This window comes from Sturnus vulgaris, chromosome 18 (genome assembly GCF_052056855.1).
Source record: "Sturnus vulgaris isolate bStuVul1 chromosome 18, bStuVul1.hap1, whole genome shotgun sequence".
Classification (NCBI taxonomy): Eukaryota; Metazoa; Chordata; class Aves; order Passeriformes; family Sturnidae; genus Sturnus; species Sturnus vulgaris.
The window spans coordinates 7,244,607-7,315,992 of record NC_142260.1 but is presented as its reverse complement, the minus strand read 5'-3'; the positions used below and the strand labels follow the sequence as shown (position 1 = coordinate 7,315,992).

Below are 71,386 nucleotides of genomic sequence, written 5' to 3'. Positions count from 1 at the left end.
ACAAGTTATTTTTTTTTCACGCGGGGAAGGAGAAGCCGGGCAGCCCGTGAGTGCCGCGGCTCCGCGAGGTGCCAGACAAAACCCCGCGGGCTTGGGGACACCGCACCCCGCCCGGGGCGGGCTGCCCGGCACACAACGACACATGAAATAACAACAACAATACACAAATAATGGCAGAGGACAGCAGCAGCAGCGGCAGCACGACCCGCCCGCGCCCACCCCGAGGGAGCGCCCCCAGCCCCGAGCCCGCCCCGCACAAGTTGCGGCCCCGCCGCCGCAGGGAGCGCGGAGCAGCGCGGCCGGGCGGGCGGTGCCGGCCCCGCCGAACCGAACCGAACCGAGCCGAGCTGCGGATGGGGCAGAGCCCCCCGGGACCCCCCTCCCGCCCCGAGCCGCTCCCCGGCGGGCAGGGCTCGCTGCCGGCCCCGAGCCGCCGGAGAAGCGCGGGGCTCCGCCCGCCCGGGGCCGCGTCCCTCCCGCCGCCGGAGGCAGCGGGCGCGCCGGGACAAACTTTCGCATCCCTCCGGAGCGCCGGGCAGGGCTCCCCGCGCCCGCCCGCGTCCCGCCGGTACCTGCCGGGGCTGCCGCGGCGGGGCGGGCGGCTCTGGGCGCTGCTGCTCCCGCGGGCCGGCGGCCCATGCGGCCGGGGCAGGGCGAGGGGCCGCCCTGCACGCCCGGCTCCGGCTCCAGCGCCGCCGCTCCGCGCCGCCGCCGCCGCCGCCACAACTCACTCTGGCGTCGCCAGGACAACGAGCGCCCGCCCTTCGCCGAGCCCCCTCCCTCCTTCCCTGCCGCCCTCCCCGCCCCGCGCGGGGGCTCCCACGTGGGGCCGCCACGCCAATGGAAGGAAGGCGGGGACGCGGCCGGCCGAGCCCGGGCAGCGCCGCTCGCCGCGCGGGAGGCAGGGCCGCCACCCCCCGGCCACCTGCCCCTCCGGCTCTGCCGCATCACCTGCCCCAAGAAACCCCCCGACCGAGGCCGCGGTGCCGCCGGCAGAGCGCTGCGAGCGGGCTTTTGGACGGAGCGGGTCACGTCCGTCCTGTGCCCAGCCCAGCCCGCTGTCCTACATCCCGTCCCCGTGCTTTGGGATGTAGGAGCATCGCTGCAGGACCGCGGGCACACAGGTCCGAAGGATGCCTCGTGGCTGTGTTGCTCGCACAGCACTATTAATGCAGGATATGGTTGGTACCAAACGTGTCTTGATTAGGTGTGTATTCAGAAAAAACCTAATGTAAACGTGGTGTCACCCTCTCGTTAGTGCACATCCTTGCACTGCTTGGAGCTGGGCCAGCCTCCTCCGGAGCCTCGCAGGCTTTAACAAGCCAGAACTAATAAGCCAGGCTGGGTGTAAGTTCACTCCTCGCAGAGCCGCTTCCGAAGCTCAACACCATCTCTGGAAATTAACAAGTAGCTGCACTCCAGAAGGTTCAGCAGAAGCCGTCTTTGGTCCAACACAACCTTCTGTCCCAGCAGACTTCAGCCTTGGTCACCCTGCCTGGCCGACACATCTGTGGGGGAGCGAAAGGAGTGCTAACAAATACTGGGGGGGTGTGTTGAAAGATTTAGCCCCAAACTGAAATGCACTTTTTGCAGTGGCAGTGCTGTATCACACTGTGTTCTGAGCAGAATGTTACCGTCAGAGTCAAGGCTGGCTGGAGGCTACACAAGTAGGATAATGTAGAGGGGTTGTTGATTTCAGAGGGCAATCAGCGGGTCATGCTCTGACTGCAGTCCAAGGAACCAAGGATGGCTCCTGCCAACCACCCTTCATGAGAGACTAGTGAGACGAGAAATGGTTCCAGTTCCATGGGAACATATATTCAGGAGCATCATCAGCTTTCACCCTTCTATCCTGGCACCAGCCCACCTTTTCAAGGCATTTTCCTCATTTTCTCTCTACACTTGCTAGTTAGTCCCATGCGTGACTCCTTCTGTGGCACCTCATTCCCGAGAAAAAAAAATCAGTTCAATCCCAAATAAAATTACAACTACAGTCTTGCCCTGCTTTTAGCTTTATCCTCCAGGCTCAATTCAGCAGAGCTTTCAGCCCAGTATTTGGTACATCTACCAGCAAATAAAATCTACATCTCATTTAGCCCATTTCTGTACTTTAAATGTCAAAGTATGTGGCCTCTGTAAAAAGTAACCTATGAACTTAGGTTGCCTGAGGTTTTGTTTAAGCTTACCTGGAAAAACAAGATGTCATGAACGCCTGGGCTGCTGTGGCTCATGGGACCTTTGGGGACAATATGTCTTGCAGAAGGCTCCTTTGCTTTACTCTCAGTCTGGTCCGTGCTCCAAGGCTTGTTCAAGCATTTTGAGGCACTTGCTGACTGCCAGCTTCCATAGAAGATGACATTTCTGTCAATGTGTGACCCAACTGCCATTTTTTTGGTACCAAATTTTCTCGTGTAGGCAACAGGAATGAGAAATTAAGCCAAACTGGTTATTTGGCAAATTCAGATGGTGTTTTACTATGGTAAGAGATGGTTTACAATACTTAGAAATTCTGCTTTTGCTGTAACATTTTTACGTTTAGAAAATCTTCTTTAAAAATGTGTGGCTAGAGGTAGAAAAGAAGATTAGAACAGCCTAGTCTATGATAAAGGAAAATTTCAATTCAACAGGACTGCTGTAAAGGCCCTTATTTATTTTTCTCAGCAGTTGCATTCACTCGCTTGCCTGCAGCTTTAGTTGCTGTGGAGGTTTTCTTCTGTAAATTCTTCAAAGTGATGGATTTTCCCTTTGAAAGAATGCTTGACTGTAGAGAACTACAGAAGTGTAACCTTTTTAATTTTTTTCCTGTGCACATGTGATGCTTTGAGCTTTGAATAGACGTGTGTACTGCCACCTCTTTTGTTAATTTGCATGCCAAGAGCCTAAAAATTTGCATTACTGGCTTCATACTCCACAACTGAAAGCAAGGACAGTGATCTCCCACGCTTTCCAGTTAAAGGTCATCTGAAATGCATGTTCCTCTCTGGCTCAGACTAGTGAGACATTCAGCATTTCATGAATCAAAGAAGCACAAGGCTTATTTTTATTGATTAAATGTTATGGTTGTAGCAAGAAACACTAGTGTACAAGGTGTTGCACATATGCACCCTCCCCAGTGCTTACAATTTACACAGACAAAAGGCAAGAGGAAAAAAAAAAAAGCAACATTTTAATCTGTTTTAGAAGCAGAAAGCTAGGGAGCAGAGCTGATGAGGAGAATTTACCAAGATCACATCTCCCAGCTGAATCAGCATCTTAACCCCAAGCTATTCCCACTCTTGTTGGTTCTTATCCTTTTGATGCATTCCAGCCTGTTAGATAGGTAAAAGTAATCACGTGTAAAGTTACAGCCATGAACTCTAAAAAGATAATGATCAAAGTCCAAGTTCACACTGGACATTAACACAGAAATAATTCTTTTATTTAAGAGTCCGTACATAACCAAAGGTAACAGTCATTGTCCTGTGAAAATCAGTAACAAAGCACTTTAAATGCATGCCTTTAGTCCGGGGATAATGTCAATCAAATCCCAGTACAATTCCTATGAAAAAGCCATTTAGTATTTTCACAGAAAGAAAAAGATTGTTGGGTAGGAGCAGCAGCCTGGGACTCACGACTCCTGAATTTGCCAGCTTTATGTCACCTAAGCCCACCCCAGGCTCTGTGGAAGCACACCAGATTCCCACAGGATAAAGTCGAAATGCCAGAAATGCACTGTAAATGCGTTAAATCAAAGATTGCCTTTTACCACAAATTCTATAGAAGTTGTACTAAGCAAAGCCCTTCCTCTTGGCTGGAACTCAGAGGTGGCAAGTCCACAGTGACTGAGTGCACAGTGACACTGGCCACGCTTTGGAGCTGTGATCTCAGCATGGACAGCAGGACCTGGCCTGATGCTTTTTCATCACCACTGCAATGCAAGGCATCTTCAAGGCTGTGAAAGTCGTGATGCCATAAACCCACTCTTTGCCATAAGCAGTTAGAAATATGAGGCTTCCTCTGCAAGAGCCTTTTTCCTGACACTGCTAAATGTCAGAGAAAGTTCAGTTCTAACACATTAAAAGATGCCTAAAAATACTGAATATTATTCATACTCTCAAAGAACTAGTTTTTATTGCAAGTGAAAAATGTTTCATAATTAGAAAACAAAACATTCATGAAGAGCTACATGCAATTCATCATCTGAAGAATTTAAATCATTTAGCTTCAGGTAATTCAGCTTTGATCCATAGACTGTAAGAGTCAACATTTCCTGAGGTGTTTTCACAGGGTTTTGAGGACAATCTTGAGTTCATTTGTCTGTGTGTCTGCTGCAGGGTCTGGTAAGACATTCTCTTACAAAACTGATGGCTGCAATGGTAGGAGTGTTTAGATAGCAAAAACCAGGGATGTTAAAACTAAAAGAGCAAAGCTTTCATTAATTTTTCAGGCTCTGTTATGTACCTTTTAGCTTTTGGCTGTGGCTAATCAATTTGAATGTTCATATAAGTTCTGACTTTAGGCAATGAATTCTTTAAAGTGTCTTATTTTGCATTTTTAAGAGGTTTTTGTGTAATGCATGTACGTTAAGAAAAGTTTTTGCTTTTGGGGATAAGATGCATCTTTAGAATCTATTTTACCTCTCTGACACCCAATATAACCTTTGAAAGATTAACTCTTGAGATAGCTAGTGGGTTTCCTTTAGGACAGCCAGATCCTGTCATTCTTTATTATATTCTTTGGCATGAGGGGGATTGGTTTTCCTTTTTAAATATGAAAGATTTTGTTAAATAACATTTAGGTTTGGAAAAAGAAATCAAGTGCTGATCAATTGAATGCAACAGGTATATCATATCCTAGAAGTTGTTTCACCATTTACCTCTCCTGTGATCTGAAAACCATTTAGACTAAAGAGAAAGTTCCAATACTAAATTTAGACAGCTTTGAAAGAAAAAGAACAGCTGTTCTCTAAGAATTAAGTCCCCTATACTTGTTAAAAGCTGGGCTCCTGGACCTATTTGGTAAGAAATATGTGGATTCCTCACTCATGGCTTCTAAAGACTAAGAATTTATTTCTTAGCCTTATGTTTCAGTGTAAATATTCTAGGACAACCCTCTATCCCCTGTTGTTATTGTTAGCTTGCATCTCTGTCATCCTCAGAGTTGTCAGGCTGTATTTCCATGGTTAGAATGTTTGTTTCTTCAAAGTAACTAGCTCCCTCCGTGGCCTGTGTCCATGGACAGCTGGCATTTTCCATGGTCACTCATTACTAAAATGAAACACCTTTGCAAACATTAAGTTAGGATTGTGCTGAGCTGTATTTTGGATTTGTGCTAAACACACAATAATATAGATGTTAATATTTGTATTAATGTTTCTATTAATATATTAATATTGATAATACAGAGATATATTTGTTATGCTTGAGCAGGGCTTACACAGAGACAAGGCCTTTTCTGCTTTTTTGTATGGCCATGCTGGTGGGGAAGCTGGGGAACTGGGAAGAGACACAGCCAGAACAGGTGACCCCAATTGACCAAAGGGATGTTCCTGACCATGTGAAATCGAGCTCAGGGTATAAAGTGGGGAGAGGAAGGAGGAAGGAGATGTTTGGGGTGATGATATTTGTCTTCCCAAGTAACTATTACACATAATGGGGCCCTGCTCTCCTGGAGGTGACTGAACCCATGAGAAGCAGGGAATGAATTCTTCATTGCTTTGCTTGTGTGCATAGCTCTGCTTTCCCTAAGAAGCTGTCTTTACCTCACCCCGTGTGATTTTTACTCTTCTGATTGTCTCCCTGATCCCACTGCTGGGGGGGTGAGCGAGTGGCTGCTGACTGAGGTTAAACCACAGCAGTCCTTTCATTCCTCACACTTTGCAAGATTTGAGCTCTCTGCTTGGCTTGAACAAGACACCTCGAGAGTGCCTTGGGAGAGCTACATTCAAACCAGTTCTCCAAAACACATTTTCTGTGTCTTCTTTTATGTGAATGAAATGTGCCTTACGAGTTAGTCACGTATGCTGCAAAAGGCCGTAGACTGCGTACAAACATGTTTAATGAAGCTGAATACTGCAAGCATAAGCAGCAAAAATATTTTGTTTACTTAACATTTATACACACTCAAGTAAAAGCTTGTTACGTTTGGTTGGCTAAGCTTGTTTTCAAAAGGGACCTAGAAGGCTGAAAAAGTTAAATAAATCAACATATGCATAACAACACAATCATTCATATTAGCATTCTGGTTAAGTCAATGATTAATTCTCCTTTGAGGATGAAGTGGTGGTAAAACAACTCTGGCCTAATATCTAGTAGCAATATTACAGTCAACTCAAAATTCCAGATTATATCAACACATGTCTATGTAATACAGGAGAAACTTTCAGACCTAAAGTTTAAAGAGAAATCTGAATAACCATATGCTTATTTGAATATTTAAATATAGGTTGAAACTAGCTGCTCTCCACCACTGGCTTGGAGATATCTGTTCTGTCTGCAAATAAAGAGGTCAGTAGACTTTCCTACTGACTTTAAATAGCTAAACTGGAAGAGCAGGGTAATGTCACAGCAGCAGCAGCAGAAAGGGGAATTTTTGAAATACATTGGCTCTTATCAGAAATGAGTATGAACTCCAATGCAAAGATGAGAGACACTACAACAGCATCTTTTTAAAAACATGACTAGCTGCTCTGTCTTGGACAATCTAGGTATCTGGAATGTTGTAACTGAGCATTGAATTAAGGATGGTGAGGGTTTTGCTTGCTGATAAAGAATTCTCCTTTCTGTTTGTCAGTATAGATTGCAATACCACAAAGCATTGCCCAGCTGGGGGCTGTAAGATCAGCACCAGAGAGAAAACTGAAACCTTCTGCAGCAGGGCAGTCTTTTCATGCTGACTCAGAAGACAGGAAACTGAGCCTTTCCTCTTGGAGACAGTGAAAGATAGGCTGGGACGCCTCATGTGGATCAAAAGGGCAATCACAAATGCCTGGAAAAAGCAGCTTTCCACAGATTTTAGCTAGTGGCTACAGCCAAGAGGGAATTTCTCCTTTTAGCAGGCCTGGAGAATGGGACTTCCAATATCCAAACCAAGAAGCTGAGGTGGCAACCCTTATCTCCTTGCTCAGACTCTATCCTTAAATATGTGTACTCCAAGGTCTCCAAAAGGCTTACTGACAGTTCCCTGAGGCTTATTAACAGTTCTTGCCCTGCTCTCCCCTCTCTCCAATTTTCTTTCTAGGGAAAAAGAAGTTACTGAGAATGACCATGGACAATCTTATGGCTTCAGAGATGGAAACAGAAGCAGCTGAGTTAATGGATGATCTGGTGGCTCCAGATAGAAGCTGGTACGCAAATATATTCTATGTATTCTATATATTCAGGATGAATCCCTGAGAAATCTGATATGATATCCTTGCTTGGAGCAAATGTTTGGACTAGAGATCTTCTGAGGCCACTCTAACCTGAATTATCCAGTCATCCTATGAAAATGAGGAATCTGCTTTACATAAACCAGTGCAGATGTTAGGATAGAGAAGATGGTTCCCGTTTAGAAAACAAATGATGTCTTTTGAAAAGATCATATTAGGCCAATTATTTTACAGTCTGAAGTGACACAAACCTGATAGAGGAACTTCTGTTTTCCTAATGTGAGTCTATAGAGAGAGCAAGGTAAATCTTTCAGCATTGATGCAGTCCTACAAGATTCAGCTGGATATAACCAGGACCACATTTTTAATTGAGGAAGCACAGAATAGAAGATAAAAAACATTGCTAAGAAGTTTTTACATTTACTTTGTTAATATAAAAAAGATTCTTTAAAAAATGGGAATTTGCAACCTCATGTTATTTGTAAATCAAAGGAAAATATATTTGCCTTGATTCTAAGGTAAGTTTATATGATTATAAAGATCTTCATGAAGGTGAGGTAAGGAAGAGAGAGGTTGTGAGTTCACATTTTTGCTTTAATATTTTCCACTTCTATAATCTCTTTTATCTAAAGATTTCAAAGCACTCTATGGACATTAATGAATTAAGCCTCACAGCAGTCCTGAGAGAAAAGGTAATGATTTAAAGATTGAAATTCAAAGAGATGAATGGATATAAATGGGAAATAGCCTTCTTAAAATATCATATACTATTCAGACCATATGGAAAATCCCCTGCTTTCCTCTTTCTATCTATCCCATGTGCCTTCAAGGCAATTCACAGTACTGGAAAAATTCGTAAGAAGTGTTTACAACTGTTTATATACAGACAGATTGGATGCAATGACAACATGGTAGCAGATATAAACAGGGAATAGATCAGACTGAAAAAAAAAAGTGTTGTTTTGAACATGTTAAACTTAATTTCGGCCTTTAGAGGTAACAGATTTTACAGAACACTTTGGTACTGAAATGGATTTGCTTTACAAATTACCACATTCAGGACTGTATGAAGTCACTTAGCCAAGACAGTATAGTTGCAGAAATGCAGAAATGCTCTCCTGCTCAGAATCAAACCCAGTCTCTGAACACAGAGGCCACAGCAAGGAAGGAGTCCTGGTTCTCACTGGAATGCACAATATACAGTACATTTAAATGCACTTAGCTCTTAATGACCAGATGCATTCCTGTGGCTTTGCTAACCTGACAGGTTTTGTATATAAATAATTCTATTGATAGCTGGCAGAATTCATCCCAAAGGATGAGCTATGGTGTGCAATGACAAAAACAGCATCTCTCAGAAAGGAGGCAAAGCCCTTGATGCACAGGACATGAAATTTCAGGAGGTCTGTGAAGTCTTGCAACTTTTCTTCCCCTTTTATGTTTCCATTGGTCACAGATATACTTTCCTCTCAAGCACATTTGCAGTCCTCCAAGCTGTAAGAATTCATAAGCAGGACCCAAAGGGGAAGTACCTTGTATCTTCTAAGGAGAATATGTGCTGTAATCCTGTAATGAGAGATCCCTCTTAATGTACAGCTTTCATTCAATGCAAGAGTCAACAGTCATGTTAAGGGCATGTAATTTCCTAACTCAGAAGTTCTTGCTGTCCCGAGGCATAAGGAAATGAACCTCTTTGCAATTCGATTTTTTTTTTCAAAATTATTTTTTTTTATTCATACTTTGAACAAAGCTAGAAACTGAGAAGTATCTGCTTACAGAGAAAGTAGCCTCACATCAATCAAGAGAACCTGCAATTACAAGTGGAAGCTCATTTCACACTCTATAGAAAGCAAACACGACCTGAGTTATAATGCATGCATATTAGCCTTTATTTACAATTATAATAATCAAGCTTCATGATAAACATCTAGGAGCTTTCCTTTCCTGTAAGATGGCATCTATCCCTCTGAAACTTCTCTAAAGTCTTAGAAAGTAAAAGCAGATGTACCAAGTCATGCCAAAACACAGTTTTGTTCAAAGTCCTATCCCTAGCAGAGCTCTGTAACCAAAGTCTGTGAGCAGATACAGCAGCAAACCAAGCACAATTATATTTATGTAATGTGTAGTCCCAGCTTCCAGCAATTTGTGGCTCATAGCCTGAGCCAGGCAATGCCTCTTGTTCTGGTATGAGAAAAGAGAGTAAGTGAATACTCCCAAGGCTTCTTCTGAAGATAAACAGCTGGGCATCACAGGCACCCAGGCATCCCACACCATTTCCTCACCTCTTTCCTCTGAAATAGGTACAGCTGTGTGTGAATTCCCATAGGGATGCAGGGAGAAGACAAAGCAAAACTCTTCTCATTGCTGCCCAGTGAAAGGACAGGAAGAAATGGGCCTGAGCTGAAATACAGGAAATTCTGCTTCAATATTTTTAAAGTCTTGGTTTGATTTTCTGCGTTTTGTTTTGTTTTGTTTTGTTTTTAAATGGGTTTGTTGGGTTGGTTTTGCTGCTTTTTTTTTTTTTTTTTTTTTTTTTTAAGTGTGATCAAATGCTGAAACAGGTTGCTGATGTGGCTGACTGTGTTTGAGCAGGGGGCTAAACTAGATGAGCTCCAGAGGTGCCCTCCACCCTCAGCTACTCAGAATAATACTCCATGAAATACCCATGGACAGCAAATAGTTCTGTGTTGCAAAAGGTCCAGACAAAAAAATTATGTTTTTTCTGGCTTGAACTAGAACTTGGAACTTCAATTTCTGCAGCCCAGGCTCTTGTATCCTGTAGGGATGACTGCTATTAGGCCAGAAAGTCACATACCCTGAGTCAATCTCCACAACTTCACAATTAGCACATTCTCTCAATATGTGGATAAGAAAATTACCTGATACGTTTATCTTTAGTTGTCTTGTATGAGCAAGACAACCATCTTTGAAATAGGGGTTGTTCCAGCAAAAACTTTTTTTTTTTCCAAAACCTTTTGTGTAGCAGATGCTTGTGCACCAGCAGTTTGTCATCAACAGGACCTGAATTTTTCAGCTACAAAAGTACAAGCAAAAACTTGATCTAACAGTTTTAATGACTGATAATGAATAGAAGATCAAAACAATCTCTCTGGTCCTGCAGTATATAGATTATAACTAGGCAAAATAATACACGGAGAAGGAAAGAAATGGAAGCTTTTGAGAGGTCTGCAAAATTTAGGCTCCCAAACTGGGCTTCACCACAAAAATCTAGGCTGCTGGATAACTCTGTGACCTTACAGTAGCACACACAGATAACAACTAAAGTGCACATCATAGCCAGTTTTAATCAGATTTTGAAGAATAAAGGAATAAAGGAAACATGTTTGTTCCCAAGACAGGTTAGCTGAATATTGAGTTGTCTTCTTGTTCACTCCTGCTGCTGTCAAATCCACCTGCTATGGTCTCTCCCTTTCTTGTAAACTGTAAAACTATCAATGGTGGCTAGTTATCACACCTTGTCCTATTTACAGACCATATAATCAAATTTTCATTTCAGTTAACAGGAACTGTCTGTCTTTCTTTGTGAGTACCTGCTCCCGTGCTAATTGAATCAATTCAAGCAGTTACAGAAAGTTAAAGCTCATCTGAACATTAACCAGAATTTACTGGAGTGCCAAACAAACCTAATACATTTACTTTATACTGGCAGTCCTAACCCGTGACACCTTTAAGTGCAGAAGATATGCAGAGGGCAGGGAAGAAGAGGTGCAGGTGAAGCCCAGCTGAGAAACACTGAAGACCTCTGTGTATAAATAAACCAATTGTTAGCACAAGAGCTGAACGAACCAGGCAGGAGGGAGCGTGAGAAAGAGCAGGAGCCCCAGCGAGAGCTGGACCTGCCCTCTGCAGTGCTCATCACCTTGGTGGCAGCATGTGCCTCGGGGGAGCATCCCTCTGCCCTTTTACACACTGCTGGAGATGAAGAAGAGTAGGAAAAAAACCTGAAGAACCTCAAGATGCAAGGTAGCCACAACTGGATGAAGTTTATTTTGGCTAAGTTCTTCTTTACAGTCTCCTAGGTTTTTTGAAAGAAGGAATCTTTTTCTTTCTTGAAGATTGAAATAAAATTAATATCAATAAAAAGTGCCTATATTTCTTTGGTAATTTCACTTGAAATCTAACTGCTACTGCTTCTGCCTCATAGGAGAAATTTCTCTATGGGAATTGCATGCAGAGACCAGGTTCTTGAGCACAAAAAGGATCCATACCCTAAATTGCTGGATCAATCCTGTAAATACACATATGCTTGCCTTTCCCACTTCCCAACTTAATTTGTTAATTTATTTTTGTTTAATTTTATTATTTTTCTGTCTGGGTGGGGGAGAGGGGGAGTGGAGCAAAGAATGTTATGACTATTGACCTGAGACAGTCTCCTGGAAATAATCTAACAGCAGGGAACAGCAAGTCCTTTTCAAAACCAATGAAGCAAGAAAATGCTGTTGACCAAGCTATTGTGAGAGATTTGAGGAAGGGGAGGGAGGAAAAATTATGGAAAAGAAGGAGGAGAAGGGATAAAATTGTGCTTTAGACTCATTATTTTCTTTAAAAGAATCCCACATATTTCCGAGGCCGTCCCTTATGGGATCTGTCATAACTACCCCTTGTTCCAAAGAGAAGCCGTTTTTAGCAGCAGTCAGATGTCATGCTCAGGTTTATGAGTGCAGGAGTTTTGCTCACAGCATGCAGTGCTCCACAGCCTTGGATTTTCCTTGATCTGTCTCTCCTCACAACGCCCCGTGGCAGCTTGGAAAAACAAGACAGTATTTCTGTAGAGTTAATATCTGTTTATGTCCTTCTTCAGGGGAGCTCCGTGGATTCTCACTGCCTGAGACATGAGCATTCTGAAATCTTCACATATTTATTTAAAATGCATTTTAATTGGGCATAGCTAGTAGGAACAAACGAGCAAACAAACAAATCATATTCCCAGTCCTAATGGGATCTGCAGCATTGCCAGGAACATGTTCCCTGTGAAATTGCGGCCTTGGAGAGGCCCTGAGGGTGAGGAGGACCTTGCCCAGATGTGTTTTGTTATTTCAAGATGCTACTGCCACTCCCAGCCAGGTCAAGCACTACAGCAAAGTTGGTCCTAGGAACACAGGTAGTACAGATATTAACAATTTCCTTTCTACAGATGCTTTTTTTCTCTACAAAAACCTCTTTTGTTTTAGAATTACAATGGACAATACTGATACATTGTTGAATCTTTACCTAATGGTAGTTGAAAACATAACAAAGTACCTATATAAGCTCTCAAATAAACAACATTCACATTCTTAAAGAACTTAAGAAAGACTGTAAATGATGGTTGTGTGAGAGAAACTTCCCACTCAGGATTGGGCTTTTGTTTGTGTTTGATGATCTTTGGTTCTTTTTGCTGAGCCTTCATTCTTTTTGTGCAAGTGCACAGGCACATGGAATAGTTTCTCACTCAAATACAAAACCCTCGATGTTAATTCATCTTTTGAGTTAATCCATTTCCACTGAAAGCCAAGAGACTGAAATTATTATTGTTGGGGCTGACAGCTGAGGCCTCCATCAGGAACCCATAGCAGTGGGTTGGACTTTCCTGATTCCTCGTTTTTCCCAGATAAGGCCCACTAATCTAAACTGTACATAAACAAAATATTGTTTGTGAGCATTAGAAAATTCAAAACTGAATCTGTATATGAAGTCTGGCTTTTATTTCTGATATTTGTTGGTGAAACAGACACTTTTTTTCCTACCACATCATAGAGTGGAGTCCTGCTCTAAACTGTCAGAAATCTTCTTTTTACTCAGATACATGTAGCCCCTATTCACACAGAGAAACTTTGTGAATAGCACATATTTGTATTTTTAACTGATATTACACTTCAGGATTCTTTATCTAAGGATAAATACCATGCTTATTTCAAGAAGTAAAAACCAAAACAGAGGAGGTAGGTTTTAAGAACTTTATATAGTTGTCTATAAAAGAAATTTCCTCTACTGTATCAAAGGCAGATGTTCTGCAGAAACACCAGCACCAATGTGCAGGGAAAAAAATCTGAACTATTGATGAAATAGTGAGGATACTTTTCCCCATATTTAGGTATCAAAGAAATAGCCAAGAAAATGTAATGGAAAAAAACATAAAGACTAAACAAGAAAGCCACAAACCACCTTTTGGGATGAAAGCAAGCATGTGTAATGGAAGCCCAAAGGGTAATATATTCAGAATCTATAAGTGCTGCAAATGAAGGCTTAGAAGGAGAGCAGCTCTTCAGCCATAACTCTACTGTCACTAACATAAAGCTATAATCTTTTTTTCCTATGTTCTCATTATTATCCAAGTACTAAGTGTCAGTTAAGAAGATGTAAGAGAGCAGGAATTTTCAGTGGGATGGAAATCTTTCGTCGCCTGTTTTCTTATGTATTGGAATGTTACAATTTTGTCATGGCTTTTAACTAATCTTGGGTTTACTGCTGCTGTGACAACCTTTTAAGGAGGTAGAATGTGAAATGAAATGATACTGTTACACTCTAATAGACTGACAGGAACTTTTTTTTTAACCCAAAATAGCAGTTTCAATATTAACACTGGAAGGGTTGAAGCCCATATCTGTGATGAAATTGTGAAACAAGCAGAAGCAAATTTGCTAGCAACCACCACTTCAAGCTTCTGATTTTTTTTTTTTTTTTTTTTTTTTTTTTTTTTTTTTTTTTTTTTTTTTTTTTTTTTTTTTTGAGGGCTGGTAGGTAAAATGCAAGTGCCTGGAGTCAAAGAATTCCTTTGTTTACAGATTTTCTCATTAGTACCAGAAGGAATATTATATTTTTACCTAACTATTTTACAGAAGATAAAATAGAAACATTGCAAAGGGAAATTATTTATGAAAAAGGTTCTCCTCATCCACCATCTGTCATTCTTTCATAACATATCTCCTGTAACAGTAATCTCAGAGGTGTTTGAAACACTGTTTAAGGAATAAAATATTAATCAGAGAAAGAAAGAAAACAAAATATATCCATGAGTTTGCAGTCAATTTCAACCTACTGTTCGTTTCACTTCATAACCAGATGTTTACAAGGTTTCAGAGTTAAATAGAATACCTGAATTTTGAACTGACCAGGGAAGAAATTTGGAGTCACTGTATTCATTTACTTCCTCTTAGTGTGAAAAGACTGTTTGGCTGCAATTCTTAGGATGTGTACAACATTTTATTCTTTTTCAAAAGGATGCATGGAAATGATAAACATGTATATTGAGGTGCTTTAATTTAAATGGCATTTGTTCACTGTTTCCATAAGACATAAATGTACCTGACCAGAAGGGGATAAAATAGCTCTCCCTGTCCTAGAAGGATACAAAGTTGAGTTCACACAAAAAATTGTAGCTCAAAATAAACCATATGCTGCTTTTTCAAACAGGCAAAAATAGAAATTGGTTTTGGAGGTAACTTCTTACCAAGTTGCTATATTCAGGGTCTTCTACCTTGTTTAGTTAGACCTAAAACAGAACAATCTATTATATTTTACTGCAGATACTAGATCTTACATCCACTCTTTAGGACCCTAGTGCACAGGAACTGATGTCTTGTTCCTTGACAAGAACTCTGTTTACTGAGCAAACTTATTTAGTGCTCTTTCACATGGCTCTTAAAGGGACAAGGATCTCTATCTTCTTCATCCTTCTCCTTACAACTAGAGAAATCATTAATATATCAGAAAATCTTCAAAAATAAGTTCTTCTATATGGGGAGAGCTCTTTGAAAAGCATGAGCTGGAGGACAAAACAACCCAGTCCTTATTTAACCACAAACATCTTCTCAAGAAATAGCCGAGATCATCATGTTCAAATTTTCAATTCGTATATGTCATCACTCACACAAGAAAAATTACATTACACCTCATTGAAAGAAAGTGATTTAAAAATATCAACAGTAGAGTCTCAACTATGGTAACAGCAAGACTTACATGCTTATTATACATTAATCAATCTTACAAAGGGCTTTGGATTGGGTTTTTTTTTTTTTTGGTTAGCAGTAAAATGAAGAAGTAAATTTAGGACCCAAAATATTCTCATGCCTAAGAGTTTCTGTGCTCTCTACTCTGCGGGTAACCAGGCAATAAAATCCTTTGGTCACCCACAAGGAAAGCACTCAAGGCTGCAGTCATGCATCCATGCATTTGGGTATTGTCTTCCAGTTCCTCAATTTCACACTTTGCTAGAAGCACGCGGTGACAGCAAGTTTCAATTACTCACATCTGAATCAATATTGATGAGCCTGAACTGCAGCATTTGAATCCGTGCTTCTGATATGGAGACAGTATCCTTTTGAATTTTCTAATGCTGTCTGATTATCCTTATTTGGAACACAGGTTTCTGCATCCTAAAGAGACAGAATAAAGCAGGAACACAGCAACAGACACATTACTTACTACAAATCATGTAGGTGTGGTAGTTTTTCTTAGCAAAGATAAAGCATTTCTTCCCTTAACCTTAAGAGAAATGAAATGCATCCCCTGCTGCCATAAGTAATGACAGAAAGCAATGTTTTAAAAGATACTAAGTGGTTGTTCTATTTATTCATACCCATGGAAATTACGCGTTAGCTTGCCATGTGCACAAATGGATTCACATCCATAAATCACAAGTAAATTCAGCAAAGTTTACTGCAGTACAGTTAACTCATTTTGGAGGCTTGTCAGTTCTGCTAGCATCACCTCCATTGCATCAGAAGATGGGAATCAGTCCAAAGGATCATCCAAGGAAGCACAGTCATGTGGTGCATTACTACAGCAGCTCTTCAGCTGATACAGCAGCAGCTAACTAGTATAGACTTCCAGCCTGGAGCCATTTCTACATGAATATGGGTCTGAGTTAATCCTGCCTGAGCTAAACTCACTCTTATCTCACCCAGAAATAGCTTAGTGGCCAGAAAGTCCTCGGTCCAGGTCCAGGACTGGCTTTTCTGTGACTTTATGATTAGGAAAAATAGCAGCCATAGTCAGTATTTAATGGTCATCTATTCTCTCCCATGTTCCCCTTGCTCCAGGAAAACAAAGAAACATTGAAACATATCTGATGCTGAAGTTCACTCATTTCTATAATTATCCCTGCTGAGAAAATAATTTTAGAGAGGGTTGAGTTTTTTCCACAGAGAAGAGAAAACAGATTAATTCCTTGGCAACAAAATTCTAATTAATCAAAAATGTGGCTCTATTCATACTTAGCTTCTTCATTACAATAAAATATCAGATGTTTACTGCTGAAATTATAGTCTTGATTCAATGCAGAATCAGGTGGCTCTCAGGATTTAATTACAAAAATAAAAATTAGGTTTATTGACTCCGTATGAGTGTTTATCTTGATCTGTGATTCAGTGATTACAGAGACAAATTATTAAACATGAGGCAGGACTTACTGCAAACAACTGGAGAAACATTCTTATCTCCAACCCAACAGCCTGTCAGTCACACTGGCAAACCATCCCCATGAACTGGTTGTGGACCCACTCAGCCTCATTCCAGCAATTAGGTGAAGGAAAACAAAATTTGCAAGAGCAAATCTGGCCTAAGTGTAAAGGCCACTTAAGGTGCTAATAGCACTGCCACCAAGGTCATTGGTGTGATTTTTGGTACACAAAATTTCCATCATACCTTTTCCAATATAGAAGTAGCTTTCCATGCCAATACCCATCCACAGTCAGACTGCATTTCCTTTGGGAGCACATCTCTGCTCTCCAAAGCTTACAGAATAGGGAGCTTTTGTCTTTTCATAACTAAATGAACCTGACTGTGCTTCCACCCAAATCTACTGCAGAAATCGGGACATTGATTCATGTATTTAATTGCTTGAAATTTGTCTGTCAATGCTAGTTTGTGGGTACTTTAAATTCTAAAGGAAAAATATTGAGCTTTGCTTACCTGATAGTGTCTTTCTTTGATCATGTGTTCAGATGTAATCTAGCTGTTGAGATGTGAACTAAAAACCAGCAGTCATGCTGGCTTCCACAAATTTGTTGAATCAGGTCTTCCATAGATTTGTTCAATGTGGGGAATGGAGAACAGACAAATGTGTCTGAACCTTGCTTCCCCCTCCCCTCTCAAGATAAAAAACACTCCAGAATTCACCTTTCCTTAATGTAATGATAGCAATTTAAATAGATGAAGAAAGCAATAGGTATCTAGGCTAAATGAATAAAGAGGACATATTCTGGCTTACTACAAGCTCGAGAGATGGTAAAAAGCTGAGCTCTTACCATACTCAGTAAGCTGAAACCTCACCCTCCCAGGCCTCTGTAACTTTGATAAGCAGCATCTTCTTTCCCTCAGGAATTTTTTTTCTGCATCATCTTCTAGAATAAAGTACCTCTGCTCCATCCCACAAAATTTATCTAGGGAAATCCTCCCTAGTAAGTAGCTGAAGTTCTTCTCTACACAGGAACATTTGAACTTCTCTGTCCTGTTTCCTTACAACAGCCTTAAGCACAGGAGACCATTCTTCTGTTGAAGCTCTGTCACTTGTAGAGCATAAGTGACTTTCTATTAGCACAGAGAAAGACATTGCAATGGAAAAGTGAGGGCATCCACCTGCCATTCTTGCCCTACACTAAAGAGCATACAGGTATTTTGTGTGAAGTAATCACTGAAGGCACCAGGAGTATGTTCTCACAGATGAAGGTGCTGTGACATATTCTAATTATTTTTCACTCTTCGTCCCGATTAATATTTACTTATCTATAATGCAGAAAGTTTAAAATAATCTGAGGCATAACCAGAAGCAGCTGTTTGGGAGGGCTGGAATGGGCTTGGCTAGGAGGAAGGGACTCAGTATCTAAAGTCCACAATCAACTGAAGAGAGCAAGGATTCTAGAAACTCTAAGGCCATCTTTCCAATAAGCACCTGATTGCTGGAAAATCCATCCTTGAGTATTTAGTTGTGGAGAACACCATATAAAAACAGACTTTATTTCAGCTGATGCCCCTGGATGCTGCTGTAGCTCAGACAAGAAACAGCAGAAGGAAATAGGTGTAAAACCAGCTGGTTGTTGCCCCAGCCTGGTGACAAACCACACATTGCATCATTTCATGCCACGAAGTTCTCTGAAGAGGAGCTTCCCTAAAGGAACACCAAGAATGCATCCCTCAGGATAGGTGGTGCTTGGAAGAGGAGCCTGCCTGTCTGTTAGCAGCCCATTGTGCATCGTCTCGGAGCTCAGCCCGCAGAGCACCTTTCCAAGCCCCTGTCATTTTAATGGACAGCTCTCCTTTGTGGCTAAACGCTCCATCGGTCCCTGCAGGGGGAAAAGGAGCCAGAGCTGCACATCGCCCCTCCCTGACTGCCGGGCTGCGTTCCGGACTACAGCCAGCAGGGAATTCGCAGTGAAGACCCCAGTTCATCGTCATCGGCACTGGATGCAGAATTTCCCCGTGCCACATTATTCAGAAGGAAAAAAAAAGGCTCTTTGTTAGAGCACCACACATTTTCCTGCATTCTCCGAGGGGGAAGAAACAAAACAGAACAAGATAGATAAGAAATGAATATTCAAATGCATTTAAGGATTTAAGGTTTTGTTTGGTTTTTTCTTTCCTTTCTATCTTCCCAAGAAAATATCCTCAGAGAATTATCATTTCTGTGAAGAACTGGCAAGGCTGCCAAGCAGAGCAAACGGGATTTTATTTTGATGGGCACACCATTATGTGTATTTCTCCTCCTCTGTGCCTTCCTGGAGCACAAGTATTACTGCATTGTACTGCCTATGCCAAAAACATTATCTGGAATATTGTAATGCCCAGAGAGAACCCGAAATATATTTGTCTAGTTATTAGCTTTAATTGCTAGCCTTTCAGCAGTATTATAGTGAAAAGGTAATAAACATAAGTTTCGTTTAATAACAGAGGACTGTAGTCATCTTTTCACGCAGTTTTAGGTTAATGTATATTTGATGATGCACTTTTTTTCCCAGGACAAGTATTTCAAAAGAGAGAAACGTGGCTTTAATATTAAAAATGCACCACCCTTTAAAACTTAATATTAGCAAAATTTTTTCTTTCTCTTGACTTCTGTGATATTTTTATCAAAGCCTTCATTTCAAGGCGTTAGTAAATGATATTTTAGTGTCATTTTAAATAACAAAACTAGCTAATTAATCATGACATGAAGTTAAACTGTTTTTAACAGCAAGAATTACTAATAGGTTCTGAAAAATAGCAGTTGAAATATTTTGTCTATAAAATATTGTTCAGTTATTTTGTAAATTGAAACGCTCCAGAGGCCATTGTTTGGGGATCATACATCTTTAAAAAGTCTATGATATTTAAAAATCATGTTAGTAATTCTTCTTGCTTACTCTCTTGTACTCATTCACCTCTGCCAGTTCTTCTAGTTAAAAGTAAAGCTTGACTGCCATTAGAATTCAAAGCACTAAGTATTTAATATTAATAACACAAAGCTCTGCAAAAATTCTCAGTCCTCTGGTAGGTTAGAATCACTTTCCAGCAGCCTGACAGGCTTCCAAGCAGAGTATAAGATCCACTGGGATTTTAGCTAGAACAACACAGATTAGAATTTATGAGTAAAACCCTCCTGACCATCTTCTGTTTGCAAGAGTGGACACATGTGTCAGCACTTGCAATGCCAGCAAATGATACCTTGGTATCACTTTATTTATGCAGCAAGACATTCAGTGAGAAAGTTATAATGAACCTCTGAGCATATTTAAGGAAAAGCGACTGCCAGAGATTAAGGCAAAGATAATTACTGTTGACATGTTTAATCCCTTCGTGGCAGATGAAATAATTCAGCTTGGTTGAAATGCTACATACAGAATATAGAGGAGTGTTTCAATAGAGATGGCATTTGGAACAGAAGATGGCAGGTGCACGTGAAGTTTATTTCGGGTATTACAGGCTTTGTGGTGGATTTATTGCACTCAAGCAGCATTCTCATAGGGGAAAAAAGAAAAAGGTTATGTCTGCAGTTCTGAACAACTCTCTTTACATGCAAAAGACATGGAAAACTAGCAAATGGGGAGAAAAGTCTGTGTTCAACTCATAACAGAATTTTGCTTTTAATTGCACATGGAAGAAGCTCGGAATCCCCTATTCCCTTCATGCCATTATAATGCATGCCATTTCCAAGAAGCCAGGAATTTTTATCACCCATTCCACAATGTGGACTCCACAGCACAGACAAGCTCAGAGTCTGCCTTTCATATCTACTTATTGCAAGGAAGCCTGGGTGCAGGGCATATACAGTGCTGAATACCTTTGGAAAAGCAGAAGGTCCTTTCAGCTGGGAAGATGGCAGAAGGAAGGAAAGAGGAATGCTGAGTCCTTGTCCAAGGTGTTCAGCTGTACATGACAAACTTAGAGATAATTACAATGCACACTCGTGTTCCTGGGCAGGTGCCTGCCATGTACTTGTTGTAGGCAGCCTGCAAGAACACAACACCTCTTGTGTGTACCCAAGAGCAGGCTTAAAAGAGGGTGAGTGTGGAACAAATGAGCCATCAGAAGTAAGAGCAAGAGAACCTACAGGGCAAGAAGATGAAAAGGTGGCCCAAGTTAGAAAGACAGAGCTGGACAGAAGGTTTAAGTGAGACATGTGAAGAGCAAACTCAAAGAAACAGCTTTCAAATACAATATGGTACAAAATCTCAGGAAAAGGAGAATTACACTGACATGGAGAAAAATCTTCAAATAGAAAATACTATTAACGTTCTCAAAATCAATTCCTTCCTGATGTAAATCCTCTGAAACCAGTCATTTTGCAGTAGAGAAAAATGTCTTGATGTGAATGCAATATTATTCCAACTCAATGAGTTACTGCAAACAATTCGACATGAGACTATTGAGAATCTATTCAGTTGAACCAGGGGAGTGAAGTATGCCTCTGCAATGTCGGTATAGTCTGTTTTGTTAATCCCACAATACAAAGTATTCTGCTATTGACATGCCATTGAAAATTACATGTGTCATTTCTCAGCTAAAGGATGGAGAGGGGAAGGAATTTGTGTAAGAATCTGCATTTTAAACAAACATTAACTTTTGGAATGCATCTGTGCAGTAGGAATCCTCTTAAATAAGAATTTAGATGCTGCTTATTGACAAGAACAAATTGAGATCAGGTCTTAAGAAAAATGCTTCATTTGCTGCTTTAGGAATCCATGCTGGCTTCCACTACAAATATGTGACAAACAAATACAAAATAAATGAAGCATTTCCAGTAGCACATCACTTAGGGAAATAAGATCTTCCAAAGGTTCCCACAAATAACAACATAATAGAAATTTTTAGGTTTTTTAACACATATAGAGCTTGGGTATATAAATAATTTTAAAAATGTAATCTTCTACTTCAAGGACATGAAGCAAGCAGACCTTTGCTCCAACTTACTCTTTCAGGAAACAACTCTTGTGAAAGACTTGTCTGTATGTTTCCCTTTGGTAAGCAGAATTCCTCTTAATTTCTCAAAAATATTGACTCATTTAAATGGCCATGAGTCTCAACTCCTAGTAGAGATAACTCACCTCTGAAATGTTTGACAACAAAATCTAAAGTACACTAAAATAATTCAGATGGTATTACCTGTGAAATGTTTGACTACAAAAAGTAAAACGCATTTGAAGTACAAACATGCTCTTTGCTGACTACTCCAGACTCTTAGCTCTAGATGTTCCAGAGCTAAGAAAGTGCCCTGTGTTTGATCTTAAATAAACACACATTTCTGAGCTGTTATCTTCTTTTCCTAATAATTCATCTTAGCAGGAAAAATATACCTACAGAAGTGAAGCACTGAAACACTGTATCTCTCTTTTTCTTCCTACCGTGTTATTAATATTCTTGTAGTGTAGTTTCTGGTGCATGCATTAAGTTTTAATTAGCATTCCCTGAAATTAGCATGCCTGGAAAAGGCATTTGTTTGTTTAGGAATCCAGGTTTTCATAATGTTTTGGGTTTGTTTCCTTCCCAGCCTTCACCTCAGAGCTTGACCAGCTGATTTAATTTGCCTAATTTTAAAAGATAATGTAACAACTGAAAGCAAATAAACTCCAGTTAAATTGAATCAGCTTGATCAGTAATATGCCTTAATATGATTTAATTTTATGCAGGCGAATGAATGCAGAATGAGGCAGGGCTGGAGCAGAGCTCTCCATGGGGCTCTGTGGATCACCCCGAGCCGGTGCCGTGCCCTGCACTGAGCGCTGCTCCCGCACACGGTTTTGGGGGCAGCCAATTATTCCTCCCCTGTCCCTTTTCCCTGCCAGCACACCGGTGGCCAGGCTGGCAGCTGTGGCTCCTTTGGGTGCCTGGTGTAGCTGTGTCTGTCTGCTGTGGGGCTGATCTTACTGACCGCCCCCGGGTGCCTCTCCCATGGAAGCTCTCCAGGCCAAGCTGGATGGGGCATTGAGCAAACTGGGAAGTGTCCCTGCCCATGGCTGGAGGGCGGAACTGGATGAGCTTTAAGGTCCCTTCCAAACCAAACCATTTTAGGATTCTGTGACAACGCTGCTGCCTGTGGAGATATCGTCTGACAAAAATCCATGAGATCGCTTTTAGACATTGTATTTTCAGTCTGTCACGTGTCATTTATTTGCAGTCATTTCCCTGTTTAATCTTTAAAAGGTTTGGAGTTGTTTTGTTTTCTTTTATATTTTTTTTAATAAATTATTTAAAAGGCCCTTAGTGCTGCTATACCCTGTACAGAATTACAGATGTCATTTTGCTGGGTAAATAACATGTTGGGAGCACAGCCCGCCAGCACATCTCTGTGAGGAGCAGCTGCCTGTCTTGTAGACAGGGAGGAGTAAAAGAAGTGTGACCTCTAGTGAACCCAAGTGCTTATACCACCCCTGCAGGAGGCACAGCCTGAAGTTATCGGTACGCTCTGCAAAACTTTATTCATAGCTCAGATATGAAGATACATTTTTGTTACATCACAGCCCCGAATGAAGACAAGGACAAGAAAAGGATAAATGTTATAATCCAGATTTCATCACAATTTTGAAGTGACTGGAGAGATTAACATTACAACAGCATATGAATAAGGAAACACTCTGGTTTCTGACTACTACCTTGTACTCTGAAACTACCCTGCCTCCTTTTAATTTTTATTGGAGGCAATATTTTCATTATTTATACTTAAATACTTAAAATATATCAATACTTAATACTTAAAATATACTTAAAACATATCAAATATTTAACCCAATCTACTGAGAGATCTCTGATGTATTTGGGGGTCTGCTTAGAACTTCTTGCCTAGAAGCACATATCTCAGAAGGCTGCAGTTTCTCCTTGCAACCCTAACATTATAATTAAGGTATAATAAATTAAAGGTATCAATTGTCTTTTAACATTAACTTTAATAAAACAAACATTACCAGAAAACATGATACTTGAAAGAGACATATGCAATAAACAGCATCACTTGCCAGGATTCCCACAAGCAGTGTTTCAGCAGTGGAACTGGATGCTGAACTCGAGGCACTTCCCTGCAAATTTCCTGCTGGCAGCTACAACGTTCAAATTCATAATTCCAGCCCTAGAAAGAGAAATAACAAAGTAGCTCCTCGAGGAAAGCAGCCTAAAATAGTCTGAGCACTCCAACAGCAGGGCATAAAGCCACAGAAAGTTCAGCTTTCTGAATGTTGTAGAGATCACAAAATCTTTTCAATTCACATACTACACTATCAGCGATTTTTAATTTTTTTTTTTTTTTAAACTGGAACTTTACAACAGCATATTCATGGAAATGTGATCATTAAAGCCTTTAGCTCAGGACCACATCCAGAGAGCTTTTGAGTAACCCCAAGGATGAAGAATTCCACCCGGGCATTTTGTAAGTGGTCTTATATATGGAATTACCTAATAAGAATTACTCCAATAAAATTCAGTGTGTATTTATATTTATGTGAGCCAGTAATTACAATTCCTCTTGACAGAAGTGCAGCACCACATCTAGGAAGCACACCAGCAGAAGATGCTGAACTTTGCTGCCTTGTGATCACACTGAAACAAATCCATTATTGGCAACATGTGTTCATACAAGAAATACAACTCGAGCAGTGCATGCTGAGCAAACCAGATTAGTGCTTTTTTGTCACAATGCATTGCTAAAGCTGTTTCTGGAAGAGGAAAATTTCTACAGGCAGATGAGGAGGGATGCTTAACTAGAATAGAGACACTGGAAGCATTAATTTCAAAAATTCTTTGCTTATTTTCCACTTTATCAGTGATTTGATTTGACCAAACCACTAGGATATATCACACATTCTCTTTAATCCATATGACGATGCTACAGGTAATTCTTTAGCTGAACCAGCATAGATAAAAAATCACCTATCACTCTCCAACTCTGATTTCTGGCATCAGGTGGTGTCTTGATTCAGCACAATACTTGAAAGCAGCAAACATCCCCCACAAGGATCATCACACGAAAGGCTTCAAGGTTACACATTAAAGGACCCATTATTGACTTGCTACTGGTGCCTTCGGTTGCCATGTCAGGGACATTCAAATTTTTAATCTTTGTTCTTTTTCCTTTAAGAGGTACCTGGCAAAGAACGTAATTGCAGTTCCTTATGCAAGTCAAGCAAGGGCAGAGGGAAATATAAACAATTTAAATTGATGGCTGCAAGTGAGAACACTCTTTACTGCTCCATGTAATTCCAAAATCTCAGAAACGCAAAGGCACTAACATGGTAAGGAGTGTGGTAAAAGAGGCACACGAGTTTTTAACAGATTAATTATTTTAGTAGATGTAATAACCTTGGAAATTCTTTTAACCTTTACTTTAAAATACCTGATACTGTCATAATGGGCAGCTTGTAAGGCTAACTTGGAGACCAGGAAAGAAGTCCCTGAACAAAGGTCACAAGAGTATGCTGTTTGAACAGAGATAATGGCTTCTTGATTAGGTGATAAAGGTAATTTTCAAAGTTCAACATAAATTAAATAAATATTCAAATAGGAGCTTGAATGTAAAATCCTGGTTTTGGTTTTTTTTTCCCCCAGTTTGATTTTCGAAACACGTGAGTGCTTGACATTTAAGTAACTCAAATTCCATGTGCGTTCCATGTGGTCATGCCTGGCCTTGTGGGGGTAAAGAAAAAACACTTTTTATTTTTTAGTATTTATATCTGTACTTCTTGTGAGTCACACACCAGCTCTGGGTTACAGCAATCACACCTTCTTGCGCCCCTTTTATAGAAAGAAACCAATGCACAGTAATTGTATCAAGGCACCAACAAGGAAAAAGAGCAAATGTCCACTCAAATCCCACTTTTTAAGGTGTGGCACATAAACACTGAAAGAGAATAACCCTTGGCTGCTACATGGCTGGTGACAACAAGGAGTGAAGGTCACTTTGGGGTCAATTTTTTCATTTGAGTTTACAAGCTTTCAGACTTCCCCTTCAGAAGAAATTACAGTTACATTAAAACGTTTGGAAATCCCGGCTCTAGTAGAAAAGTCAGCCCAGGTGAGGCGGGTTCAAACCCCAGACTCCCGGCTGCAGAACGAAAGGATTGTAACGTGTGCGAGAAGGTCAGCGGCAGCCTCATCACCCTCTGAACTCCCTGACAGGAGGGTACAGCCTGGCCCGGTCCGGTTCTGCTCCCAGGGAACAAGGGACAGCACGAGATGTCTCAGGATGCGCCAGGCTTTTCTGGTTGGACGTTAGGAGGAATTCCTGCACAGGAGGGGTGATCAGACATTGGAATGCGCTGCCCGGGGAGATGCTGGAGTCACTCACCGTCCCAAAAGGTGTTTAAGGAAAGACTGGATGTAGCACTCAGTACCATAGTCGGGATGGTCATAAATTTGACTCGCTGATCTCAGCGGTCTTTTCAGCCTAATTGGTTCTGTGATTTTGCCATAAGCGGCACCGGACCGCTGGGACCCTTGTCTGAGGAACACTGACACCCCTTGGCCAGGGGGCATCGAAGCGCTCTCACTCAACTGCGGACCCCTCGCGGGCCCAGCCATTCACCTTTTATCCCTTCTTTTTGCTGAGCGGAGAGCAGGAGAGTCGCTCCAGCCAAAGTCCAGCCCAGGCCCCGAAGCTCAGCCTGGAGCTCGCAGCCCGGGGCACGGACACGAAGTGCGGTGTGTTTTAAACGCCGAGTGCCGTGTGTTTTGAACGTCTAGAGTGGTGTGTTTCAAACCCGATGTGCGCGGCGGGCTCCGAGGAGCGCGGCGGCCGCGGGCACCCCGCGAACGGGCGCCGGAGCGGCGGGCGGCGCCCCGTGAGGGGCGCGCGGCCGGCGGGGGAAGGCGCGAGGGGCGCGCGGAGCCCGCGCGGCCCCTGACGGACGGGACGGGGCGAGGCGGCGGCGGGTAAATGGGCTCCGCTAAACCGCCCGGCGCCCCCTCCGCCCGCTCTGCCCCGCGACCCCGCGGCCGTTGGGGCGGGAGGGAGGCAGGGAGGGAGCGAGGGAGGGAACCCGCCAAAGCCCCGGCCCGAGCCCCGCCGGCGCTCGCCCGGCAGCGGGAGGCGGGAGGAGGAGGGAGAGGCCGCGCAGCGCCGCGCTCCCATTGGCCGCGCGGGGCGCAGCGCCGGGAGCTGATTGGCTGCCGCGCTCGCCGCACCCGCCCGCGGCGGCTCCGCGCGTTGAATTCAAATCGGCACCGGGAGCGGCCCCGCGCTTCGGCCGGGCCCGGGCGGGTGGCGGCGGTGGCAGCGCCGATCCTGGGGGCCGCCGGCGCTCCCGGATCGTGGGGTGCGCGGCGGGAGCGCCGGGGAGCGGGAGGGTGCCGGGGTAGCGTCTCCCCTGTGTTTGAATGCGCCGCCGGCAGAGCCGATGGGCGGTGCTGGGCCGCGGCGGGCGGGGCGGGGCGGGGCCAGGGCCGTTGGGCGGTGGGCGCGCGCGGGCCGGGCCGGGAGGCGGGAGGCAGCGGGACCAGCCCGGCGGCCGCGGAGGGCGGTGGGAACCGGCCCGTCACGGGGCCCCCCAACCAGTGCCTCCCTCCCTCCTCCCGCCCTGCAGAGCCGGCGGGACCTGCGATGCGGAGCGGCGCGGCGGGAGCGGCGGGTGTCGCCTCCTGAGGCGGCGGGAGAATGCGGCCGGCGAGCGCGGAGATGGGGGCCGGCGACAAGGTAATTCCTCCGGTGGGCGAGAGCAGCCGAGCCTCGCGGCTGCCGCGTCCCGCGGGGCGGTGACAGCCCCGCTGCCCGCGCTCAGCCCCGTTGGGGGTGAAACCGCTTCGGTCGGAACGACCGCGCGTAGAAACCGCGGGATGGCAGAAACCGAGCGTGTTTTATCTCTGCTTTAATTTCTGTCCTCAACAAAAGTTCCTGAAACTTCATCTCTCACGATCTTTATCCACGGAGTGCGTAAAGAACGCTTCTTCTTCCCGGCTCTCCGTTCCTCTCTGTTTTTTCCTGAACAGAAGGTGTGTGGAGGAGCAGGTATAATGATGTTTAAAGCGCGCTTCTCTCGGGCGTTTTGTGGTGCTGTGACAGGGAAGTTGCGATTGGAAGAGGGTCCCGCGGAGGTGGGGCGGCGCTGGGCCGAGCCCGCTTCCCTGGCTGGCCATTGCAGGCTCGCCCGGCTGCCCGGAGCCCCGGGCACCGCACCGGGACGGGCTCCGGGACCACCACAGACCCCAGACCCATTTCTTGGAGGGCTGTGCGGGGCCGAGCGCGCATGCGCGGAGACACGGCGCGAAAAGCAAAGGGGGAATACGAGGGAAGCGACAAGGAAGTGAATCAGTCCCTGATCCAGCCTGCCCGGGCATCCCTGCCCTTCGCTTCCCCGTCCTCATCCTCTCCTCTCCCGTTCCATGTCGGCATGCCCCGCCATTGCATTCCACCCCTCACTCCGCTCCGAAGTTTGTTGAGAGAGTTGGGAGCTTTTTAAAAGTTCACTGTTAAAGTTAAGAGCTTGTTAGCCAACACTTCTGTGGCTACTAAACACCGGGCTGGTCGCCGGAGTTAAGGCGATTATGTGATAAAGGGTAAGAGTTCCCTGACATGTAGGCTGGTGTCTATTTACCCTAACAAGAATTTATAAGCATCATCACACCCCCTCCTGGGTAATTACATGTTTCAGCCATTATTTATAGTTCTCTGCTGCTCATTAATGCACGTTTTTATTGTATTTGCCTCAGAGGAAGGAAAATTAGCCGAGGAATAAATGCCACGGGACTCGAGCCTTAAGCTACAGGCACAGAAATGGTTTCAGGGAAGGGACTCATTGGTTCAGAGTACGACTGGAACCCTTGACTCGGAGCTACCCAAAAAATACAATGGATCTCTACTCCCCCTTTGACTGTTCTTGGTGCACCTGGGCTTTAATATCACCGTTTTTCTTTTTCTTGATATGTAGGAAAATGAGCATTCTGAGCCATGCAAAAATGTACTGAAAACCCCTTTGAAACAAGCGGCTACCTCACAGTTGGTACTGACAGAGAGACAGCCTGAGTGTCAGCCTCTAACCACACCCCCAAAACCGAAGGAAACCCCTCCAGCAGATCCATGGACACCTACTTCCAACCTGAAAATGCTGATTAGTGCAGCCAGTCCTGAGATTAGGAGCAGAGAACAGAGAAGGCAACTGTCAGACAGTTCAAGTGAGGTCCTACAGACAAAACACTGTTTACAGGTATGTTGTAAAGTTGTCTGTATTTATTTTTTTCTTTTTTTTTTTAAGTTAGCTGAAGGTTGTTTATTTAGTATAAAAATTTTACATTGACATACACATATATTTTTTTAAGTTTTGATTTTGGAGCATTTACCAAATATAAATAAGGATATTGACTAGCTACATGCGACAGGTAATGTTCTGGTTTTATTTCACATCTGCTGAGGGCAAAGGAAGAACACTGGCTGTTTGACAGTGCTTACTACGAAGCTGTTAAATGTCTGTGCTTACGTCTTGTCAAAAACCTCACAATCTCTTTTTCTTTTTCCCATGTAGGAGCACTTGCTGGGGGATGAATATGAAAAATCTCAGCCAAGTCGCAAAGAGAAAAGTCTCGGATTACTGTGTCATAAATTCTTAGCTCGATATCCTGATTACCCCAGCCCTTCACAGAAAAGTTACATTTGCCTTGATGAAGTCACTGAAGAGCTACGTAAGTTGGTGTTCATCCTATTAAATATTTCTTCATGCAAATTTGCCAATAACCTTCCATTTTTGTTAGTACATTTTTGCTCCATGCAATTTTGGATGCTTATTCTGTTCTCAAATTTATTTAAACCCAGTATTAAACTCCTCATTCCTAGAGCAATTCTTTTAAAATGCTGATGTTTCCTCAGTGAACTGAACTGGGAAACTCTGGATTCTGTTTCATATTGAACATCTAAATTATTGCTGATACCACAAATAACCAGTTGAAGTTTTTTTGATTCAGAGATGATACCTAAGATTAGTAGTTAGATTTTTGCAGCAGGAACTAGCATTTCTCAAACTGAGCCCACAGCTTCCTGTCCAATCATGACATCAAAGCAAGAAAGTGCTTTCTATTCTTGATGATAACTTAACTTTCTCATTTTATATAACTATTTTTTATGTTGCACCAATGATTTCTACAGAGTCTGTGTTTCTAACATCAAGCTGAAGCTTTTTTAAATGAAAAGGTTATGGATTTACAGTATTCTACAGCTTACGTATGGATAATAGCTATAAAAATTTTAAAGCTGTGTGATTTACAGTTTTTTATACTTTGTACAAAAAGACATATCTTTTGGGAAATATCTGGTCAAAACCAGGAGTTTATCAGAGAAATGAGAAAAGAAGAGCGTGCTTATAAAATGGTATGTGAAACAAAGTTATAAAAGAGTTTCCTACCATGAGTTTCCAAGGTTATTTAAGGACACAATCTAAAATCAGTGCAGTGAATAATGAAAAATGCTGTGTTTTTTGAAACCCATGTAATGGCTTTTCTGGCAAAAGTAAGTTTTATTTCTTAAGGAATGCTGAAAGCCAAGTCTAACTCTGGAACAGCATGTCCTTCCATATATGAAGCAAGCTTTGTTTTACTTGCTGGCAAGACCCGTGAGGGCTATTTTCAGTTTGTGATATGGAATAGGCAAAAATGATTTAGAAGTGTATTAAGAGGAAGGACAGGAATGTTTTCTGCAGGTAAAGCATGAGTGCACATATTTTCCATGGTGGAGATGTCAGGCTTGCCTTTCCTCCTGCAGACGTGGAGCGCAGGCGCATCTATGACATTGTGAACGTGCTGGAGAGCCTGCACATGGTGAGCCGCCTGGCCAGGAACAGATACGTCTGGCACGGGCGCCACAACCTCCCCCAGACCCTGCAGGCCCTGAAAAAGGTGGGAGAAGAGAACAAATACATACAGCAAATCCAGATGATCAAGAAAAGAGAGTATGAGCATGAATTCGATGCTGACGGTGAAAGAAATGAAGAAATGGCAAGTTCTTTTGGCTCAAGTGAGCCGTCAGAAATGTCTTTTGTCGAGCTCCCAGGAGTGGAATTTCGTGCTGGTAATAATTCTCTATAATGCCAAGAATAATATGTACTTAAAATGATAAATTTCTATGAACTTGGAAAAAAACATTTATTAGCCTTCCTTTTTTTTTTTTCCTGAGGTGTTGCTACCCCAAAGGCACCACAACTGTTTGTGGTGAGAAGTGCTCTGCACTCTTTCACTTGCCTTATTCATTCATTTCTTGTAATTTGTTTCTACATTGGGTGAAACTATCAAATACACCAACATCTAATCCAATCGCCATTACCACTGAATTGTTATAGAAACCAGAAGTTACTACTGAATTGTTATAGAAACGAAACATAAATCACTCAACTTGTTTTATTAATTTAGCTTTCATTTGTGGAAGAAATTTTAATTAAGCATTAAGCATCTTTTTAAGAGTACAAGTTGTCAGGCAGTGGGAAATATATATATGGGATATATCACCCTGTCTTCTTTGTAGTTAGACTTAGTATCCACTTAATCATCTGTTTCTTGTCATGTAGAAACATGATTCTGAAGTCAGCATTGGCCCTGCCTCGTCGCTGTGTTATTCTTAAAATTATTATCACTGACAAATTTCTTCAGTGTTTTATGTTTGTAGCTGGTGTGTTACTGAATGCTTTAATCCTTTCTCCTGTCTGCTGCAGCATCAGTGAATGGCAGGAAATACAAGTCCTTACGAGTGATGAGTCAGAAATTTGTGATGCTGTTTCTTGTATCAACACCTCAAATAGTGAGCCTTGAAGTTGCTGCTAAAATCCTGATTGGAGAAGATCAGTTAGAAGACTTAGATAAAAGCAAGTTTAAAAGTAAGTACAGCAGCAAGTGTAAGCTAAATGAATGATCTCATTAATTCTTCATATAACAAAAAATACTGCCTTATTTTTCTAGCCTTCAAAAACTCACTAAACACCTTCTGCAGTCTATAATTTTTGTATAATCATTGATACATAATGCCTGAGAGGAAAAGTCTATTAAATCCTCCCTCCTGAAGTAATGTCAGAAGGCTCCATATTGGTAACAATTTCTCTTTCCTCTAGCAGCCTATCACAGTTTTCAGCATCATTTCACCAAAGATGAAATGCAAAATCTGTGTTCTGGCCACACAACTAACTTGGTAGAAATCTAGAGAAATTTTGTTAATGTCCTGTGACCAACTTGCATGTCAGAGGAAGTGAAACCCTGTGCTCTAACTGCCAATTATTTCTTCATTCTTTTACCCTTTTCTCAGTTCCCTGCACACTTCCTCCCCTTCCTCTCCATTCAAATCAAATGGTTTTTCTAGGTCTAGGTCAGTAGACATATAATAATTAAAATGTGCTGCTTTTGAGGGATAGTCGTGGGGTTCCTTGAAAATCAGATTCTTCCTTGATTCTCTGATTCCTTTGCTTGTTTGGGTTATTTTTTGTTTTGGTTTTGGTTTTTGGATTTTTTTTTTGTGGAAATGTGTCTATGCAGATACTGACCTTTGTTGTTTTCATTTCATAATTTCCTTTCCACTGCCTCAGTGCAACATAGAGAGAATGGGCTACTCAGTAGGGTTTTTGCTTGTTTTTATTCTTCCATTAGAAGAGCCTGTCTCACAATAAAAGCATGTTCAGGGTGTTCTATCTGTCTACAAGTACCAGTCCCTGTTTTACCACATTCTTACTTATGAAGCCAAAAAATTCCATGACATTCACTTTACTCTAGAACTCACTTGTAATTTGACTTCTACCTGAAACCTTTTCTTTTTCTAGAGACAGGAAAGACATGCAGGATGATTATCCTGTTGGATTTCAGTGTCTCTCTTCCCTCCAGTTCCCATATTTGCCATTGCATGTGTGTACCTGCCTTTTAATCTTCTTATATTTACTAAGGGATTTGTGTAGGTTTGACCATTGCACAGAAATTAACTTGTTTTGGAAACGTTCTTTTTTCCATATTTAGCACCTTTGCAGTGTCTTCTAGATCTGTATCTATGTCATTCTATTTTACATTTAAACTTTGTATCACAATGTTATTTCATTGTATTCATTCACCTGTTCCACAAAATTGTTCTTATAATTTTTTAAAAAGCTTTTTCCTTTTATCTGCTTAAAGGGTGTTACAACATTTCTTTGTCTGATACATGCTAACTTGTTAATTGCAATTGCTATAATTTACATTTATTTCTTTTATTTCAGCCAAAATTAGGAGACTTTATGACATAGCAAATGTTCTCAGCAGCCTTAAGCTTATCAAAAAAGTTCATGTTACAGAGGAGAGAGGTAGAAAACCAGCATTCAAGTGGACAGGACCCGAGGTCTTGCCAAATACTCAGGGTAGGTGTATGTGTCATTTCCTTTAATTCTGCTGATGATATTGATTTGGGTCTTTGTTTTCTCTACTAGAATTTTTTGACCAAAACACAGAATAACTAAGCAGAAAATTTTTTACTACTCACGTCACTGCCATTAACAGCACAGCAACCAGTATCTATTTGCACACAGTGGATGTTCCCTATTGAGATTCTTGAATTTCCATGTTTGCTGCTGTTGGTACTTCAAGAATTATAAGCCAAGCTCAAATAAATTATTTTAATTACTGAATCTGCATATGATACGTATTTTCTTTTTTTTTCTGTTTTCCAGATACAAAACTTGAAGCAACTTCTACAGCCTGTTCCCCACCTCTTTCAGAATCAATCCCTTCCAAAGAGCAGTGCTCAAAAGCCCTTTTTCCTTCAAAAGGAAAGCAAAACTTCACTCGGCATTCATCTCTAATAAAATTAGTTAAGAGTATAGAGAATGACAGAAGGAAGATCCAGTCTGCTCCAACCAGCCCAGTTAAAATAAGTGCCAGTATGTATCTTTTTCCTATCTTTTCTTTTAGACACTTCTTTTTCTTTGTTTTTAAGTCAGATGTAGTCTTGCATTAAATATTTGGGCTTGCTCTCTTCTCTCACAGGACATGCAGATGCCTGCATGGTGCCTCCTTTCAAAAAACACATCTTAAGAACTGTCAAAAATATAGAAATGGCTACAAACCTTCTATTTGTCTAGAATCACTGAATATTGGATCTTCTCTGAACCTGCTCTGTTGTAGAAACTCTGCTTCATATTCCAAAAAATGGCCAGAAAATTACCTGTCAATATTCATGTTCTTGCTAGGGATCCTCTCTGGGGCCTTTAAAATTTGATGTAAACTGATGTCCAGTTGATCAAATCAAATTTGGGCTGAGCTTGAGGATAAGTTGTCTCATTAAATGTGTATATTACATTACATAATGCAGTCTCCTCAAGTTAAAGTTAAAATTTAACTTCTGAATTTGATGTACTCACAGTTTTGATTTGTTCTTCTGCTCCAACCAGGTACTTATCAAAGTTTACCAGTTTTCCCAAATACAATAGCTCCGTTTCCAGCAATCACTAAACCTCAGCTGGAAGGACAATCCAAGTAAGTTTTCACAAGTTTAAAGGTGAGAACAAGTTAAAGTTATACTCAGTTTGAGTGGGGCAATAGCCTGCAAAAACCAGTAACCCTGGGTACTGCAGGCTTGTTTTTAATTTATTTTCTCTTGAGTGGATTGAGAAGTACAAGTTATGTTAAGTCTTTGTATTACAGAAGATAATGTGTCAGGATGTTCATTTCTACACAAAGGAATTCAAACACACTTGGGATTTTTCTGTTTGTTTTTTGAAGGACAGCAAAAGAGATGCAAATGAAATGTGCCTTGTCCTCGCCTGAGGCTGTCCCCAAGCCTGAACCCTCTCAGCAGCCAGCTCTGAGCCAGCCCCTCGGGGCGTGCCCTGTAAGCCACAGCTCTGTGCCACCAGTCATCCTACCTCATCCTCAGTCCGGGGTTTCATATGCAATCTATCTGCACCCTTCCCAAGCCCACACAGTGACAACCTACAGCCCAGGCTTCATGTTGCAGCCTCTGCCATGTGCTAACGTAACTGGAATTAAGAGTAATAATTCAAAAGTATTAAATAAAATAACCACTGAGGAAGGGGACACTCAGAGAGGTCCAGATGAGCCTATAAAATCCTTGGCAGCTGAAGAAAGACCTGAAATGAAATCAGAAACTTCATCTCAGCGGTGCCTTAAAAGATCACAAGCATTACCAGAGAATAATTTAATTAAAAGGCGTAAAAGTGATGAGGAAAGTCTTGATACTTCTTTGGTAAGTTAAATTAGTTTTAAAATGCCATTTTATGGTCTAATGATGTTGCCACCTACTCATTTTCAAAGTGATGCAGGAGCCTGCCAGTGAGTGTAGGCGTTTTAAATAACATCAGCCTTGAAGAGATGGTGTTCATTTGCTGTGCCTGCTGATGGTTTTGGGGCTGGGGTTTGTACCTAGGAAGACAAACTGTACGAGTGTAGTGAAAATCAAACAACTCACAAAACACTACGTCAAAACTTACCTATGATTCTGAAACAGGTCAGGTTGAGAATGAGGTTGGAAGCAGGTGATATTCAAAGTCCCTTGAATTCTAGGATTTTGTAAACTTGCTGGCATCCATTCTTGGCTTTAGAGGTGTTAGGAGGGAAAGTAGATGTATGAAAGTCACTGGACAGGGAACATCCCAAAATCCTGATACCTTCTAAATATTCCCACCCAGTGTTGGTTTGTTGTAGGCATAATAGAACAGCACGTGAAGAGAATAAGAGGTTTAGATAAACTTGATGTATGTAGAGAGATTGGGGCTGGATTGCTTTCTACTCTTTATTTGCTGATTGTTTTAGCATCTCTGGAAATTATAAATCTGCTGTAAATTTGGCTTGCTGAAACAATCATCACATGTTATGGGTGTGTTATGACAGCACATGCTATCAAACATGCACTAGCTGGGAAGAAACAAGAGGTGATAACATGGACCTGGCTATCTTAGTGACCAGAAATTTTTATAGAACAAACTTGGGAATGAGGAGGAAGTAAAAATCTTGCCTTCCAATTGTTAAGAATGTATAAATATCATTGTAGGGCTCTAATTGAGATCGTTAAGCCTTACAACACCTGCCTTTCTTTTTGTATGTGCCTTTTTCAAAGGGAGAATCCACTAAGAATGAAAAAACACCTTCCAATAGTTCACAAACGAATCATGAGATGGACAGTGCCCAGGAAGAGAGACAGAATGAAACTAAAACAGTAGATCAAAACATGGCAAGTTGCTGTGACCAATGTACAAAAGAAAATATTCCAGAAGATGAAGATAAAATCAAAACAAAACAAGACATACCTGTGGCATTTGCCATTCCTGCTCCTGAGGTAAGATTTGTCTTGCCATTCCCTGGGAGAACACTACTTGGAGTCCTTGCAAAAGAAACAAAACTGTAACAAACTCCATCTGCATAGGTTGTCTTTGGTTGAACAAATTTTATTGTGCTTTTAAAACCTTGTTTTGTAGGAATGTAGGATTTCTGTTTCTACATTGAGTACACAAATAAGAGGACATAAAGAGGCTTTCAGGCTTCCATTGGAATGAAGGTCACACTAAGCAATGTTGAGATCCCTCACCTCCCCAGTCCTGTATTTGCATATACTTACTGTCAAATACTTTGAAACAGAATCACGTTAAACTCTCTTCATCAGTAAAATTCAGTACTCTGCAGTTAAGGCTGATTGCTGTGGAGAACCTGAATAAAGAACAGTTCTGTTGACAAGAACATAATGTGTAAATGCAAAGTTTTGTCTTCCAATATTTGTTTTATGAAAAGCACAATCCAAGAATGAGATGATATGATGATTTACTGGGTCTAGGATGTTTCTTCTGGAAAAATAGTATTCAGTATCAGGGTTTCTTTTCCATCTGGTCAAATTGCACTGTGTTAATCTCAGGTGGATTTCCAGTTCCTCACCAAGAGTATTAGCTGGAAATGGAGCCAGCTGACTTCTGTGTGGTTTTAATTGAAAGAGCATGTCCTTGAGTCTGTTGTGTGTCATTTCAGACAGAAAGTAGTACAGGCATGGGATATGGCATCCTGGGGACATGGAGGATAAAGAATAAGAGCAAGGCAAGGGAGGATTGCAGTTTTGGAGAAAACATTCAGGGTTTGTTTATTACATGTTTGGGCTAAAGGCGTGCTGTCTTTCTTTCTCAGACTTTTTTTCCGTCTGGTTATCTTATTCCTCTGACTCACTGCACCCATGGCAACAAGGCAGAGTGCTCCAGTAAAGAGAAGGCTGGGGTGTGTTCTCTGCAGCACACAGCCTACAGCTCTGCCATCACTGGTGAGTGTCCAGGGAAACAGGCACGGGGGGCTGGCTCAAGGGGCCAGTTTGTCCTAATTCCTTTCAACACTTGATGTTTCTGTTCCAGGTGTCATTCCAATGCCAGCCTCAGAACTGAAAACAGTCAATATTCCTGCTTTTCATATAACACCCTTGAACATAATGCTGTCACCAAATTCCATAGCTGCTGCACCTGTACTAAGCAACTCCTGCCTCAGTTCGAGCAGTACCAGTTCTGCCCCAAATCCAAGCTCTTCAGCTCTGAACTTTATGCTGCAACACATAGGATTAATACCTGCTGGTGTGCAAGTTCCTGCAAATCCTGTTCTTCAGCATGTGCCAGTCTCTTCCCAATCAGAAAATATCAGCCACAACTCAGGGAGCACAAGCGTGCAAGAAGGGAAGGTGAGTTAGAATATATTGCAACTCCACCATGGTGGGTTGAGTGGGAAGTACAGTGCAATAATTCCCTTACATCAGGTAAAATTTATAAATAAACATTTCTTTTTGATCTTTAGAAATCAGCACTGCCCAAAAAGAGCTAGCAGTGAAGGCCAGCCTAAGTACAGTAGAAATGAGAGGTTAGCAAGGAAGATAAGTGACTTATTTGTGGTGGAAGTGGAGCCAGCTGGAAGATGACAAGATGTGAAGAGACAACTGTTTTAGAGGGAGGATTTTACACAGATCTGAGATTTGTGTTTATTAACAAATTGTCCCTTTGTTATTTTATCTTTCCTTCTTGTTACTTCCCTAATCTACCCTCGAGTTCTTGTGTTTAATAATAGCTTTTCTTTTAATAGGATAGGACTGTATAGGATTTTAAATATTTTTCATACAGGAAGTTTCTTGTATATTTTATGTAATACTGTATTGCCTAATATCTATTTGTGTTAAAAAAGAAGGGGATTAGAGAAACTATATTTTTATATATATTAAGGAATGCAGGTATATCCTTCTCAGTAAAAATTTAAGTTTTTATATTTCAGGGAAAAAAAAAAAAAAGCTTGCTAACATCCTGCAGAAACTTAGAAGTAGAATTTATTTTTTATTCTCCCATAAATGAAAGTAACTTTCTCTTTTCTCTTCAGCCTTCTGCTCCAAAGGAGCCTCAGGAGCCTCAGGCAGTTACAGAAAATTTTTTCCGCACACCAGGAGGGCCAAACACAGAACCTTCACTCTGTGCAAACTCAGATGGTACCCAGAGAACCTCTCAAGGAACTCTATATATTCCTCAACGAAAACTTGAAGTTTCAGAAGACTAATTTTGGAATAGCCAATTCCTGACTGTGTTAGCAGGCAAAATTACTGGTAACACACTGCACACGTCTGGCATTGTATGATGGACAATGGTTTGGACATGTTTGCCAAGACCTCAATGCTGGAATAGCCTTAATTGATGCTTTAGAAAATAAAACTGACTCTTAAGGAGAAAGTTAATGCCTAATTAATTTTTCCAAAAGGCTTACCTGAAGTATTTTAACAACAAAGTTATGTACCTAGTGGGGTTTTTTGTGAGCGTGTATTGATTTCTTCTATGCAAAGTAAGCTGAAATTGTCTTGTACAGAAAGGTACAGTCTATCAGTCAGTACATATTTTGCACCAAAAAAAAAAAGTACTGTGAGTGTGTAAATATTTTATGTCTTAGCAAAAAGGCCTTAGTTAAAATGTTTTGCTTCTGTGTTTAATAATGCTCTTTTGTAAAGTTAGTAAGAAGCACAAAAAAAACCCCAAATTTTCTTAATCCATTTTTATATAAGTTAAGAATTATTTATACTGTATTTGAAAATCAATTTGTTCAGATTAAACTTACATAAAACTCTAGACTGACTTTTTCTGTTTAATCAGATTAGATTACCTGAGTTATACATTGCATATTCACTGGCATCTCTTTATACTTTTTTTTGTCAGGCAAGAGTTGCTGTGTTCTGAAGGAAGGGGGAGAAAATGGTATTTTGTGAAAAAGTGTATTAAGTAACTCAATGTAACTTCTGGACTCTTATCAGTAGATATTACAACTCCTAAAACCAAGTTAGAACAAAACAGTTAGGAAATAAGATATCACCCTGGAGCACTCAGGAACATGTGTCCAATCAAACCACTTTAAATTAAATATGAGCACCAGTGTCTCATATACACTGAAGGAAGAAAGATGAAGAGTCCTCATACAGTTCACACTCAGATAAGAAGTAATAGCTAACAAATTAAATAAAAATACAGTATCTCTGCCTTCCCAGACCAACCTGGGATAGAAATGGTAGCAAAGTCCAAAATTCAGGCTTTAAAACAGCTACCACAGTAGCTCTTTAATAGTGCAAAGTTCTAATACAAAATACACCTGACAGTATAGGATCACTATTGAAATATTGCTAAATGAGGAGGAAAGAAGAATAAAAGCTGGAAAACTGAAGAATTCTCACTAAAGCATTGAGTAGCTTTTTCTTTTCCAAAGAGATAACTGATCTTCCTTACACCTGCTATCAGTTTCATTCTGGAAATATAAAGGTAAAAATACAAACTACACCCCTTTCATTTTTGAGCCCTAAAGCTGACAGACTAAGAAACTACAGTAATTAGCCTTGGTGAAATGGTCATCTCATACATGGTGCTGAGAAAGCTGAGCATGTTTTGGAAAGCTGAGTATATTTTCTGACTTGCTGTCCAGTGTCCCTTGGCTCCTGACACACTGCAGTTTCTTTTTCACAAGCACTTCCTGTGTGCTGGTTTCGCAGGCTCCAGAGCTGCTGCTCCTGTGGCCCAGCAGCCCTGCCTTTGTCTCTGGCAGCCCAGCTCCCCTGGAAGGTGCCCTGGGTCTGTGATGTGCTCTGGGGAAGCCCCTCTGATCCCCAGGCAGGTTTTGCTTTTGAGTCTCTGTGTTCCAGCTCTCTGGCCAGGGTTTTTAAATCCCGGCCACTGATTTATAGAAAACTCTACATTGTCACTGCAGTTCGTGCATATGTAACTCCAGTTGCATATCTCGAGTCTTTTCTTCCAATGCCAGGTCCTGCAAACCACAGCTGAGCTGGAATTAGAGGTAATCCCAACTAACCTGTATAGATCCAGCTGTTCCTTAGAGATATAAAGAGCCTTTCAATAATCCTTACGGGGCACACAGTAGCACAGAAATTAAGCAGCATCCAACACCAGGAAAACTGAAAGTTCTTCACCTGCATTTTTTTCCTTAAGTCCTCTCCGAAAACCAAAGGGAAAATAGTTAACTTTTGGGGCAAAAACTTTCTATGCAGAGTTGTCTGCAGTTGGTTATGGTGCAAATCCATCCAAGTACATGACCTGTAAGATCTGAGTGAACATTAAAGGTTCATCCCTCTCAAACATCAGGGATCCTAATATAAGTCACCAAGGATGCAAACACAAAGATTTTATATTCTCAGTGCTTTCTATGTATTCCAAGAGAGAGCTCAGGCCTGCCCAAACCCCTCCTTGCTGCCCTCTTACAATGAAGCCTCATATCACACACTGCTCTGTCTCCTCTGCATTTGGCTGTTTCTGATATAGAATAGTTCCATTAACTATCTGGGGAGAATGAGCAAGAGATAGAGTCCAGCTCCTCTGCTCAGGAAAGAAAGTCCTTAAATTTTACACCAAGGACCTGTCTCTGCATTATAAAATCCCTTCCAGACTCAACAGCAAACATTTATAGGATCCTAAGTTTTCTTAGCAGCCTCAGCTGAAGTGTGACATGGATTTGGCATCTAATTTTCTTATGCTTCCATGCAATTCTCCAGGTTAAGACTTTCAGCTTGAGAGTTCTGGTGTTTAACCCCTGGGATGGGCCCTTTCATACACAGCAAAGTTCATGATGCTGAACAAAGTTCCTAAATTCAGACATCTGTTCAGAAAATAAGTTTCTAAACTTTTAAAGCACCTAAAATAAAGCCCTGTAAAAAAGTACTTCATACTTTACTGTCCATAGCTCTAACACATCTGCAGCCTCATCCATTTCCAAGGGGCTCAGTCAGGCATGACAAATACAATTACAATATTTACACAGGCTAAATATTATACATATTAGCTGCCCACCTTAATGCCTAAAAACAGCAAAAAATGAAAGATTTGAGTTAAAAGCATGTCTTCTGTATCCTAGAAGACAAACAAATTGTATCTCTCAAACCATGAACTGCAGAATTAAATGCTATTTAGGTTAAAACTATTGTGTTCCTGGGATGCTACAAATAAGATTTGGTTTATTATTATTTTTAACAATTATTTTGGTAAATTATTAAAGGTGACCATTAATAACTAGATCGTCATTTCAAGGACTGTTATGTTATGATTCACATTTAAGCAATGCAGTAGAGCAACTCTAAAACTTTAATCTTTATTTCTGATCTGTTAGGCTGCAGTCAGGAATGTCCTTTAGGTGTAATCCGAGGGGCTGCATTGTTGTCCACCTACTCACAAGCGGACATAAGGGAACAAAATGCCAGGCTTTTGTCAGAGGTTATTTTCAGCTTGGTGATAGCAATGGCATTGCTCAGATCCCTGAATCTCTCACTCCCCTCCCCTCCCAGCTTATAGGGCTGACAGAGGTGGTCACTGCATTTAAAGAGAGCAGGAACCCCTCCCGTTCAAACGCTTTGAGACCCAAGAAAAGAGGGACAAACTTCAAGCCACTCTGGTAAGTAGAGTCTCACGCTTTCTGCCAAAATGGGTGTGGGTATTTTTTTATTCCTAAAAGATGATAGAAGTAATTCGTTGCCTGACAAAGAAAACCATGTAGGTAAAGTACAGTATAGAAATGTGAGTCCTACAGAGCAGTGTTTTGGGTTTGGAGTAGCCAGTAGAAAGAGAGATTCTCCTGGCTCAGCCAGGTGAGCAGCTACTGGTGCTGCAAGAGTAGGTCTGGGGGGATCCTCGTTAGAGACACTCATTTGGGCTAAGAAAGACTGGGTAACAGAAGTTTCAGAATGTTTAAAAATCTAGTTACAAAGCTACAGAATTATTTTCTGCAGTCAATCTTTGGAAAGCGCACAGACACAGCATACAAATTTGGGTGCTTTCATAATGGTATCCATTAAAAAACCAATACAACCCCCCCAATCTTCAAATTATTTAATGTTGGTGACCAATTGGTTTCATATCAAATAAGAAGAAAATTTCTATGCAGACTTGACAAAAAATGGCTAGGTAAGAGTGCAGGATGAAAGAATTATTCCCAAATCCATCATTCAAGCATTCCAAGAGTGCATGATTGGTCAAGCCTTCAGAAAATCCCCCCAATAATTCATATAAAAATCCATAAATCCATAAATCCATAAATACATATGTGTTTTTACTATGGAAAGTTTTCTGCCTAAAGGTAAAATTATTTCAGAGAATAAAGCCATTTATGTAGATAATATAATTCTGTGTCTTATCTCAGTCACCACAGTGCTATTTCAGTCTGTAATAGTTTTGCCTGACACTTAAAAGACTTAGTGCAGGGATAAGGATTTAGAGAAGGATCTCGTGGAAGGAATAGTGAAAGCTGATAGCCCAGGATTAGGTCTGGAAAAAGGAGTGGATCATTTGTACAGCAGGATGCAGCTTTCCACTGCCACATGGATCAGGCTGAACTATGAGTGGGAATGTACAAGCATGTGAATGTGGGGTATGGTTGGTTTCTAAGTCAGAGTGAAGTAACTTGTTCTAGTGTCAGGATACCATATTTTTTGGAGATGCAATCTTGAATTTCTGCAAAAGTGTGCATCAAAGATGTTTCAAAGGAAATGAGGCATCACTAGACTAGAAAAGAATAGAAAAAGTGGAAGAACAGAGATGAAAGCAAGGGAATGGCACTATCAGCTCTCAGCAATGCACATCATGTGCTTCACATCAAGTCAGTTAAAATCTTTTGTTTCAAGCACCATGTGTAACTTAGCGTGACCAGTGTCAGTGAAAAATCAATATTTACTTTCCAGTGTTGGAATTCCTATCCCTTGACCTCTCTGTGTTGCTTTACTGCAGAAGTAAGGGGGAAATGCTGGTTATAATAAGATCATGGTGGAAGCTCAAAGTATGACACTAACTAATAAAATTTACCTGTAGCCACAGTCCACTGAATGCATTGGAGTACCAGAAGTATGATTATAAAGACATAACAAAATCACATCTCCATCAAATTAGCTCAATCTTCAAACACAAAAGTTCCCTCTGTTGTGAATCTCTCCTGCTGAGGGAGAAGCGTGTTCCACATGGGGCTGGATTTTGACAGAAACACCTCCAGGCTTTTTGAGATGCAATGGCATCTCAAATGCAGGCACATCAAAATAAAACCTCACCCTGAGTGCCAGTTGCAGAATAAAACACAGCAGCATGTATTGCTGTTCTATAAAGGAAGACATATCTTGCAGCTCCCACGGTGCTGGTGGGGTGAGTAGCTCTAAGGACGGTCAAATGAGTCACGGTGGTCACAGGACAGGTCACAGCAGAGCTGTGATTAGATACCAGAGTGAAGTTCTGGCTGCACTGGCATCTCCCACAGACTTCAGCTGAGGAAAGCATTTCAAATACAGCCTTGATACTTTGCATTTCAGTGTAGACAGTGGTGCTTGAGATTTATATTATTACTGCTCGTTTGTTAGGTGAGGAATCAAGGAATCAGTATTCTTATCCTCTGATCTAGACCAAGCAGCTTAGCTGGGACTAAAATGCAAAGAGATGCAAGGCACACCCTGCCTACCACTGCCCACTCAGCATTTCTACTACCAGTGGTCACAAAGACCAATAATTCCCCATTCTGTTTATCCCCTTCAAAGCCATCCTGCAGCACATGTGGCACCGAGATAACCCCGCCAGCCACACAATACACAACTCTGCAGTCCATTCAGATAAGACCTGAGCACTAGACTGTCAAATGCATGAGCACTTAGAAGGGAAGACTTTGTGTTTAGCAAGGAATTAATTAATTAATCACATTTTTCACCTGCAGCACAGTCAGCACTGCCTTTTACTCCTCCACATTTCATCAGGCCCATACTGCATCCACCACTTATTTAGATCAATGGATCAAAATGCATTTTTGGATTTTATCCTTACCAACAGCACTTTGACTAGAGAGAGACACTCTGTGGCAGTGATGTGACACCCAGATTTGGACAGTATGACTAACAACCCAAAAGAAGCGAGCTCACAATGTTTTCATGCCTGTGCAGAGCACACCAACACTTCAAAGGTTTCCTTGCTCTGAGCCCAGCCTACAAAGTAGTAATATAAGCTCTAAATAATGGGAGGCACGAATCCTTGGCTGCACATGTCGTGTATAAACTCTGCTCTATATAGAAGCTGCATTCTGAAGAATGGTACGAGCTGCTGAGTAGTAACTGAGCAAGCCCAAGAACATCCTCCAGCTTAGCAGTACCCTGAGTGCCCACACGTTGAAACATCAACACTCAGAAGTTTCTGTGTCACACATTTCTTACATTTAGGATGAGTCTGCTCCGCTTCCCACCAGATCACCAGAATATAACAAGTACCATGTGATGAGCAGATATGAAAAGTAAACCAGATTAAGACAACAAAGTTCAGGGAAATTAATGGGGGTTTAGACACTGACACCCAATGAAATTATGGGAAGTGGAGACCTTGGATCTATTTTTTTTCTGATGACAAATGGGAGACCGAGTTCTATTTGCACACTGAAAGGATGGAGCTTTATCCATCGTTATAATTTAGATGAGTACAAAGCTATGAGTGGCACAGCTCCTGTGGGATTATTTTCTCATGGTAACCCTGCTGCACAGGCAGCATCTGCAGGGATGGCCACTCACCTGCAGGAAGAGCACAGATGTGCCCTGGTTCTCCACCCAGCTGTTCCCCCAGCCAGCACAGACATCATGGCATGCACTGCTGTTCTTACGCCAGTGTCCTTATGGGAATATTTCTGCTGTGCCTTTCTTCTTTCCCCTACAGCTTCCCATCAGGTGATGCCAAAAAAACATGGAAAATGTGTATGCATGCCCAGTCATGTTACTATAATTAGCCTCGGGAACAATGGTCCTTCTAAGAGCTTTAACCACAGCCCTTGACAGCACAAGGTTCGCTATCACACTTTATCAGACTTTTTCAAAGATTATTTTTTCCCCTTCAGCTGATGATGTAATTGGAGCTACTTTCCAACAACCATCCTTGCTGCCTCAGACTTGGAGGCTTGGTGTGCCTTACAGGAGAGCTGAGAGAGAAGAAGCAGCTTTAGAGACCAGAGACACAAACCACTCTCCTCCCAGGCAGCTGTCAGTGCTGCCTCCCCTGGGAAGGGATTCCACTGGAAACCTGATTAAAAAGGGAACACTGTAGACACAAAAATCTCATTTTAATTTTCAAAGAAGTGTCACAAAACTAATTTTTACCCACAGTTGCTCTTCCTTCTTTTAAAATGATTGAAGCGTCGCTTGAACTGTTTTCATAAGAGAAAGAAAAAATGGCACCAATAAAAAAGTACTTTAAAAATAGAAGAAAATATAGAATGGCAGAGTGAGAATAAGATTTTACCTACATGAAAGATTCCTTTCTGTTTCTTTATCTCACATTCAAAAGAAATGGAAAAACCAATTTAACAGTGCTGTTCAGTAAAGGCTTCAGTGAGTGAGAGAGATCAAATTCATCATCTGTTCATTGTGCACAGTTAGTTTTGTTTCTTATTTCGGATGCATCAGTTTTTTTGCTTCTCACTTGTTACATTACAGATAAACAGGGTAAGAAGAAAGCTGAGTTTTCATTTCCTTTCTGCACCATTACTGTTTTGGAACTGCCAGAGCAGTTCTGCTCCTGAGCAGCCTCCCAAGGGAGCTGGGAGGGTCTGGAAGGGATTAACGATGCTGCTGTGGTATGACAGCAGAGGGCTGGGCTGGCTGAGCTGGGGAGGGTGCTCAGCTGAGCATAAATCAGCCTCACAAAGAGGAGGAGAGATTGGATCTTGCACAAGGATGACAGGTACGCTGTCTAGTGAAGGTAGCAGTCACAACAGAGACTATTTAATTACACAGGGTTAAGGATATGCTAATGACTGCTGTGGTAAGGCAGAGGTGTTTGGATATGCTGGTAGCTGAACTGTTATCAAACACAGACTGCAAAACCTGCCCCCATTGCCAGGTCTCCAGTGCTATTGCTTCAGTGTGTGCTCCTTCCTTTCCCTGGACAGACAACTCTATTATAACACTGCAGGACTTCTCAGTTGTCAGAAAGGATTTCCCTCGGGGTGCAGAGCTGGCATGTAGGCATTGTTCATTTAATTCGGAAATTCAGAAGATTCAAGTGCAGAAGTCACTGAGATGATGATAAGCACAGAGCATCGGTCCAATTAAAATATATATTAAAATGTTGGTCTAAAATGCAACTAATTGAAAACACCAGCTTTGTTACATCATTCCTATGATAATTCCCCTCTCTCTATCACCTGACCTCAGAAGAAAATTCTCAGGTAGCAGGCCTGATTCAGCCCTGAAAACCCTCCTCTTAGCTAAAAGTACCTTTTGGCGAATTTAATCAAACACAAATAGCTCACGCAGGTTTCCAAATAACTATAATAAGAAGGTGACTGCTTTTCCAAGAAGGAGGAGGAAGGCCCGTGCCAGGAGCTTGGGACAAGCTGATAATACAGCGTGCAGATGACAAGATGACATCCCAGTCTTTCCAGAAACCATGACTCAAAGGAGAAAACAGAGGGGCAGGCTGAGGGCTGGGGCTGTTCCAGGTGTGTGACAGCACAGTCACAGGGAAGGGCACTGAGCCTGACATCAGGAGACCTGGGCTGGGCTCCTGCCCTCCTGTGTGACCTTGGGCAAGGCACTCCAGGGCTGACTGGAATAGCAGCAACTGGAACAGTAACCACGGCTCTTTTCTTTTTTTTTTTTTCTGATGTTTAGATTTTAAATGCAATTGACAAAGAAAAAAACCCGCACCTTAAGCACCTCAGGAAGCTATCCATTATTGCTTTACAATGGCTGTGCAGCACAGTGACCTTGTGGCTGTTTCATGAGGAACTCAGAAAAGCCTGTGCTGGAGTACAAGAGAGGGCAGTGTTGAAAGAAAATGACTATTTGATGGAAAACAAACCCTAGATCGTCTTTTCCAGAAGAGGGTTGAGTGATCCTAGCATTGTTTCACTGAAACATCTTGCAATCATTTTGCATATTTACCATCACAGTATACCAAGCTAAGGAATATCCTTTTTTTACAAGAGAGAAAGGGATTCTTAGTGATTTAGGCTGTCTCTGTCCCCAAAGCATCAGGGTAGCACCATCACTTCTGCTACCACACAGGTATGAAGGATATTGCAAGTATGCAGTGGCAGTTGACTGGAGAAGGAGGGAAAACAAATTATTTCTTTATTTTTAAATCAAGCTGCTCCATTTAAAAGAATTCACACTTGCTCTCGTATTTATTTGTGTTATTTGATTTCCTAGGTTAACCCTTCAGACAAGGATGCCAAACTGGGGAGGAGGAGCCAAGTGTGGGGCCTGTGAAAAGACAGTGTACCACGCTGAGGAGATCCAGTGCAATGGAAGGAGTTTCCACAAGTCGTGCTTCCTCTGCAGTAAGCTGGGCTGAATGGTTTAACATCCAAGCTCCCCCATAGCTCTGCAAAGCTCTTCCATTAAACCCAAAACATTTATTTTTGTATTACTTGGCAGCTAGTTTTGCTGCATTTTACCTGGAGCAATCTACTTCTTGGGCTCCTGGCTTTTCTTTGTCCAAACACGAGATGGATTTTGTCACAGGGACACTGAGGTGCTGCAGAATCACAGTATCCAGGTCCACCTCCAGGAAACTCTTCCTTCTGTCCCACAGTGTGGCACATCACAGGTTTGCTTCATGTTAAAAAAGTCCAGCAGAACTAAACAAACAGCACTCATTAGACAGAAGGATAATTACTTCTTTACTTTTAGGAGACAATTACTTCCACAGTAAATCCTGACATTAATTTGTTTCACACCGAAGAGATGAAAGACCCTGGTGTCATCAAAACCTCCCACCAACACTCTGCACGTACCTGAGTCTCCTCCTTCCCATATTTCATGTAGTCCCATCCCATTTACTCTTTCCCTCCACACTCCTCCATGACATTTGGCTTCCAGGATTTTTGTTTTCTATGCAGAAGAGGCAGAAACTTAAAAAAAACCCAAAAAACAGAGGGAAGGTACCAATTCAGCTCTGTTTGCCCTTTATGGAGAGGGAGAGAGCAAACAACTTGTTAAGAACTGAAGATAGCTGAAGGATTTATTTTGCAAACAATACTTGGGATTAGGACCTTTGCAGTACGACTTCCAGTGTGACAGTTTAGGAGCCATTGAATCCAATTTTCTCCTTCCATTCTGGGAGGGATAGAGGCATTCTTATTTGGAGGCATGAGACTAAAATTATGTGCTCAGCTGATACAGCACAGCACTTTGCAGAATGAGTCCTAAGGACACACCTGAGCTGCCTTTGCCTTTCTCCAGTGCCCTAAAAGTGATGCCTAAAAGCCCAAATTATACCTTTAGTGATACCTAAAAGGCCAAGTAAGAAAAGATTCCCTCAAAAAAGTTTTCAGTTCACTGACAACCTTCAGCCAATTCTTACAGAATGGTAAAAGGAAAATCTCGGTCTCAACTAGAACCTTCTTAATGCTTCCATGTTCGGCCTATAACAATTAATAGTAAATAAAAATGAAAGAGCTGTCCTAATAGAGCATAGTTATGAATAGTTCTCAAGTGTAAGCTTCATTCTTAGTACAACTGAATTATTTTCTTTTAATGATTCATGATAAACCACTTACATCCATTAGCTCTTTCAAATATTTGGTTTGTTGTGGAGCTTTTCTTGGTTGGTTGGTGGCGTATTTTGTTGTGGGTTTTAAAAAAAAAAATCCTTTATTTGCCCCTTGTTTTAAGTCTGAATTAAATTATTAATAGGCTAGATACTAAAAATAGTGTTCCCATCAGAAATATGTTTAAGGTCAAACCTAAAGATGCATCCTAGCTGCCCAGCTGGCATATGAAAGGTATGCTAATTGGCTTTACTTTCCCCCATGATTCACATACACTATTCAGCAGCTCTGGGTGCCTCGAGATCATGTATCACATTCACGGGCTTTTCTGTGAACCATTTATAGGATTTCATTTCCCAAGAGAAGGAAAACAATCCTCCCCAACCTAAACTCAGGCATGGAAACAGTTTAGCTGCACTTTTGTATATTTCTATATAAAACTAATTCGAATATATCTTCTATTTCACATTATATTTGATCAGGCACACAAAACACATTTTTTGACCAAAGAGTTCAATTTCAGCAGAATTATAAACGATTCAAAGCAACCTGTTAAGGCAGGAAGAATCAGACAAGCTACACTATACATAACACTCTCTCTCTGCTCCACGGTTTTTCCCTGCAAATATTGCAAGAGAGAAACTTGTTTCCAGAATCCCTCCTTCCCGTACATACTCCTGTTTACCTGCAGACTGTTGTTTCAGTGACAGCTTTTACCCCAAGTGCAGCTGTGATGGACATTTGGCAGGATCTCACACCATCAACCTGGATCTCCTCAGCGCCGGCGGGAGAGCAGGATCTGGTGGCAGATGACAGGTCTCAAAGTTATTTCAACAATAGCACTTCAAGGGCTTTTGCTCCATCTGTCGTGGTGAATTGATACCCTATCCCTAAGGTACCAGAAATAGAAACACTTTATCTGCTGCTAGAGTTTCCATCATCCCTTAACTCCCTTAGCAAATATAATTATCATCTCAGAGCAAGACTGTAGTACGAGGAGGTTCACACATTTACAGGAGTGCCTCATTTTATTTCTGCTAAGTATAAAGGTCTTTTCAAATTATTTCCCCCCTCCATGCCATACAGGGAGGAGGAAAGCCAAAAGATAACCAGAGAGCTGGGGATGTAAAACTAGTGTTATATACACTGCCTCTTACAGCAACCGGGTCTGGGGGCTGGAACTGCAAGTCCCTGCTGACCCAACCCATTCTAGGAGTCTATAATTAAAACTGCAGAGGTTCCAGGGTGTAAATTCCCTGTGGTGGATAAATTGGATTCAGAGGAGGACGTTTAAAGCAAATGTAGGGGAAAGGGGCTAATCAAACCCTCAAACTCCTCCAAAGCTTGCACTTGCAGCCACTTCCAACACTTCTGTATTTCACAGCTTTCTGTGGCACACATCAACTCAGCAACTTTGTTTTCCAAGCTATCAATAACCCAAGACTGGAATGCCCTCTGCAGGGCAAGCATCTATTCTAAGGAACCTGGAGAGAAAGTTTTTGCCTATTTTTTCCCACTTCTTATCAACCACCGTTGAACAGTGAATAGTTTGTAGGAAGTATTGAAATAGTAATTTTTTAGCATACTAGAAAATCCTGGTTTTCAAGAGAGACTCTGAATTGGGAGATCTTCCTCTCTCTGTGGGATGGAGGTTGTCCCACACTGAGTTCCCAAAGTGGTGCAGCAAACAGAGGCATACACTCGTCACCAAGCATTTTTTACCATTTTTTCCCCATTCGTTATTAGTAGTGCTGTAGAGGACATAATTTGTATTCCCTGATGAAAGCTGGGCATTCCTATGACACCTTCTGTCCAAAAGTCTGCCAGACCTTTCTTGGTGAGCTAAGCAAAGCTGTCGTTCTCTGTATTGAACATTATTTGTAAGAGCTCTGTTTGGGAATGGCTATAGTCACACTCTTGTCATCCTGGAGGAAGTCTGACACAACTGCCACTTGCTTTGCCTTAGTGCCACAGCTCCAACAAACAAATAATGACAAAAAACCCCAGCATGTCCTGCCTGACTCCAGACGTGGTGTCGCTGTTAAAGCCTCTTTCAGAAACACACCACATCAAAACAGCCTGGGCTGAGCTGAGAGAGCCATCACAGACTCAGAGCAAAAATCCAGATGCACAGTGGCATCAATGCCCCTGAATCTTCTTTCCCCCCTTTCTTAAGGTTTGAGAGTTCAGGATGGTTATCTCAAGTCCATTTTAAGCTTCACAGATCTAGATTTCCCTGGGATTACAGGACAACTTACTTCAGCAACAGCCCAGTCAAGTTTTATACTGACAAATTTTATACTGGCTGGCATTTCCCCATATTTTTAAAGCTAAACAAAAATAAATACTAATTCCAATTATTTTAAACCACACACATTCAAATTCGAAAAGGCAAATGCTGATACATGCCTCTCTCTCCCTGTTTTCAGTGGCTTGCAGGAAGGCTCTGGACAGCACCACAGTAGCAGCTCACGAATCTGAAATCTACTGCAAAACCTGTTATGGGAGAAAATACGGCCCCAAAGGCGTTGGCTTTGGACAAGGGGCCGGATGCCTCAGCACTGACACTGGAGACCACCTGGGCTTGAATCTGCAGCAGTGAGTTAAATCCCAGTGACTGCTCCTTTTTCTGGTCCTGCTTGTCTCTTACCAGGGTGTTTTATATATTTTATTCTGTTTCCATAACAACATCCAGCGTAAGGAGCAGAGCAGACTTTCCTACACCCTTTCCTTCCATGGACACAGCAATTTACAGTTTTTAATGATGTTCAGTCTCTTTAAGCCTGCTTTACAAATTATCCCCTCCTTCAATAGGCAATTATTCTACAGAAGCAGCCTTTATATGCCACCACACATGTAAATATTCACTGCAATTGTAATCTGCCATTTGTAGCACAGTGGTAAAGTCACATTCACCATAGAAAAAGATGATTTTTTTTCCTGTTAGAGGCTAAAATACAGTTAAGGTTTTACTCTTAGAAAAATAATCACACTACCCCATACTGTTAGCTCTCCTCTCAATGGGGAAAATAACATTTCTAAATCCTCCCTGTGGTTCAAATAACACTTACAAACACACTGAGAATGTGTTTGAACAAAGAAATTCTAATGGGATACCATCTTCCAAAAGCACATAATTAGCTCTGACAGATCATTTTTATAGGATTTTCCTGCAATTCTCAAAGCTGCACATTTCTAAATTAATGGAGGCTTCTTCCTTCTGGTGGTCTAACTATAAAGAAACCAATTAACCAATATGCTGTGTAGGAAATAAAAGCTTAAACAATGCATTTAACTGTAGCTCCTTGTACCATACAAATCCATCACTGGCAGAGTTCTGCATTGAAAACTGTCACATCCTGTGGATATAATGACCTGTTGCAGTGCAACTATCTGATAATTCAGAAATCATTCTGTAAAAGGCTTTATGCACAAAGGTATAAAGCCCAAAGTCTAGAAAAAAAACAAAGCTATTTTTCCGATGTCCTTTTGACCCTAGGCCAGGTAATAACCCCAGTTTCCAGTCCAAATGTTTCACTGCCTAATGAAACTATGGCATGAAACCTGAATTTTTATTTTCAGCTTGATGAGTACCAGTAGATAACCAGTTACAAAGACTAGAGAACTTATTTTCCCTCGTATTTTCCCTCTTGCCTCTCAATGAGAGAAAATTGGATTTTACTTCAATTTTCATTAATCTTTTCTGCACGTGGCTGTTGCCAGCTCCATGTACTTAGCCCAGAACAGGTAATATCAGAGCTTACAGTACCAACTTCTCAATCACACAACACAGAATTCAATAGAATACTTCCATTTTCTTCTTTTTTTAATCCCCTTTTGCATGTCAGAGACCAGCCATTTAGTATTTTTAATGGCTTACTAAAAATCATGAAATCCTTTTTCTAAAGAAGATAACATTTTTTAAGCAGCTTTAAAAACTTCTGTTGTAGGGGGTCACCGAAGCCTGCTCGCCCTTCAACACCAACTAATGCCTCAAAGTTTGCCAAAAAGATGGTAGATGTGGATAAATGTCCCCGTTGTGGCAAATCAGTGTATGCTGCAGAGAAGATCATGGGAGGAGGAAAAGTAAGTAGTGACTTCAGCACTAGGAAACAAACCCCACCGTTTCATAATGGTGAGAAACTATAGCTAAGTGGTCTTGATCATTTGTATTTTAATTCATAAAAAAAACATGAGGATGAATTTGCAAATTGCTACAATGGGTTTAGAATCTTGTACTTTTTGTAAACCTTTTTCAGTTTTTTGCTTCTTACTGATGTCTAAGGACCAAGCACAGATTACTGCACAAGCTGGCTCTTCCTCCATCTCTGGGTATATTTATAAACATTTAATTAGTGGCAATTGAAGATATATTAGACAATGTAACTAAAAAAGGGCTAACTCAGAATGGCTAAAAATAGAAGCCACAAGATAACCAAATGAGTTTTAACCTTTGCACACCACACAAAGCAGTACTTCTTTGTTTCTTGTACGTGCTGGCTGTGCCCTTTCTGTGTCACACCATGAATTGTGTTCCCCTGCTCAGCCCTGGCACAAGACCTGTTTCCGCTGCGCTATCTGTGGGAAGAGTTTAGAATCCACGAACGTGACAGACAAGGATGGAGAGCTCTACTGTAAAGGTGAGAGCTGCACGGTGCTGAACTGGGCCACAGAGCCAATTTTTTCATTTTGTCTTTTTTAACAACTTGCTGAAAGCAAAGAGCGATGGTAACATTGCAGTTGCAGCTTCTACTATTAACATTTAAATTTTAAAGCTATAGTTTTTCTCCAAATGTGACAACCTCTCAAATCTGTCAAGGCCTAACAGAGCACTGGCCATATCTGCTGGGCAGGCTCTTGTACCTGCACAGTCTCACTCACTAAAATAAAAAATCGACAAAGCTACAGATCTTTGGTCTTCCAAACAGGAATTCTTGCCGGTAAAATTTTAAAGATCTTTCCACTGCATTGGTAGTACAGAAGATAATGCAAAAATAGTAAATTATACATCTAGATGTTCCTCTCCGATTCAGAAAGTTCACAGACTTCACTTGACTCCTAGAAATAGGTTAAGTGAAAAAAAATACATTAAGATTTTTTATACAAAGCTAAATTTATAGAGAACCCTAAATAAGAATACTGGAGTGCTGTGACTTTGGGTAGAGTCTGTTAATCCACAAGTGGATCAAATTGGCATTTTTGGAGAAATATGCTCACCATTACCACTTAGCAGAGTTATGATAAATAACTATGCACACACTAACCACTATAGAGCTAAAATGGAATTACTTACATGCTCATCAATAATTTCTGAATTATGCTCCAGTTCTCCTCCTTTAAATCTCTGGCTTACTCTGTATTACTCATCAGACCAAGTTTTACTGAGCATTTTCAGACAGGAAAGCAGCTTTAATGAAAATATTACTTAGATCTTATAAAACATATAGTTTCTTAACCTTTTTTGAGATCACCAGCTGCAACTTTTATGTAATTCAAATATCTAATACCAGTTTCACTATTAAGACCTGGATAAACTTATGGGAAATATGCTATTTCAGATTTCCTTACTTTTTATCAACTTAAATTTGATAGCAATTAAAAAATGAAAACCAAAAGACATTTACCTCCCACTCCTTCTTTTGCAGTTTGCTATGCAAAAAATTTTGGTCCCAAAGGAATTGGGTTTGGTGGCCTCACTCAAGTGGAAAAGAAAGAGTGTGAATGAGAAGAAATGGATGCAACAGACTCCAATTGCTGTTGATGCCACCAAGTGATAGCTGCCAAATAAAACATTAAACAACACATATTGCTAAGAACCTAGGGCATTTCATTAAGATTTTCCACCTTGCAGAAAAAAATTGTGAGTTGTATCTTAAGAAATTCTTAGAGTAGATTAAAAAGGTATAGTGATAAAACCAGACTCATGTTTGTGTTTAGTATATAAAGACAACGAACCTCATGGAACATTATTGCTTCTTAAACTAGTACTTGTCACATTTTAGACTGGAATTTTAGATTCATAGTGCCCCATTATGATAGGGATCCCTTCTGGAGTGAAGGGTCCAGGTGTTCCCAGTTAGATTGTATTTTCTTTTGTTCACAATGTTAACCTGTCTGTATTTCCACCAGTTTCCTAGTTGGGTTTGAACCTGCTGGCATTTGTGTTAGAACAAGTAAATGTTATTTGCTTTGAGACAGTTTAAAAGGATTTGAAATTCCCTCTGAGGGAGGTATTTCTAAAAAAACCCCAACATTTTCTCAGAATACGGTGTTGTAAGTTTTGTCTGTTTTCAAGCTACAATAAAGTACTTACTGCTTCACATTATTTTTATTTGTATTTGTTTGTGCTTATACATTCTACAATGGTTCAGATAAATGGATTTCACCAAGATTAATGAAGCCCACCATTTCTTAACTACAAGAATTGCATTTCACTACATTACTTATGATGCCAGTTCTAGATGGTATCTGACTTTAATTTCCTGATCTTGAACTCTTTCCCTGCTGGTTTTCATTGTTACCTACTTTGACTTACATTCATATCACACTGTCCAGCTGGCCCCTCCTTTTCTGGAGTGGCTGCCATTTCCTATTACAGATGGAGTGGGGAACAGTTCCTCTTTTTATGTACATTGCTGTTTTCCATCATAAACTTATCCATTTTCATACCCTAACAGGGCATATATATGTGTAAAACATAAGGCAAAGAGTCAGGCTCCTTCTTATGGTTTTGTGCCCACCCATTCTTAAAAACCTCACAGGTCACATATCCCTTGAATCTGTTTCAGTCTGCAAAAATACACTTACAAGTATGAAAGCTCATTTTATTACATGTAAACTCTTCAAATACAAAGACTTAATAGAGGTTTTCACAGCATAAGCAATAAAATTACAATGTAATTGTAATATTAAGTCTTTAAACATGAACATTCACCTTAATTTTCAAATTTAATTGTATTTTCTTACCAGAAAAGTACAGCAAAGGCTACCAACATCACTTTGAAATTCTGCCCCAAAAACTTACCATTAAAAATATATATATTTGTTTCATATTCTCACATAAAATTTTAAATAGTTTCAGCTCAAACTATACATACACAGACACAAGGTGACTTTTCCATATACAAATCTCCTGTATCTTATGCAAGGTAAGTTTAGTATTTTAAACAATAATAAAAAACAAAACCAAGCACCTGCAAAAGAATTTGTAAAAATTAACAAAATATCCACTTTTATTTAGCTTTCAGCTCAATTGTCTTAGAAATTAAGCAAAACTTTACACAGAATGAACATTTTTCTCCTTTGCCGGATGAAGAAGTTTGTATTGCTTGGTCCAGTCAATTATGTTGGGTTTGAACATACCAAAGCAACTGCACTGAAAAAAGTCTGCAAGATTCTGGAAGCATCCAAGGCTGAAAAAAGCAAAATATATGCATTAGTAAACCTAAAAAAAGAAGACTGCAAGCATGAAAAATACCACTTCACCATGAGACAATACATAAGATATTAACCTGTCAAGGGAGACAGCTCGGGGAGAAGAAACAGAAGAGCTCTCAGTTGAGCATTATTCCTTTGCTGAACTTTTACAACATGTTCTACATTAACAAATGAGAGTAGATTAAGTTGAACTCAAATATTTAAAAGTTAGTAAGATCTCATTTGTTACTATCCCTGAGGAAACAGGGAAACCTTGGTACCAATTTCTCTATTAATAGAGTTAAATACTGCAAGAGAAGTCAGAAAGGGGCCAGTTCATACCTTAATTCTCTTTCTGATCCTACACAACAGACACAGAGACTGATGAAGGAATTAAATGACAGCAGTCCCTCACACCCAGAACAGTGTTTTTGCATTTATGAAGCAGTGAAGCAAATCAGTACTGAAGAGATAACATGTTTAAAACACTCTATTCATTAATACCCACTTGTATGGCGTCCTCCTGAGTGAAACAGGATGCTTAGAGGATTTTTTCTGCACCAGGAGATTCATTCTTTCATGTGAGGTCAACCCCAGGAACACAATCTGATTGGAAGAAAAACGTAAGTAATGGTTACAATGGTTACATGAACATCACAAATTAAAATTCTGGTGAGACCAAAAGATACTAATGAGAAGGGAGCAGCAGGGAAGAGTCTGGACATATCTAACAAATAAATAACCACTGCTATAATTGATGACTGAAAAGTATGTTTCTAAATGTCACTTGGACTAAAACAGAACCTGGCAAGCTCTAACACCAGCTTCCAGAGAAGGCAAGCTTAACTGGGATCTGTGAAGACTGTACTTTCACAGATGTCTGCAGAAGTTTAAGATCTAGCACAGTTAAGCACCAATCCCCACAGATTTTTGTCTATATTCTACCACACAAAATGGTAGAAAAAGATCCCTTGATCCACAATGACACTAAATGCCATAAAGCAGTACGTTTTCAAATCACTATGTATGAAACACAGTAGTTAAACTGTAAATATGCTCCCTAGCTCTTTCCAGCATAATATCCCAGTGTTCTGGACACTGCAAAAATCTAGCAGTACACGTTTAAAATTGTGGAGCTTTTTGGTTTGTATTTTTTTCACTAAACAAGATGTAAAACAAGCCCTTAGCTCAGTGTACTTAACAGGTATTTCAAAAACACCTCTTTCCTAAGAGCTGCTAAACAAGCTGTTTCACAGATGTTTTAAGACAGCTCTTCTCAGGTTTGTTTGCATAGCTTAGCTTTTCTCTGAGAAAAAGATAAACAAGAAATTTGACAGTCCTCAACAAGATAAAATCCAGGTCATATGTTTTTATAGTAGCAGTGGGATTTAATACAGACTAATGACAAGTGGCTGGTCTCTGCCACAGAATTTTCAACTTAGGACTAACTGTGTTACTGAGCTTTTGTGCAGTTTCGGGGGCATTAATACTGGTTCTATTAGTCAAACAAATTTCTTGTCTTTAAAAACAACTTTTTATAGACTTAGAATTTTGGATGAGTAGTAAACACAGAACTCAGTTATAGGAATGATTTGCAGACTGTGATTCTACTTCCAACACAAAACGCTCAGTGCACAAGAACCTGTGAAACTTCAAGGTCTGCTCTGAGATTTAAGAGCAGCACCTTGGTGTGACAGTAATCAAGGAGAGCAGGCACAGAGTTTTTATGGGAGTAAATCATCAAGGGAAAAGCTTTAATGTGACAAGAAGCATAAACTGAAGAAAAATATTACCTGATAAAGCTGAACAGTGAGCCACCCAGAGGCCCACAGGGTGTGGAAACAGGCTACTGAGGAGATGTAGGAAATCCAGGGAGAGCAGGACACGGTCTGGGTGAAGTATGTCCACACTCCATCTTGATGGAAACTTGCTGCACAGTGGTTGGACCAATCTGACAAGACACACAATCAGTTAATTGTGCTTTTAAGCCCTTACGAGCTGAGGAAAGGTAATTTGCATGAAATGAATATTACATAGCAACATCCTCTAGAAATACCACGTTTCATCTACCCTGTTGCCACCTAAAAGCACCCACACAGATGTGTGACTGCTTGCTATTCTGGCTGCAAAATCTTTACACTCTGTGTTCATGATCCACAGAAAAACGTCCTTGTTTTTAAAGGTTGGTGCCATGGTAATTCATCTTCAGCAACTAAATTATAAGGGCTTTCCTCTCCTTTCCAATAAATTTTTAAATTTTTCAAAGTAACAGTTCAGATTTATTAATGAGATACTTTTCTTTCTCTTCAGAATTAAACTACTTCAAAACCAACAAGAAATGTTTGTGTTTAGTATAGATATTTCCAAATAATAAAAAAAAAAAAATCCATCAAGCTTTTGCAATAATGTATTTACAAACTTATTTTCTGTTACAGCAAAGGGCATTCAGACTAGAACCTGTCACCTGATCTTCCTCCACATGGCTTCCCTATTTCCTCTCTAACAAAAATGCTTCCTGCTATTTCATTTTCCAATGGATATCCCACTACAGCAGCATCTTTGTTCTCGGCTCAACACAAATGGAATCAGGTATTTGTCCACAGACTCAGATAGGATGCATTTTCACTTAAGCTACACAGTAACATCACTGCTGAAATAAGGTATCACTTGTGCAGGTTACACTTGGTGGAAATGAAATGCTGAACAATAAAGACCACACAGAGATGGATTTGAAAGTTAATAAAACCAAATTTATGGATACATACACTGAAGAGTTCCATACAGCAGCCAGACACCAGTCATGGTCAGGAAAAACAGGAACAACAGGTAGTAATAATGGTTTCCACTGCCTGAAATTGAGGGAAAAAAGGAAAAAAAAATTAAAGTTGGACATTTTAAAAACCAGCAGTACATACATTTCCGCTGAAGTCAGCAGGAATAAAAAGAGAATCAAAACCATTTCTTATTTTAACCTCTGCTATCCACAAGAGAGCTTGGCAAGGCTGATCTCTCTTTCAACTTTCTCCTGTAAGCCACCCCAATTTATACAATAGAACTAGTTCTGATAAAGTCAACCAGGATTTGTCTCTCCTTCAGAGTATGCCTTCAGGTGTTTTAGTCTGAAGAGAACTAATTATGCAACTACAACTCCCTCTCATGCACAATAAATTGTCTCATATGATAAGTCTAAGCTATTCAATTTGTCTGACCTTGTGTGCTTTAGAAGTGAAAATACACGCATAAAAAAAACCCCCAGACCTCTGTCAAAAAAACTATTATATGAAGATATATTTTTTAATTACAATCATATTGCTCAAAGCTTTGAGACAACACATCAGGAGGATGTCTCAACACCTTATAAATAGTAAACATTGTAAAAATAGAATTTAACACTAGGACAAAAGCTATGGCAAAAAAAAAGTGAAAAATATATTGTTACAAATGTGAAACTGTCACCTTCCTATCTTGAGTAATGAGCCAGAAAGGAAGAGAGAGGGTGAGAGGGAAGAACACAAGATGGAAACGCCCTGCAGGGTTATCTCAGTGGTACAGATGCTGCACCCAGAACTGTCCCTAACAGTGACAAGAGTCAATGGAAGTTCAGGAGGACACACGAGTCTAGCCACTTCCTCCAGTTAATTCTCCTCATTCACAGCTACTGCATTAAAATGTCAGACTGTGCACACTTGTCTGATTGTTTTAGTATCTACTCCTGGACACATTGTCCAAAAAAGTTTGTCTAATCGTTTTCTGAACCTGCTGATGTTGCCTGGGCCTGCAAATCCTTACAGCAGCAAGCTCCAAAATTTCACTGCCTGCCATGTGGAGACATTTTTTCCTTTACCAATTTTAAATCCCAAGTTCTACTATGATGCACTTGGCTAATAATTTTTCATTCACTTTAGCTACATCTTTATAATTTTTTCTTTCCTTTTTAAAAGTCTCAGTCACATCCCCTGTTCCTTTTCTCTCCAAAGAGTTACAGATGGTGTAGTCTGTGTTCTTAGGGTAACCACTCTAACAATCCCTGAATAATCTTATTTGCTTTTCTCTCTTCCATCTAATTTCCCTCTGGCACCTATCAGAGTCCTTCAGTATCAAGTGGATATTCTTGCATCATGTGTGCTCTCTCTTTAAGGGGATAAATATTATCTCTGCAACTTTTAAAATATGTGGTGCTTTCAAATTTGATAAAACACACACTCTCACCTATGCACTGTCCAGTCCACAGAGAATGTTGATCATATCTGGCTACACATGCTTGGCAAGCAAGGCAATGCACAGATCTCAAAGGCTTCCTTACCTAGGTGGGGATGAAGGAAAAGAATACACTCCTAGCAGAAGCATCTATTTTGCTCAAAGTTTAAGGCATCATTTTACAGTCAGCACCACATTTTGCATAATCACTACTTCATACATCTCACAACACAGAACATAGATGAGAACCATAAACCTTAATTTAAAAAAAAAAGGATGGAATTAATTTTTTTAATTAAGATTAGAGTTCAAGGATCTCAAGGCATCTCTCATCATAATAAAAGAATAGATATAAAGAAATCTAAACAAACTACTTGTGTAACACTTTAATGACAAACAGTGAGGAAAGTATTTTCATGGCAGTATTGACTAAAAGGCAGGTTCACAAAGGAAATAAGTACAAAAGCTCCACTTACAAGACATGATGTGCAAAATGCTCTGAAGTCCAAGCAACCAGCTTCTGCAAGAGTTACAATGTTCTGAAAGACAAAGTATTTTGCGCTTGCATTTGGATCACATTTCCATAGGTGCTATGAAGATTTCTACACTAGGACTTTTGCAGTCTGTAAGTATTTTAAGTGCCAAGCACGAACAGGAATAAGAACTTGCTATTTAAAGAGGTACACAAGAAAAAACAAACCAGCAAAGACTCATGCAGCTTCGCCCACACAAGAGTACTCAGAAAAGTATGTGTTGCCAAAATTAATAAATTATGCGAATTAAATATTCCTTAAAATGAGATGGCACCTCTCATATAGTCAGTTAGACTTCAGGAAGATGAAATCTGCTCCTTTACAAGGACACAATGTTTATGAGTCCTGTGGCAATATGTTAAACTGCAGTTTATTGTCCCTGGCAATCTGAAGAAATACAACCTCAATGAGAGCCATGAGATCACAAACAAAATGTTTCCTTAACACTAAATTCTCTACTGACTGGCTGCCCAAGATTTCTTTTGGCCACTATAAACCAGTTAGGAAATAGCATGTGAGTTGTATGATGTTCAAGCACAAAAATCAAACCATTATACACGTCCTCAAAGCACATTATAATATTTAAATAATAACTAGTATATGATATATAGGCAAGCACTGTGACTATTTCTTTCTAACCAGGGACAACTGAAGCAGAAACCATCCAAAACTTCTATTTCTTCATTGAAATTCTATGTGAATTCACATCACAGATAACACCAGTGGGTCTGTACAATCTTTGGTCAAAGCTCACATTTCAATGAGAAGATAGAAGCAAGGAAATTATAGCAGGACGAGGAAGATAAGGAAACAAGCAGTAGGAGACATTCTCAAAGATCTGTTGTTAAATGACATTACTACAAACTCTTTAAGGGAGAATATTTCACTGCTTTCCAGTTTAACAGAGCTGCACATGATGACAAACAAATCAACCAGAACAACATCAGCCCTTCCAGTTGTTTTTACAAAATCACCTACCTCTTTTCTTTCTTCTTCTGAAGTCTTTATATATCCAGGATCAGTACTCCAGGTTTTATAGAAATAATAGAGAAGACCCATCATGCTGAACATGACAGTGATTTTAAGAATTACATTTGTGGTATGTGATAATCAGGTTAAGGACTATATTCTTGTAACTCATAACACCACTATTTGTCAAACAAGCAAAATATTCTAAAATTAGTTTCTATTACTTTACAAGTAAGACACAAGAAGGAAAAAATTACTTTCACTTTTACAGTGGGATCCTCTCTGTCATTCCAAGACCATCTTACCAGACAAATGGAATACTCTGTCCAGTTTGAGTGCTGGAGAAGACTTTGACAACTGTATAAACCTACATGATAATATGGCTCCATGTCATCCTCTTTAAAAGTCCTCTAGACTTCTTTGAATATTTCACAGATATGAAACAAAGTTGATTTCTTTTTTCCCTCTGAAGTTTTTGTACTTTATTTAAACCATTTCAGACATGCACAGCAATAAAGCTTCTGGCAGCTGTGAGATTCGTTTGGCTGCTGCACCCACCCCTAACTCAAACAGGCTCTTACTCAGTCTTACCTTGTCCCATCCATTTCAGGCAAAAGCAACTATATATACTCATTCAGAAAAATGTAACTGAAAGTCATCCTGAAACTATTCTTGTCACACAAAAAAACCTGCAAGCACACACTGCTAAACACTTCTGAAGGTAATGGGACATTAGGAACACCGTTTTTACACCATGAACTAAAACCATCTGTGTATCAGATGAGTGGGGAAGAAAAACATGTCAAGATTAACTGTCTCTATACAGCAGCAGAGGAATGTGGAGTGGGACAAGTTTCATACTAATTAAATTCATGGATCAAACTTGAGAGCTCAGGCTGCTAAAGAACAGTCCCTGCCACCAAGGAGCAGGCAGAGAGCTCAAGCCTTGATTGCATCTCCAGTGACCCTTCAAGTCACTCCATGAACTCCAATGTAAATAATTTTTAAAAATCCAGGATAGCAACCTCGAAGTTGTTTTGTCTTATGAACTAACAACACTGCAAACAGTTCTAATTAAAATCAAGATTATTATGAAATACTGGCACAAACACCAGCTGTGTTTGTTACAATGCAGTTGCAGGGTGCAATTACAGAAGTCAAAATGATGGCATGTTTATTGTGGATACTGCTGGTCTATTTGCACCACTATTGGTTCTTTGGAGCTCAGGAAAAACCTTAATTAGAATGGCTGGGTTTTCATTCAGTCCAGAGGAAGTCTGACAGACAAATACAGCTAACTAAAATCCTGAAAACTTTTAAAACACTCAGATCTGTGACCAGCTGCAAAAGGAAAACACATTCATGAGAAAAAGGGTTGGGCAGTGAAATGGAAACCTAATCCCTGGCCCATCTCACCAAGCTATGGTTAGGACTTCAAGAATATTGCTATGCTCACTATCTTCAGCAAAGTGTCTGACTCAAATCCCTACCAGTGTAATTTTTTTTTCCTTTCAACTTAGGTGACACAAATAAAACAAACCTTAAAGTTTCACAATAATTGAATAACACCATTTCCATTTATATAAGCATATATATGAATCCTCAGCAGGAAAATACTGGATCAGTTCACCAAAGTTAATCCTGATAATTCTATTAAGGACATCTTAATTGGGAACAGTACAAGAGAAAATGTAATTTCAAGGCTGAATTAAAAATTAATTAAAGCTGTATAGCAATACATTATAACTGGTATAGTACAAAATTATATGCAGTTCTAAGTATCTTCCTAAAGGCTTTTTCACACAACTTTATCAATAAACAGATGTACACTGTGCAATAAAAGAGCAGGGCACTGGGAAGAGAGCACAAGCTACTAAAATGTTTTTGTACTCATCAGTGAGAAGTCTCTTCAAAGAAAGTAAATGTCAGATAGAAATTAATCCACTGTATACTAAAGATTCAGTGTAGCCTGTGAATAAAGACAGTAGACTGGACAGTCTTCTTTACAGGAACACAAAGAAATTTCTTCTTTTTTAGGGAGGTGGTGGTAGAGGATGTTGTTTTTAAAGGCAGGAGCATGAATACCACTAACTGTCAAATGCTTATCATTTTAGAAAGAATAAATGCTTTTAAATTATTAAGATATGTATTACCCAGTTATACCATATGCCAAAATACATCACTCTACAACAGTCTCAGTGAGGAAGATTTAAGAGTGACGTGGAGATGGTAACAAAAAACATTAGTTTCATAACAAAGCTCTTCATTTTGGTATTCCAGTAACAAATGAAATAGGTCAGGATATAAAGAAGACAAAAATCTATAGACAAAAGAAGGTACAGATTTTTAGTCTGTGTATAACTTTAAAGTCACTTTGCCCCTTCCCAATGGGATAAGACCAATCTTACCAGACAATAACAGTCACATGGAATTATCTGGAACTGCTCATCACTGTTTGCATAACCAGGTTTAGATTTACAAGAAACTCCAAGGAGAGTTACATTTCTTGAGTATAAAGGATATCAGGCAGGAACCAGAAAAACCAGGTCGTGGACATCCAAAAAAATGAACTTAGCAGAAATGCTGTGGGAAGATACCTTAGATTCTTGAGCCCCACGAGTTGCCTGAAAGAACATTACAAGAAAAAAATATTTTTCAAAATATATTTGAAGCATAAATCCATAGAATATAAATTGTCTGGTTTGTAACTGTAAGAACTTCAGGCACACGGTTTATTTCAAGTCTCTCAAAGCAATCAAGAACTCAAAAGCATTCTTTATCCATACACATAGGTGGTTAACTATGCAAAAATAAAACTGAAGAGTGCTCTGTTCCAGTTCCAGCACAAATGAGAAGTGCTATAGATCTGGGTGAAAAGTCCCATCTCTGTCTATTTGCACACAGATAGCACTGTCATATCAGTGACCATTGACTGTGGCAGGAAAAGTGAGAAACAGCTCAGGATAACACTGGGAGGTGTGGGGAGCAGAAGGAGAGGGGATGGCTCATTAAAACTCATTTAGTGACAGAATATAGCAGGAAAAAGTTATGATAAAGGACATTTCTGAGCAGATATCTCAATGTCTACTGGATGTAGACCATCAATAACACTCTGACAATAAAATTACATAACAGACCGGGTTGGGGTTTTTATTTTAAATCCTTCAGTGACAAGAAACTATTATTGTGTATGCTTAAATACATTCAATTTCTATGGTCATTCATTCTAAAAAGTACATGTATTTAAATTCTTCACACACCATGCAACCATTCCTCAGGAGATATATCTTTTATATTACATGAAACTAAACTCCAAAAAGAATTATGCATCCTATACTTTTTAAAGTGTCTTTGATAAATGAGTACATAAACAGAGAGAAAAAGCTGCAAACCTCACAAACAGAGACATCCCAAAGAGCAGGCTTAGAAGCAAACCTCCTTTTAAAAGCCAAGAATCAGAACTTAAGTCCATGACGTATCCAATGGCCCACATGAATATCAAGGAAGATGTCAACATCAGGAAGAGCTGTTAAAATTATTCTTGTTAAAATATGACAAAGTACTCAAGCAGGTCTTACTTAAAAGTATTCAGTTCATGTAGTAACAAATGCTGAAAGACTCAAGATAAGATAGGACAAGGTCACACATCAATACCTCAAAAGCAGGGGTGAGGCATGACACAAAACCCCCCACCCAAACCATTCCTATGTGCTTTTAAAGAATTCTATTTTGTGCAACCAATTTCACAAATTACTCTTGTTAATTTGCAATCAGGAAATTACCTCATATTTCTCTACTATTTTCAGTAACCTGTTATTTCTCCTGTTTCTCATTCTTTCTTCCTCTTGTATCATATAAACCATGAAGTGATTCTGACTTTGATAAGCAATGTCAAGCGGCGTCTCTCCCTTTAACAACAGAGAGGGTTATTTATTTATGTACTTAACACATAAATACTTTCACTCTTAACAGAAGCAAGAAATGAATATAGTTAAAACAAGACTAACTGGGCAGTTACTTCCCAGCCCCACATACCTCCTGCTATTTTTTAAGGCAAAGGTGAGCTAAATTCAGAGTGCTAACATGCTTAAATCAGAGCTTTGCAGTTTTGAAAACTGATACTTGGAAATAGATCGCATCTATTTATCTGTTGGACTGCCTCCAATCATATATATATATATAGTCATGGGAATCTATACTTTCAACATTTATACTATCAATTTCTACTAATATTAAGTTAAAGCCTTTCATATGTGTTAACCTTTTGAAGGTACAAACAGGCATTGCCAAACACCAGCTTTCACAGGAGGATATTCACTTAATTTGAAGTCTTTACAAGTCTGACTGGACACTAAGAAACGCATTTTTTTAAAATCTGTCCAAGTCCTCATGACAACGTTTTTAAGTAGAAAACAGTCAAATTAAGTAATGAAAAAGAAATTAAACAAAGCCTCAAGAAAATGAAACAAAAAAGGGTGAGGGAGCAGAATCTACAAAGAACACAATTACTGTTGAATGAACACAAGGCTTGGCTGTCCATTACACAAAGGCTGCAAAGAACCTCTGCATTTGTACTTTGAGCCACACCTCAAGAAACGTGCTTCCTTTTGGGGAAAACTAAGAACACCTGCTCTTAGCCAAACCCTGCTGCAATTAACATCCAAAATGGAGAGGACTGAAATGTTTCATTACATTCATTTTACACGTTCGTGCCACATGGGATGAAACATCATAAAGGAAATCGTACCTTGACATTTTTTATGTCCAGGCTGGCACCAGCTTCCAGCAACAGATCCACTGCACTAGTATTTCCTGAGGCTATTGCCCAATGCAGTGCAGTATTCTTTTGAACATTGTCTACAGCATTGAGAGAGGGGTTAAACTTTAAGAGAAACCTCATGGGTTCTGGTCTAGATGAAAATAAAGTATAAGAGTTAACAAAGAGAAGATAATCTAGACCGGAAATGAAACTTTTGAACACTTTATAAAACAACAGTTCTCATCTATGAAACAACAGCAGATATATAACACCTCCTCAGAAACAGCTCATCTATGACAGATCCATGTTTACAACTCCAGACCTGCCCTGGGAGTTTTTCTCCAGACTATGTTACCTTACTATTTTAACAAATATCAGGTACATAACACAGATTGTATCTTCTACAACACAATGTGTAGCTTGTATCTTCCCATTTTATGTGTTCTAAATGCATTTCACTACATCCACATCCATTTGTTTTCATTTTGCAGAAAATACAATAAGGCTGCAGATGATTCAGCCACAAACCTAAACTTCTTTTAGAAATTCTTCACATTCTTTGCTATATCCAATGAGCTATTCCCAACTCCTGATCTCTGAACCACCTCATATTTTAGTTGAAATGGAAGGGAAATGGAAGTTTTTTAAAAAAAAACGGTAAGGAAAAATTCATCTCACTGCTTCTTGAGTACAGTACAATAGACTCTTCTTCACTTATTCTCTACTTACCCAATGGCTTTTTGTGCTGTTAACATTAAAGGTGTTTGTCCATTGAAGTCTGTTGTGTCTATGTTCTAAGAACAAAAAAAAGATAACAAGCAAGTGATCACCATTTATTACAGGAAACAGTGGAATTTGGGGCTATACAACTGGCTTAGCTTCACTAATGAACAGAAAATTGACAGAAATTAAATTATACCAGCAAAGACGCCAACACTCTTAAAATTTTTTCCTCCTTCTGCAAGTCTTGCATGTCAATCCTTTCAGAATATACTCAGTTTCCATTTAAGGAAATTTTTAAGGGAGAGACTCCACTAAGGGTATTTTTAAGTGAATCATGTCAATTGTATTTCTTGTCCTCTTTCCAAAAAAAATACTATAAATAAGAAGGACCTTGTAAAGCAATGCTAACCGTGTTCCTTGGGTAAATAGATGTACATAACAGATGTAGAGAAAATACATAAAACAGCTTTATTAAAACAACAAAGTAGGATTATGTATCTCAAGACATAGTTAAATATCGAACCTAGAATTTCTTCCTTCCTCTTTCTTATATAACTTTCTTCCTCCTTCATGACAAAGGTTTCCTTGCTCCCTGCCTCCATCCATCATTACATTAGTGCAGATTTAGTTAGAAGAATTATTCACTTAGATATTTTTAGAAGATAGGTGGGCCAACAACTTTATTAAGCCTGTGATATATACCACTATATCTACATTCCAGAAGTCAGTTACTCTCCCTAAAGAGAACCTTATGAGGAAGAAAATAGACTTAACAAACTTCTAAATCCTAACACTAGATTGTTTTTCAGAATCAGTCTAGATCATCTAAGAACTCTCCTGTCATTTTTATTAGCAGATTGTTACACTTGCCATTAATTTGCTCATTTCAGACATAATCTAAGAGACATCAATTACCACGGATACAATACGGAAATTTCTAATGAAAATTCAGAACTAGTCTGATAATTTATTCTGCAGTCTTCAACTGATGGACAACTGCATAGATTATTAGCTACAAAACTAATCAAATCATAAATACTTCATGATGTTTATACATCATATACTGCTTTTCATTCCCAGGTTTAAAAGCCATTGGTTATTTCACAGCACCACAAATCTACACAGCCTCAACAACACTCCTAAACATGCTGAAATGTAGGTGAATCTGGATGAGGGGGATGACAGGAATAGGGTAGAGTATTAAAAAATATATATACACAAATATAAAAAAGATCTAAATTTGTCTGCACTTGTAGCACAGAAAAATAGGTGTAAAATCGCTGCTTTTCATCTAGGAAAAAACCTAGAAAATTCTGAAATGTCTCCTATACACAGGCAGCTACTCGTAAGCAGAAAACAACATTTGAGGCATCAGCAACATACCTGGCCTTTTGCTATGAGGTAGGCTATGATGGGCATGTGTTGAAACAGCACTGCTAAATGAATGCTACCGAATCCTTCCCCATCAATAAGACTGGGATCCGCTCCACATTTCAACAATAACATGACCATGGGAAGGTGTCCTTGTCTACAACGATATATGAAATGAAACTATAGAGATGATTTTAAAAATGGGTATTTTAATGAAGGCATTGCCTTAAAATTTCTCACAGGAATCCCACAAAAGATTTCAGACTCTTGTGGCTTTTTCCAGGAAACTATATTAAATATATACACAGACAAATAAATGAGCCTAGGGCAAAGCATTAATTTAGAATACAGTGGTTGTTCTACAGTAACTTCTCCTGTGAGCAGTCATCCAAACCTCTGACTCTGGCGAAAGACTGACAGTCCAGAAGAAAGCACTGATTTTCCAGTCATCACTTGGAAATGATGGGAGACTTCACAAGTGAAGAAGTTTTCCCAGAATAATTATTTCAGGTTATGTTTTCTCCAGACAAGCAGTGCTTTGCTCTCTGGATCTCAGAAAACGCTACCACAGCTGTAAATACTGACAGATTTGCAGTTAGTGATTGCAAGCAGCATTACCTGATGGCCCAGTGCAGGGGCGTAGAATTCAAATCTCCACCGAGCTGATCCACTATCGCACCTTTGGAAATGTAATATCTGTGTAATAACAACACAATGAGGTCAGGAACAGACATAATAAAATAGCAAAACATTATACTAAAGGTAACATAGCTAAAGGAGTAAATGACCCACCACATTAAAAAATGCACTAGGGGAGAAAATGGATAAAAGTGGTTTTGCAGTAAATAACACTGTTTGTTTCAAGAAAATGTTGAAGAAAAAATATAGTCATGATCAAGGTACTTCTAAAATCAGCTTTCATCTTTGTTACAGAAACAAACCCAGGAAAACCTAATGATTTCATGTGCGATATTATTTCACATGTAAAGAAATGGGCTATCTTTACATTTCAGTGACATCTTCACAAAGGTAGTTGGATTAAAATTTGAGTTCTACCCTTTTCTTCTCAAGCAGCCCATTCCTTTGTTTTCAAGTACAAAAGCAACAAAATGATTATAGGTAACAGTGGCAGAATACACTGTGTTACTGTCACAGGGACTCCCAGCTTACTTAACCAGCTCCTGTCTGTTGTTTATTGCTGCCCAGTGAAGAAGAGTCACGTTTTCTTTGTCTGGTTGTCGAACATCGTATCCTGCTTCTACCAGCTCTTTGCATCGCTCTACCATTCCATACCTTAAATGAGAGAAAAAAATTTCAATTGACTTATCATTTCTTCAATATTCTCCAGTCTGGAGTCAGGTGCATCCTAACGAAAAAACACATCCCAGTAAGCATCACCCAGCAGCTTCTACTGAAGCAAATTCCTCACTGCATTCAATGGAAGCCTTGTAAAAAGAGTGGGGCTGTGCCTTGATGAGTGGAATTTTCTACTTAACCAAAGCTGCTTGAAATGCTTTTATTTACAATAGCGGCTGTAAGCTATTTTCTTCTTCCACTACAGGGAGAAAACGAAACTGAAAATGTTTCCTTTGTAGAAATATCCAGCCTGGCTCACATTTGAAGACACTCCCATCTGCACACTCAGAACATGTACTTACTGTGTAGCCTTGACAATATCACACGTGCTGGGGTCTTCAGCAGTGGGATATGGGCCTGGGAGACCTTGATCTCCATGGACGCTGTGGCTGCTGTGCATATGAGGTCGATGAGCCCCATGGCAATGGCTTTTACACTGCGGTTAACAAAACAATAATGAACCATTGTTATTTATCGGCTGCACATCACACACACCTCCCCCTTTACCAGAAGCACTCACTGCGCGTGTTAGGCTCTGTCCATACAAACGAAGATGTTAATTCAAAGCACAGTTAAAATCTCCTGGCAAGAGACCAATCCTTTTATTTGCAAGGACGGCAGGGATGCGGTCAAGGTGCATCAGGACAAATTAGAGTTCAGCAGCCTGCAGAGCTGGTTACGGACACAGCAGCCTCACCCACAACAGCGCTGCCACACCAGAAACCACAACCTACAGCCTTGGGGAGGGCTTGGAACGCGCTTGGCAGCCACGGTGCCATCCGTGAAAACAGAAACCGACGCCAGGGAACAGGACCCGGCCGGCCCTTACCCGGTGGCGCCCGCCAGACCCCGGAAGAACCGCGGCCGCCCCAGCCCAGCCCTCGCCGCCTGCCAGGGGCCGCGGCCGCGCTCCGCACCCCGGCCCGGCAGCGCCGGGTCCCAGCCCCGCTCCAGCCACGGCACTGCCCGCGGGCCCCCGCTCACCGCCGGGCCGCCGTCCGCCATGCCCGCGGCACCGCAGCTTCCTACTCCCGCTTCCTGGGCACGGCTGCGGGGCGGGGCCGGGCATGCACGGCCCGGGCGGGGCGGAACCGGGGGACACCCACCCAGGGAGCCGTGTCTGAGCTGCCCCGGTCGCTACGGAGACGCTTGGGCGGGCAGATAGGCTGCTCGCAGGTTTGTTCAGTTGTACCTGAAATAGCTCCTTCCCCTTCACCCAGGCAACCACATAGAAAAAACTCTTTCCTTTTCACACAATTTCCCCCGGGTCGTGGACAAGGACTCTTTTCTGCTGGCGATTTTTTTGGGGATTGTTTCTCAGCAGCTGGAAGTGAT

The 71,386-nt window shown here is 40.5% G+C and overlaps 3 protein-coding genes and 1 long non-coding RNA gene across 6 annotated transcripts; 2 read left to right on the top strand and 2 right to left on the bottom strand.

Moving 5' to 3' along the window:
- Positions 1-27,226: 27,226 nt before the first annotated feature.
- On the top strand, positions 27,227-38,805 carry E2F8 (E2F transcription factor 8). Its single transcript, XM_014893312.2, has 13 exons — positions 27,227-27,437; positions 28,669-28,944; positions 29,260-29,416; positions 30,489-30,794; positions 31,432-31,593; positions 32,950-33,087; positions 33,397-33,606; positions 34,117-34,201; positions 34,448-34,931; positions 35,802-36,020; positions 36,854-36,983; positions 37,072-37,388; positions 38,072-38,805. The coding sequence occupies exons 1-13, from the start codon at positions 27,399-27,401 to the stop codon at positions 38,243-38,245; spliced, it is 2,697 nt and encodes an 898-aa protein (XP_014748798.2). The 5' UTR covers positions 27,227-27,398; the 3' UTR covers positions 38,246-38,805.
- On the bottom strand, positions 29,109-51,271 carry LOC148221741 (uncharacterized). 3 transcript variants are annotated; one of them, XR_015807490.1, is made up of 4 exons: positions 51,137-51,271; positions 47,633-49,526; positions 36,300-36,388; positions 29,109-36,065 (listed from the first exon to the last, which is right to left on the bottom strand). It is a non-coding gene; the product is annotated as an uncharacterized LOC148221741 (long non-coding RNA). The 3 variants fall into 3 exon arrangements; XR_015807489.1 differs by having other exon boundaries at positions 29,109-36,388; positions 47,633-47,815; positions 49,413-49,526; XR_015807488.1 differs by having other exon boundaries at positions 29,109-36,388.
- On the top strand, positions 47,404-55,052 carry CSRP3 (cysteine and glycine rich protein 3). Its single transcript, XM_014893314.2, has 5 exons — positions 47,404-47,515; positions 51,157-51,325; positions 52,678-52,813; positions 53,274-53,367; positions 54,373-55,052. The coding sequence occupies exons 1-5, from the start codon at positions 47,404-47,406 to the stop codon at positions 54,450-54,452; spliced, it is 591 nt and encodes a 196-aa protein (XP_014748800.1). The 3' UTR covers positions 54,453-55,052.
- A 485-nt stretch (positions 55,053-55,537) lies between these two features.
- On the bottom strand, positions 55,538-71,116 carry ZDHHC13 (zDHHC palmitoyltransferase 13). Its single transcript, XM_014893313.2, has 17 exons — positions 71,036-71,116; positions 70,354-70,487; positions 69,866-69,988; positions 69,314-69,391; positions 68,708-68,852; positions 67,331-67,395; positions 66,590-66,752; positions 65,625-65,750; positions 65,235-65,368; positions 64,366-64,466; positions 61,852-61,976; positions 60,817-60,879; positions 60,353-60,446; positions 58,909-58,992; positions 57,937-58,094; positions 56,652-56,749; positions 55,538-56,139 (listed from the first exon to the last, which is right to left on the bottom strand). The coding sequence occupies exons 1-17, from the start codon at positions 71,054-71,056 to the stop codon at positions 56,004-56,006; spliced, it is 1,848 nt and encodes a 615-aa protein (XP_014748799.2). The 5' UTR covers positions 71,057-71,116; the 3' UTR covers positions 55,538-56,003.
- Between the last annotated feature and the right edge of the window lie 270 nt (positions 71,117-71,386).

Excerpts from the sequence above, each read along its gene's own strand:
- ZDHHC13 (XM_014893313.2), bottom strand. The coding sequence starts at position 71,056 with ATGGCGGACGGCGGCCCGGCG. Across the intron at positions 70,488-71,035 it reads TGGCGGACGGCGGCCCGGCG|TGTAAAAGCCATTGCCATGG; the intron begins GTGAGCGGGGGC and ends TGTTAACCGCAG. Across the intron at positions 61,977-64,365 it reads GTTTTTCTGGTTCCTGCCTG|ATACCACAAATGTAATTCTT; the intron begins ATATCCTTTATA and ends CCTGATTATCAC.
- E2F8 (XM_014893312.2), top strand. The coding sequence starts at position 27,399 with ATGCGGCCGGCGAGCGCGGAGATGGGGGCCGGCGACAAG. Across the intron at positions 30,795-31,431 it reads AGGAGTGGAATTTCGTGCTG|CATCAGTGAATGGCAGGAAA; the intron begins GTAATAATTCTC and ends TGTCTGCTGCAG. Across the intron at positions 37,389-38,071 it reads CAAGCGTGCAAGAAGGGAAG|CCTTCTGCTCCAAAGGAGCC; the intron begins GTGAGTTAGAAT and ends TTTTCTCTTCAG.
- CSRP3 (XM_014893314.2), top strand. The coding sequence starts at position 47,404 with ATGCCAAACTGGGGAGGAGGAGCCAAGTGTGGGGCCTGTGAAAAGACA. Across the intron at positions 51,326-52,677 it reads CTGGGCTTGAATCTGCAGCA|GGGGTCACCGAAGCCTGCTC; the intron begins GTGAGTTAAATC and ends CTTCTGTTGTAG. Across the intron at positions 52,814-53,273 it reads AGATCATGGGAGGAGGAAAA|CCCTGGCACAAGACCTGTTT; the intron begins GTAAGTAGTGAC and ends TCCCCTGCTCAG.